Source organism: Diprion similis, chromosome 2, assembly GCF_021155765.1.
Source record: "Diprion similis isolate iyDipSimi1 chromosome 2, iyDipSimi1.1, whole genome shotgun sequence".
Taxonomy (NCBI): Eukaryota; Metazoa; Arthropoda; class Insecta; order Hymenoptera; family Diprionidae; genus Diprion; species Diprion similis.
In genome coordinates, this window is record NC_060106.1 from 2,985,344 (window position 1) to 3,057,432 (window position 72,089).

Sequence of the window (72,089 nt, forward strand, 5' to 3'; positions counted from 1 at the left end):
AATTCAATATACCTTCTCAATTTCACTTGCAACATAGAACTCATGCGATAACGGTAAACGTAACCACTAAAAGCAGGCCACTGAATCACGGATAATTATTTTATGTGCTACCTCTGTCTGTAACTTGACTACTTTGTATTTTTTACTTGTCAAAAAATCACCATTTTATGCACAGTTGCCACGAAAATAAATATTTTACATTATCTTTCATGATGAAAATACTTGAATCATCGGATAAGAGTCAAGTATGTTATACGGCTATAGATTAGAGTATTTTTTGCATGAAAATGACTGCGTGCCAGGAGCTTGTGTGAATTGTAGATTCGCTATTGGAAGCTGGCTTCAGTATTATTCTCATGTATTGGGTCTACTTGATCACCAGCTAGAAGCATCGTATTGTAAGTGTGCCAGAGCGTATGTAAAAATTTTAACACATGAGAAATCAACCCAATTTTTTATTTGACGGAATTTGATAAATGATCGATGAAAAATATTGAACCATATGTATCTTCAAAACATGTTTCACGAAAAATAAAAAGTATTATAAAATGCTTTTTTCTAATAAAAGCGATACTCGAAACAATACCAATCTCGAAAAATAACGAACCTGGATCCTTGCACCCTGGATTGCAAGTAGAGCGCGAATTATATGTTTCTGACTATATTCATAACCTTCGCCGAATATAGCAAAACGACCAAAGATTAAAAAATTAATCAATAAATGATTTCAGTAACGTTGATGAATCTCAACAATCATATCAAGAATTTAGTTTGAAACAATTGATTCTCTACAAGAGTGAGTGGACGCACGTGGTAGCTCAACGTAACAAACTCTCATTTTAATAAAGGCACTCGAATCACACAATCCACAATTCTATGCATATAATATTTACTTCGTAGTAGTACTCACGTATTTTACTTGAAGATGAGTGCAGGATATTGGAAATATTCCAATTCAGTTTTCTCAAAATTATCTTTTATTCTTCTTACGATCGGCAAGACAAAGTCGATCAGGTCGTGTCACCACGAGTTCAATTAAAATTTTCATCGAATCCAAGTTCGCGCCGAGCAAAGTCCAGTGTTGCCAACGCTAGAGATGAGAAAAGTTGGTAACAAGAAATTTAAATATATCAAACCGTAACTACAATTATATCAAACCGCACATACCTATGAAAGATTTATAATTAACAAGTACTATTCGCAATAATACGAATCATAAGAAGATACAAAAAATAAGGCTGATCAGTGCTATTACGCCGTTGAAGGCCCGGTAGCGTGGCTTGTTGGATAGAGAGAGAGAGAGAGAGAGAGAGAGAGAGAGAGAGAGAGAGATACATGTAGAAGCGTCATCTCTCTCTCGATCCACTCACACGCGTAGCGCCGTATATTCATTACAACTATACAAGCGTTTTGGCGAGCCACTGGTAGAAAACCAATTAGTACCAGAACAATATTTTGTGTGACGTAAGCTATACTATGGTTCACTTTGGTACCTGTACCAGCGGCTTTGACTTGAAAATTTTTTAAAAATATATTGAAAGTTTACTTCAAAAGATAATGTGGGTAACATAGTAAAAAATTAAACGTAAGTATACTAAGAAAAATGCAATAGAAATTTGAAAATAAATAGCTATTTTTACAAAAATCATGCTTTTTTCAAATTATTTTATTCTCTTCTAATTTTTTTTTTTTTTCAATTTCAATTAATAAAGAAAAAACGGCTTGGGGTGGTGCACATCCCTAAGTGGCAAATGAGGGTTATGGAACTAAGGTTTTGAAATATAAGTATGATTTATTTTATTAGGGTTGACTGGATTTTAGACAATTCCAAAATCTCGAAATAACGGTTTTTCCTCGGCATGCATCATTACGATAAAATGTCGACATTACTGATATGTTACGTACTTGATTTTAAAATAGATTAAAAAATTGGCAACTCACCTGTTTCTTGTTAAAGAACGTGAAGTTCCAACAGCATGACAAGTATGTATCCCTATTCCTGTTCATCTGTGCCTTTTCATTTCTATGCGTCAGTTTTATACTTTGATCACCAACACCATTTCAGCATGAGCTTTTATAAGGTTCAATTATTGATATTCTAATTTATTATTTGCAATTCAGGGTTACTGAAATACAATGTAACTCTGTCAATACAATAAAACCACGAAACTCATTTTAAGCAATGACTTTTATATTGTGTGTTGTAAACTCTGTATTTATAAAATTAGCTGGAAATGATTTGATTATTAATTTTGTGGCAAGTGTAACAATGTCATGATATATGATTCTCTAGCAAAATAAATTTTCATCCACTTTCTTTTGACAGTTTTAGCATTGCAGGTTTTTAGATCACCATGTTAGTCCCCAATTTTCATGATACCAGCTTCCGAAGATAAGCAAGGTGTTGAAAAGGTATTTCCTGTTTTTATGAGGATATGTCCATGTAGAATCACGTCTGGTGACTTAATATTGACTTCAGTATCTTTATCGTTAAGTAGAAATATTCGCTTAATCTCAAGAATATCGTTATCCTGCAGCAGTATGATATTATCAGGTTGCGATGTACTCGAAAACATGTTATTTATTTTGGTTTTCTTCAATTCCTCTTCTTGCGACACAACTTGTGGTATATTTCCAATTAATCGTTTGCAATGTGATATCTCAAGACTCGGATGAAGAATTTGATTAGTCGAAGCATCTATCTCTGACAGACGTCTGATGACTTGAGCTAATGTTGCATGAGGAGTTCTCACTAGTTTTTTCAGCTTTCCTAGGTAATTTTCGATGGGAATGTAGAAAACAAGATATCGAACATCATCAGCAACGCAAATGAAATTATGCTGGTTCATAGCCTGAGAGTATCTTCCATAGTATCTAGGCATCTCTTGAAAATATTTAATCAACAGCGACTTTGCGTAATCCACTTTTCTCACTGCTACTTCGTCATCACATAGTAAGCGACAAGCAACAAATAGAAGTAACAAATGCTCGTACTGCTGCTGTGGCAGGATATCACGCAGTATGAGACCGCTGGCATATAGAAGAAAGAATCGAAACTGTGTTGCTTTCCAATCGCATAAATTATCTAAGTCAAACTTCTTGCGTTGGAATTCCTTTGTCACTGCAGGGCTTATGCATGTACCAAGAATTCGATTAAGTTCCAATATATGCTCACGACTAAGTTTGCAGTGACAATGCTTATCACCACTGACCAATTTATGTATAATAAATTTCCCATTGCCAGTACATAATAAATGCAGATAATCTAGCAACATTTGCATTACCGGGTCAAATCCAGGAATTTCAAGCAGCGGTGACTTGATGTTTGGTAGATGATGCTCCGGCTGTGTTTGCATTCGAAAAGACACATTTGTACGCAAAGCACAATTAATGTCAGGGAAGATCCTTTTATTGATGTCTAGTGTCTTTCCTTTCACTTCACAGCGTTCACACGAGTAATACGCACAGTGACCTTTAACACATTTTATAAAACTCCGAGCTGGTGTATCGCACACAAAACCCATAATCTGAAATTGGTAAACCATTTCCTGAATCTTGAGACCGTTTTGTATTAGAGTTGTACATTCTTGAACAAAATCATTGAAAAAATCGTGCACTGATTTTGGTTTTGAGGCACCGTAATAGATGGCTACAGCAAATGGCTTCGCGTCGTACTGCTTGTCACTTATATGCATCAGAATAGGCCACATACTGAGTGAAGAATGTCGGTAAACTGGTAGCCCATCAATATTCACAAAGACACGAATCACAGGTTTTCGATAAATATCCGGAGAAATTTGTTTTCGTAACTGTTTTTCAATACCAAAATATGCATATTCACCATGTCCTTTTCGGTTGTCTAGCATGGGTAGAATTTTGTAACCTGTATCACCTCGACGTGCGGTATGCAATAAAGTTTCTGCTGTTCGTGGTAAATTTGGATGTCCTTCTTCTCTCAATATCTGTAGTAATTCGGATACACAAGTATTGGTTATATTTGCAGCGTTGCGTACCGCCCATTCACACAGTTTTGTAGATAAATCAATTCTTGGTTCTCCAGCATTGTGAACTACAATCGGCAGGTTATGTGATTGGTCCTCTTCAAGGCGACAGTTATTCATAGTAAAATTATCGGAGCACACACTGTTTTCAGTATCAGGATTGTCAGAATTTAGAGATATGTCTGCATGAACAACACTTGTAATTAAACACTGGGTCTCCAGATCATTTGTGTCATAATTGTACCTGTTACCTTCATCACTATTTTCACAGTCAGAATAATCTGCAGGTTCATTAGTTTTTGTAACCTGTAAGACCCTATCCCTTCCCTTGCCCCGCACTAGCTCAACGGTTCATGGGGACATACCCTATCGGATACGTCAGGTGTTGGTAGGTATTAATATTTCGTATCGCATATATTATTACTTATAATTATTGTATAGTATTTTAATAAAGTGTTTCTCTCTTTCTCACCTTTTTCACGGGAATGTTGTAATCATAGTCACTGTCGGTACTCTCATCACTATTTGGTGATTGGAGAAACATTCTTTTTATAGAACGATATTTCTTTGTATGAAGCGCTGACATTTTTACTGTTTTTCTCTCGACTTCAACTTACTACCATTGTGTGAAATAAAATCGCAGGTATGAGCCCTCCTCAGGAAATTATTTATTTCTGAACAAACAGGGAAAACATTTTTTCCATCAAGTTCATGTCATAACAACCAACAAATAATCCAGAAACATTTTTTTTTTTTAAAGAATGAAAAAACTAGACTAACCATACAGATGTATACAAAGCAGGTCATCTGTAGACCACACATACTGATTTCCAGAATCGTAAATCAATGTAACAGATTATTGAAAACAGACCTCACGAAAATTGCACACCCGTTCACAGGAAGAGCGATTTGGGTGATTATTGTGTTATAATCTTACGTACTTGTTAGATTGTTACTTTTTAATAATGAGAACACATTGAAGTAGTTTTGTATCGTCTTTATTTCTTATGACAGGTTATCACAGTGGCTTGTTCTTGACTAACTCTCCGTCGCCTGGCGCCACACTAGCGCCACCTCGTGTACATATACTACATCCTTTTTCCTCGAATATTTTCAAGCCAATACTTATCTAATATTAATACATAATCAATACGAATACTTAATATTATTAACATGACAGAACGAAGTCTTTAAAGTGTTTAGGCACATGGGACTCTCTCGCGGGCCTTGTCCTGACGGTAGTAGTCTCAGACGCTGAGGACTCTACCGTGGGTATAGTTTTCGGTGGGCTATTTCCAGTAGGCACCTCAACGATTTTGACGTCATCATCCTCGTCTTGATAAGGATTCTTTACGGCCGAAATATTTCTTTTGAAAATTTCCCCTTGCTGACTGGAAATAGTCACCGAATTGTTTCTTTTATCCGTGATGGTAAATCTAGTCGCGTCGTATTCGGGGCTTAGCTTATTGGTCTTTTGAGCTTTCATAAGGACTGTATCTCCCACTTGAATGCTAGATCCTTTGACGTGATTTCGCTGGTCGTAACCGTCCTTTCCGCGCATTTTTTTCCACGCGTCTCTGTCCCTAACATCCTCGTCGAGAATAGCGTCCTAGACAAGTTCTGGCATCTCTATTCTCAACTTGCGCCCGAATAACATCTCTGCAGGGGATTTACCGGTAGTGGTATGAGGAGTTGATCTATACATTAACAAATAATCAGCTAGCTCCTCCTTCCACGGTCTTTTCTCGATTTGCGCAATTTTCAGACGTTTAACCACGCTTCGGTTTTGTCTTTCGACTTCTCCGTTAGCCTGAGGCCAATACGGAGCGACATGACTGATTTTTATACCACGATTTCCGGCCCATTCTCAAAGTTCAGTACTTGCGAAAGGTTGACCATTATCGCAAACCATTATTCGGGGATTCCCATACCTGGCGAATATATCTCGCAGTTTACTGATAGTTACTGATGCAGTGTATGAGCGCAATACTTCGATTTCGTAGAAACGGCTATAATAGTCTACAACAATCAAGATGTGCTCGCCAGAGGGTAGCGGGCCTAATAAATCTAGTGCCACTGAGTCCCACGGCTTATCGGGTAAGTTGTTACATTTTAACGGAGCGGGTACGACAGTTTTCTGTATTAGCTGGCAGCTTCTGCACTTCTTTATCGACCCTTCTGCATCTTTATCGATGCATTCCCACCATACCTTGCTTCGGAGTCGATTTTTTGTTGCTACGATACCGGGATGACCCTCGTGCGCCAGAGCTAGTGTTCGTATTTTCAGACGCTCCGGAATAACTATACGCGTACCTCTTAAGACTAAGTTATTATATATGCACAATTCATCTTTCGCTGCCCTGAATCGCGAGCTTGACAATTTGTCCCAATTTCTCGTTCTTAAGGCCTCTCGAACTTCAATAAGAAGAGGGTCATTAGCAGACTCGGTTTCTAACTCTGTCATTAACATTACAGCCGGTATAGTTTCTGTGGCAACCCAGCTGATGTATAGTTCATCCATGCTGAGGCTGTCCTCCGGTTTTTCCGTCTCTGTTTTGACGAGTCGCGATAGCAGATCGGCTATGTTTGATCTACCCGCTTCATATACAATTCGATATTTATAAGCTTGCAATCTCAGAAACCCAGCGTTCAATACGCGCACATGGTTTTGCCTTTGGAGAGAATATGAATTCTAGCGCTTTATGATCGGTGACTAAGTCGAATTCTATCCCGTACAACCAAACGTGAAAACGCTCGCAGGCGTACACAATGGCTAATGCTTCTCGCTCTGTCTGCGAATATCGTCTTTCGCACGCCGTAAGACTTCTGCTCGCGTAACTTATTACTCTTCTACCTTCGTTCGTTGTTTGTGTCAACACGGCTCCTATCGCAACTGGGCTAGCATCTGCCACTAACCTTGTTTTCACGTTTTTATCAAAAATACCTAGAGTTTCTGCGTTGCAAAGACGCTTTTTGAGTTCGCTAAACGCGCAGCTCTGTTCTTTCCCCCAAACAAATTTTTCGTCCTTTCTTGTTAGATGTCGCAGCGGCTCGCTAACGGTAGCTAGGTCCGGAATGAATGACGTGCAAAAGTTTACTGAGCTGAGAAAGCTAAGAATTTCTTCTAGGGTCTTCGGTTCTCGGAAGTTCTCGACTGCCTCGATTTTCGATCGTAACGGCTTAAAACCCTTCCCAGATATTTTGAATCCGAGAAACTCAATTTCCTTCTAACCGAATTCGCATTTTTCTTTATTTAGAGTAAGACCGCGTTCACGTAATCTCTCGAAGACTTTTTTCACGTTATTATCATGTTCTTCTTTTGATTTGCCGAACACTAGTATGTCATCCATAAAGTTTACGACCCCTCTTAAACCCCGTAGAGTTTCCTCTAGAATATGTTTAAAACACTCTGGTGCGCAGTTCAGCCCGAAAACTAGTCGCTTAAAACGAAACAATCCACAATCCGTTGCGAAAGTTGTGATTGCTCTCGACTCTTCGTCCAATTCAATCTGTTGAAATGCGCTTTTTATATCTAGTTTACTGAACCACTGGCTACCTTTGACCTCATTTAAAATCTCTTCCAGAACGGGGAGGGGGTATCTGTAACGCTCTACTGCTTTGTTAGCCCTTCTCAGATCTACGCAAAGTCGCACTTCTTTTGTTTTTTTCTTTAAGACTCCCGAGTCGAAATTTTAGCTCTCATTTGAATGCTCCGGAACCTATTTTCTCTGTAATGCACGAGCCGCCACCCTACATAGAACCTACCAAATCTTATTCGTAGAATTTAGTGCTGTCAATAACCCTCCTTTCACTCCACTTCACCCTCCGTTGACCCTCCTAAGCCTCCTTTGGATCGCCAATGTTTAGCAGACAGACTCTACGTAACCTCCTTTGAATACGGTGTCTCTTGTCTTGACCCTACACAGCCTCCTTTGGATCCAAAGGAGGCCAAGAAAATTCTAGATCCAAAACTTGGGATCCAAAGGAGGTGGTATAGGGTCGAGAGATAAGACTTGGGATCCAAAGGAGGCTATGTAGAGTCAAAAAAGGAGACAATTCAGATTCAAAAATGTTTTTGATAATTGCATTTTTCACTTTGATTATTAGTTATTTCTTTAATTCAATTCTATAGTAGAACCAGTTATCCATACGAAAACTACCCGTCAAAAGTGCTCTCTGAGAATTGAAATCAGAATTCAGTGTGCATATTATCACGATTTGTTTGTGTAAGCAATAGAAAAACGTGGTTGAAATCCCCATAACTTTGTTATTTTTTATCGGGTATGTCTTGCCCTGATCTCCTCCGTAGAAAGCTATTTGGGCAAATTATAAACAGAAAATATCATGAAGTCTTTCTATAATCTCAAACCGCCTATTTATTCGGTCACCTTAATTACAAAAATAATCCTTGGCCATTTGGAAACAAATCCACATATTTATTAAAATCTGTATCAAATAAAATATAATTTGAGTGTTTGTAAAGTTATATATATATATACCGGGACCATCTCTAGAAACTAAACAGGAACTGCGCATGCGCCAAATGATTCAATTTCATTGGTCAGCGAAATTGCCCCGCGGAGTAATTTTCGTCAGCTAACCAAGGCGACCAACGTACACGAAATGTGACAAGGCTCTGAATATCTCGCGCGTAAAGTAGCGTATTGAGGTTATGTTGATATTTATTCCTACTTATCGTGAATTTTCTAAGAAAAGTGTCATTCAGCAATACCGTAGTTGATATTAGAAGATATTTAATCGACACAATAAAGGCGTCAATGGAGAAACAAATATCAAAAGCTACAGAAATTGGATCAGTTATTTATTGAAAGAAGAAATCTGAAATTAAATGTGGAACGTCATCAACGAGTGGGAGTCTAGACAAACTGAGGCAGGTAAGTAAAAATATTGTTTATTTCAAACAGATTCTTTATATCCATAAAATTAAAAATAAATGGATTGTTGAAACCCAGTAGAAGGTTGCTCCAGAGTAGATTTGTTACAGTGCAGTGCTCCGGAAGCCAGTAATCAGTGCCAATGAACATGAAATATTAAAATAAAATCAGTAACAAGGTATAAAAGAAATAGTGTATCTTGAAACACAAAGCTTAGGAGTACAAAAAGTAGCAATTCGTTTTTCTGTCGCAATTTATTGGAAATTAGTGGTATTCAAAACAATTAGAAGCTCTTGTCTGATGATAATATCTTTTAATATTTTCAGGTGGGAAACAAACATCATCGAAGCGAGACTAAAGTTGTCAGGCGTTGAAGCGTGTAAGTAAATTTCTGATACTATGATATTTGCATATTACAATATTTTCACATGTATTCAATGATAAAATTCGTTTGTTCTGACAGACTTGAAGTTTCAAGTTTGGATAATAGGATGACAATCATACCTTACCTGATGGTCAAAACGTTTTGGTGGCTAGGACCCTAGTTTCTCGATTGGCGCCACCGTTCCAACCATCGAACCTGGTTGTTCCGTTGTTCCATTAGACAACAGGTATCCGAAGGAATTTCTTCTGGTCATCGCCACCTTCTGAACATCAGTCGTGGCAAAATTGAAGAGCACGACACACAACACATCATGGTGTTTGAATATTCCATCATTTTAGATCTATCGAGCCAATAGTAATAAGTTTGTTATTCAACAATTGCTGCTAACTAATTTTACAGAGCAATCATTCCGTGCACCATTGTAATCCAAGCAGTATTATTGGCCCGCATTATTTTTCAAATTTTATTTTCGGCAGTTTTGATATTTTATTTTTCACTCTCTTCGTATTCAATTCAGATGAATAGTGTTTCAAGTGTTAAATCAGATTCCAAGGATGAATTTTGATGTGTAAACTGAACCAATCTCAATCTAAAAATGTTGGATAACTTCAGTTGAAAATGTCTCTAAAGTCAATATTAATCGACAGTATCATCTGACTAGCTAGTTGCAGCTATCATCCGTGCTTGAGCCTCGTTCAACCCCAGTAAGGTCTAAGGCATGCATTCACTTACTAGTACACGTTACAAATGATCACTTTGTCTACAATAGGACTTACTTGCTGGCTAACTTTTTTATGATGAATCTTTATCAGGGAGTCATCCGGTAACTTATTGAAAGCTTGAAACCAGATTCAATTTTATACTCTTACAATGGTCCTTCATTGAAACTGAGAGTTTGTGAATCTCCATTTATTACAATTAATTCTGCATCCCATGTTAACACTGTTCGAAACAAAAAATCTCATCCTAAGATTGGAAATGGAATCTGCAATGCAAAAGTTATCTAGTGGCACAAGTTAAAAACAAAGAACCTTATAACGGTTTCTGCGACAGAGGGATTCCTTCCGGATATTCATGTTACTGGATGACGTTCGGAGCACTATGAACAAGATATTGTATTGGATTTAGGTTTAAGTAAATATTTTCATGAACTTCAGTGAAAATTAGATATTCATTTGTTTCAAAGGAACAAGGGGTACAATGTTGAACCCGATAAGTCAATATTTTCATATGAATGTTCTGAACATTACTCTAAAACATGATTATCCTTAAAGTTAATTACTGAGGCACATTTTGAAAATGTTGATTTTTAACTTGTGTCTCAGAATGTTTCTGAGTTTTACTCTTCGGATTAGATTTCTTTAGATTAGATTTGAAATTGAAAGAATCCGTAAGATCTACAACTTCCTTTTCCAACCAACAAAAGTGGCCGATGATCTCTGCATGTGTCATGAATTGAATGGGAAGAGAAGACATCAGCTAACAGCAGAGATGCTATTATTTTGGCTGTATTTTCTGTTGAAAGAAAAAAATTTCATTGTTATTCTTAATGTATGAAGTAATGAAAATGATTGAATAAATTGTCCCCACCTACCTGCTTCGTTCTTCCAAGCACCCAACATTTGAACAGATTTCTTGTTTCAATCGAATAGGACGAATTTTCAAAGAGCATCAGCATTAAATTCCGACCGTTCTTTGAACAATCAATTTTCAATAACAAATGCTTCCCAAGCCTTTCCGAGTGACTATCTCAATGACTTGAGATTCTAACCTCAAAAATGCATGTGAACTACATCGCCGACAGAAACAGAGTTTGACAGCAGGGTCTCGGGGTGGCCAGACTGCACGGACGGCGGATTTAAATTCGCGCATGCGCAGTTCCTGTTTAGTTTCTAGAGATGGTCCCGGTATATATATTGTTACACTTTTTAGTGTAACGAATAAAACGAGGGTAAGAAGCTTAGTTAGGTGAGCAATTAAAAGGTGCTAAATGAGAAATATGCTTTGAGAAAAATGTATTTGGGGTAAAGAACGTGTTATCAGCTCAAAGTCTGAAACAGATCTGTTTTTACAATAATAGCGGTTGACGCAGCAACCTTATTCATTTGATGACATAAGAAGACTTAGTTTTCTTGCGTCACATGCCGACTACTAGATCATTAGAAAAGGGGGTAAAGCGGGTGATTTTACCCTTTGTAACACTACTCCCCCCTGAGGAAAAGAGTCGTCCCGACTCGAACAAATTAAAACAATAACGATCTTGATCTAGCATACGACGCTCGAAGGTGAGTCGGAGCTGTGGCTCTAAAAATTCAAAGACTCCCTTTCTGCTATCTGGCATTTGCCCACAGTCTCAAGGTAAACCACAGAAAACCTTGAACAGATAGTCGAGCATTAAGCTTAATTTTCAAAATTTTATGTGCCGTGTTTTCACAAAGGTCAGTGTAAAAAGTGTGTAGTGTATAGCTTCGTGTAAAATCCGAAGGAACGGCCAGTTTCCAAATTCCGGAAATCAGGAAAATCCAAATTTGGTCAAAATGATCCGGGAAAAGGACCACGGAAACAGGAGAGGTTCCAACAGAAGTCCAAATCGACGGTGGCCTTAGGAGGTTTTTAGGGCTTCTTCTCAACCTTCGGGAACGAGGGAGAGGAAAGGAGGCGAGCCGGTCCCGAATTCTTTCGGAAACTGCACACCCTAGATTGGGAGGACAAACGTGAGTGAAGGCAGACCAATCCGAATTCACTAAGCGAATTTGAGAAAAGCACGGATCGTATAAATTTTATTATTTTTTTAAAAGAGAAAATAAACGATCTTATCTGGATTATCGTTGAGTGTTTCTTTAAAATCGGGGCCTTCAGTCATCCTCAAATACCAGGAGAAGGTAAAGGAAAATCAGGTTACGTCATAAAACAACCTGAAAAAGTGCTGACAAAAACTGACACATGGGTTAGAAAAATGTGAAAATCAAATAATCGCTTATCGACCATGAAAAATAACAATCGTGGCTCTATTCAGATTATAAAGTAATCAGAGCTGGTCCGACACAAAACTCGATTTCAAGAAGAATCTTCTAGAAAGAAACAAAAACTGACAAGAAAAAACAAATAAAATTGTCTTCTGAGTTTTATAGTAATAGCTAAATTCGAGTTTTGATAGTTATGCAAAAATCTGAGTAAATTCAGTTAGCTTTAGTTTCGGCATTAATAACCAAAACGGGGGCGGGTGAAGAAGAAAATGTGCCTCTAATCAACCAATCTTCATGAACTTCATGAATAGTTCTAAGCAATTGCAGAGGAATCTCTGTTTCTTCCTTGCGTGCACGAGAATTAATCCGAACAAAAGAGGTTTCTGGGGAAACTCGCAAATAAACAACGAGATCTACTCTGAGTTTGAACGCTTGAACGAGAGGAGCAGAATTCTCTCTGAGTAAATGAGACTCAAAGTCTCGAAAATTTCCTAATCTGCGACGAACTTCAATAAAATAATCGCCGTTGGAAAATCGATGTTTCCATAATTTTGTCAGGTAAAGAGGGTAATCCTAAGAGGTTAATTTGTTAGAGAGTTTTTTTGCTGAGTTAGAAGTTGGAAGAGGTACCTGCCTGTGGAGGATTATCTTCCCTGATCACTTCTCTATTTCGCCAATTATAAGCGTTTGAATCCGAGCTTTGCGTCTGAGACTCTGCTTTGCGTTTTAACGCGAAGCAGTGATTGGCGTCATGGCCTTTTTGGTTGCAAAATAAGCAAGTAAGGGTAGTAAACCTATTGTCTACTCTCTCATTGACGTACTGAGGTCTTCTAATGTGGTTCTGAGAAGAACCGCGACTATTCTTATCTTTAAAATTTCTATTATTATTGTAATTTTTATTATTTTTCGGGTTATGAGACTCGGTCTCTTCCGAACGACCACCTCTCTTTTCTATAGAGGTGTTATTATCCACCTGTACTTGGCGGAGTTTGCTCGCTCCAAAATATTGTTTTCGCATGGCCTCCACCTCGAGAGCTTTGGCCATTGCCTCTCGTAAGGAAGTTAAACCCGACGTTCCAACGGCCATTTTAACTTCCGGGTCGTTAATAGCGTTTAAAAAAGCTTGTGTCGCTAAAATATTACGTGACGGTTCGTGGTCTGGCAAAGCTATTCGCGACAGTCGCTCTATGTCTTGTCCGAGAGAGGCAAGGTCTTCGTCTCGTCCTTGTCTCCTAGTTTGTAATTGAGCAGTATATAATTTTGTCAAATGATCATTACCGTATCTTAATTTTAACGCGGAGCTGAGCTTTTCGAAGTCAGAAATTTCTTCTTCTGACAAAGCTGTCAATACGTTCAAAGCTGGCGTTCTAAGACAAGAGGCAAGGCTATGAGCTTTCATGGCGGAGTCCCATTGATTATGTCTAGCAATTGTATTAAATTGTCTTTCATATTCTGCCCACGGAATTTTTCCGTCAAAAATAGGCGGTTTTAACGCACAGATAGGTTTTTCACATGTTTGAGAGGGGACTCGGAATACTCTCTGATTATCTATTTGATTTGATTGTGGGAAATGAGGTTGAGCATTTGATGGTGGCTCGGGAAAGAAGGTCTCGGTTATTATTCTAGGTCTCGAAATCGGAGAACAGTCAAGTTCTCTAATAATAGGGACAGACCTTGAATCCTGGGGAGCCTGATCCGAAAAGATCTGGCGAGGAGAAGTCCGGGGTGTCGGGATAGGAACCATCCTGGGAGTGGGTACCGGGGAAACTCTGGGAGTAGCGACCGGTTCTCCAGACTCCTGAGCTTGATTTTTAGCTTGAAGAGCCGACACTGTGGACTGGAATAGCTCGATGATTTGTGTTTCTGAGCGTGTCTGGGCCTCGCGATCCAGTCGACGCTGTTCTTGTTGTTCCTGTAGAAGATCCATCAGATGCTGCTGATGACGTTCAGCTGCTTCACGTTGTTTCTCTGTGGCTTCCTGTTGAGTCTGAAGAACCTTCAGAAGGTCTAAAGCGGTGACGGTGGGCGTCGAAGGTGTTGTAACAGGGGTCACCGTCGGTGCAGCTTCTGGAGCCGCAAAAGTTGGCTCGGGAACTTGTAGGTCTCCTCTCAGTGAGGGGCTATCTCCACAACTTTCCCGGCGGCGTGAGCGGGTCGAACGACTGACACTCATCTTTAAATTCGCGCACTGAATTGACTCACGAAAGAAAAGCTTTAAATCCCACTTCTGACACCAGTGTTACACTTTTTAGTGTAACGAATAAAACGAGGGTAAGAAGCTTAGTTAGGTGAGCAATTAAAAGGTGCTAAATGAGAAATATGCTTTGAGAAAAATGTATTTGGGGTAAAGAACGTGTTATCAGCTCAAAGTCTGAAACAGATCTGTTTTTACAATAATAGCGGTTGACGCAGCAACCTTATTCATTTGATGACATAAGAAGACTTAGTTTTCTTGCGTCACATGCCGACTACTAGATCATTAGAAAAGGGGGTAAAGCGGGTGATTTTACCCTTTGTAACAATATATATGAATCTATTACAATTTAAAAACTGCAATGTAATGTTGTTAGGTTAGGTTAGGTTAGGTTAAGTATATTAATGCCCATAGCAATGTTGGACAACTAGAGTCAGAAGTACACATGAGCTTTACAAATCACAGTAGGTGAAAATCAAAGACCTAAATAAATTCATATGTAACAAGACAGCCAAGAAAGAAAAAACAGAAATTAAAGAACAATAAGCGTAAGTACAGCGATACACAACAAGAAATAAAAATAAACTATAGATAGAGGGAAGTCAGATCACGTAAAATCACTAAAACGTAAAATAATATAAAATAGATTAAAGCAGATTAAAACAAAGTCAAATAAAATAAAATGTAGTTAAATAAAACAAGATCAAATACCAAAAAAAACGGTCAAATAAAATAAAATAATATAAAATAAAATATTATAAAATAAAACAAGATAAAATAAAGTAAAATAGAATAAAATAAATGTAAGAATGTTGTCATACTCTAGTTCCATCGCATTTACAGGCGTACCTATGTATAATTTATTATCAATAGAAACGGAGACGCAGACTGTTTCTAAGACTGCCACAGGTATGAGTAATGTATTATCAGTTCTATGGCATTCGTGCAAATATGAGAGCTCACAATGTATTCTGTGATCACTCACTTGCAGCGAATTTTCCCTAAGAATCTGAATGACTACTGCATAATGTTCACCTTCACAAAAACATTCTTTTACGCAGTCGCATAAAGAAATTTTTATAAAATCACGCACTGTACCTAACATTTTCTGGCCATTTGATCCATTATAAAGCACGTAAGATGATGAGGTTTTCAAATTTCTTGTATCAGTTTCGCTGATAATTAATTTACCATCTTTCAACATCGCGTATAATTTTGAACGTTCCCTAACGGAAGATGAGAATTGACTATCTGATGGATATGGATTAGAGGATTATGAATATCACAGGTGATCACAAGTAACTTTTCTTTACAGACTCTCATGAGCGACTCGTTTATTGTCAGGTGAACACTATGAATCTATGCCACTAGTGGCGCTAGAGGCGCTGACTTGTGTCACTTGTTTGCACATTCCAACACCTCCACTCAAACTTATATTCATATCAAAACAAATCAATTGCACGGATAGAAATAGTAAACATTATTTTTCTAAACCCATTGCTTCGATACAATATTCTAATTTTTCTTTAGGTAACGGCTTCGTTAAAATAACTTTAAATACTTTATTTTCGACTAGTTCTCGCAGGAAGTGACAGCGTACGTCAATGTGTTTCGTCCTCCGGTTTGAGCCAAGTCAATAGCTCCCTTGTTATCGCAGTTAATCGTGGTTGGTCCAGAGACTGCGTTTGGATCAATCTCCTTGAGCCACGACCTCAGCCACAAGCTTTCTCTGCAGGCGCTCGACAGCGCCATGTACTCAGCCTCGACTGTTGACAGTGCTACCGTTTTCTGCCGCTCGCTCTGCCAGGAAATGGAACCACCCTGTAACTTGAATAAAATACCTGAAACAGAGTGTCGATCATCGACATTATTCGCCCAATCCGCATCGACAAAGCCTAACAGATGCGGGTTGCCGTCTCTGGAAAATTCTAACGTCATGTTGACGGATCCTTTCAGGTATCTCATGACTGTGCAATGCGCTTTTCCAGGGTTCTGATTAAAGCGGCTCAGTGAGCTGATTGCTTGTGCTATGTCCGGTCTTGTCCCTTGACAAGCATAGAGAACGCTCCCAAGCGCTTCTTGATATGGAATCCTCTTCATCTCGTCTATGTCTTCGCTCTTTGACGGTGACATCTCCTTGGATAATTTTTGGTTTGGATCCAACGAAGTTGATACCGGCTTGCAGTCTTCCATATTATATTTTTGTATTGATTGCTTTATGTATGCCTTCTGGTCTACATGGATGATCCCGTTTCTTCTGTCTCGGATTATCCTTAGTCCCAAGAAGTGCCTTATTGGGCCTAGATCTTTTATCTTCAATCTCTTCAATAGCATATCTTTGGTTTTGGTTATTAAGTCTTCGTTGTTTGCTAAGATCATGATGTCGTCTACGTGAACAGCTATGATTGTGGTTTCCTGGTTACGTCTCTTGTGGTAAACGCAAGAATCGGCTGTGGACTGCGTGAATCTTGCTTTCTTCAATGCTGCGTCAAGCTTCCGGTTCCAGGCTCATCCGCTTTGTTTGAGACCATAGATAGCTCTTTTCAATTTGTAGACCTTGTTCTCGTCCTTGTTAGCTCCTGGTTGGTTAATGTATATGTTCTCCTCCAAGTCTCCTTGAAAGTAAGCTGACGTCACGTCTACATGGTGAATTTCTAAATCGTACTTAGCAGCGAGTGCTAATAATAACTTTACAGAATTATGTCTGACTACAGGTGAATAAATTTCATGGTAATCTACTCCTTTAATTTGTGAAAAACCTTGTGCGACCAATCTGGCTTTATACCTCTCTACTTCTCCATCTGCATTTCTTTTCGTCTTGAATACCCATTTGGTGCCGAGGATTTTTTGGGTCGATTAATTAGCATCCACGTGTCGTTTTCTTTGAGGGATTGAAGATCGCTCTGGATTGCTTGCTTCCAGAGCTCCTTGTCAGGTCTTGACATTGCTTCTTCAATTGTCATTGGGTCAGACATGATTTCTTCATTTGTAAAGTAGGTGACGTAATCATCCATTTTTCTTGGTTTCGGGGTCCTCTCCGATCTACGTAGTCCTGCTTCTTGTGGTACCTCCACTGGTCCACTTGCAGAATCATCTGTATCCTCGGTTGACTCGTAATTCGAGCTCTGTGCTTCTGCTTCTATTACTGTGTCATCGTTCGATGCGTCGTTTGATGTATCTGTGAAATATTCTGATTCATCGTTGTCGAATTCTGAGTTGTCTCGCTCGCTGGCGATTTCTTCTTCTGCGTTGACATCGTCCTCTTCTGCACTGACCTCGTCCTCTTCTGCGCTGACGTCGTCTTCTTCTGCGCTGTCGAAGATCATCTGATGGTGCGATGCCGTTTTGGGATGTGTGTTTTCTTCGTTATCTTTTCCATCCGTCCTCTCGAAGAAGACTACATCACGACTGAAGATTATGTCGTTTATGGCTCCATCGTATAGTCTGTAGCCTTTGATATCATCGCTGTATCCCATGACGATACACTCTTTGGTTTTACCATCCAACTTTCTACGTAGTTGCTTTGGAATGTATACTAGAGCTTTTGCTCCGAATACCTTGAGATTGATCAAGTTGGGTTTCTTCCCTGAAAATGCTTCTTCTGGTGTTTTTCCAGCGATTGCTTTGGTCGGGGACCTGTTGATTAGATAAACCGCAGTGTTAACTGCTTCTGCCCAAAACTCTTTGGATAATCCGGCTTCTAGTAGCATCGACCTCGCTTTTTCGACGATAGTCCGGTTCATCCTCTCGGCTACCCCGTTTTGTTGAGGATTGTATGATACCGTCCGCTGATGTCTTATGCCGGATTGTTTGAGTTCACGTTTCAACCTCCGGTTTACATATTCAGTTCCGTTGTCGCTCCTTAAGACTTTGATCGTTCTTCCAGTTTCGTTCTCGACCTCTGCTGTGAATTCGGTGAACGTTTCGGTCACTTGGTCCTTGGATTCTAGGAAATAAACGAATGTTTTTCTGGAACAGTCATCTATGAAACTTAAGAAGTATTTTGACTTTCCGACTGATGTGACTTCCATTGGTCCGCATAAATCGGAGTGTATAAGAACCAAGGGGTTTGGTGCTCGTGTTTTGCTCTCGTGAAATGGTAATTTTTGAATTTTACCTTTAACACAGATTTCGCATAGGTTATGATCCGTTTTTGGGCTTAACCTGATTCCTTCGGCAAGTCCGTTGCTTAGAGCCTTCATTCCCGGTCTGTTTAGGTGACCTAACCTCCTGTGCCATAGCACGTCGTCTTCTGTCGACGTCAGGAACGCTGAATTTTGGTTGGATCTGAGCTTGTAGATTCCGTTTTCTTCGATCATTGTTGCAACGGTTCGATTTTCTGGATCTATAATTTTTCCGTTTCCAGCGGTAAAAATGACAGAGTTGCCATTTTTTACTATTTTACTCACGGATAGTAGGTTAACGTTGCTTTCGGGTAAATAGAGAACGTCTTTCGCCTCAATTTGACCGGTTTTAGCATCGTCTAGCACGTTTATTTTGACAGTTCCCAGGGATTTTACTTCCATAGCTTTCCCGTTCACGGCGGTAACGGTCATTCGCGGGCTGTTTCGAGTGTCCGTCAACCATTGTTTACGCGCGGTGATGTGCGCCGATGCGCACGAGTCCATGAACCACTCACTGTTCCCTGCGTTACCGACCGTATAGAAGACGCTATATGCTTTCTTGCCTTGGTCCTTTCTGTCTTTGCCGTGCGCGCTGTCCGTGTTTTTTTCTTTTTCACTACCGTTATTATTTGAATCGTTGTTTCGGAATCTGAACCAACATTTTGCCGCGGGATGCCCGGGTTTTCTACACACGGTACACCGGACCCTTTTTCGATCGGATTTTTCGCCAGCACTTTTTGAATAAAGCGCTGTGTCACTCCCGGCATATTTTCCCGCACTCGTGGTTTTCACTTCTTGCAAAACTTTTGTCTTTATTAAGTCACTCGTTATCGGTACTCCCGAGCTTTCTATGGCATTTATTATGGGTTTGTAGTTGTCTGGTAGACCGGCTAAAAGTAATGTTCCTACCCACTCGTCAGGTACTTGCAGATTTACACTGTTCAGTAGATGCGCGGTCGTAATTATTTTATTTACGTACTCTTCTACTGATGTACAATTTTTGAGTCTGGTGGTTACTAGGGTTTTTATCAAATTAACTCTTCGCGTTAGTCCCGAATCATCGAACGCGGCGCGTAAATTATCCCAAGCTTCTTTTGCCGTTTTCGCACCTTGCACGTGCACGTAGTTTATCGGGTCTATTGTAAGAACGATTTTTGCTCGTGCTCGCGTTATTTTTAATGCGTCTTTTTCAGTGTCTACTTCTCCCGTTACACATACCCAAAGTCCTTCGAGTTCTAAATAAGCTTGCATGCCTATTTGCCGTGTGTGATAGTTCTCTCTACCCCATAATTTTTCAACTGGAGGTAGGCCGTCCATTGACGATTGCGTCGCCATTTTCGAAGTTTTCGCGTACCGACACCTGTTGATTTTCTTTCACTGTTTCTCGCTCCGATGAATCATACGACATATATTTCACGTATTCTCTGTACAATTATTTTTCGAATTACCCAACTTCGGAATTTTCGCGTTAGCTCTGGGCCCATAACCTGATGGATATGGATTAGAGGATTATGAATATCACAGGTGATCACAAGTAACTTTTCTTTACAGACTCTCATGAGCGACTAGTTTATTGCCAGGTGAACACTATGAATCTATGCCACTAGTGGCGCTAGAGGCGCTGACTTGTGTCACTTGTTTGCACATTCCAACACTATCAACTGTTCAAGAAAATCGGGTGTTACGTCGTATTTTTTGCATGTACCAACGCTATAACAACCTTCGAAGATGCGTTGACAGATCTTCACTTGCCGTTTGACACCTGACGCGAATTCGCAAATAGGGCCCGGTGGTAGTTGATCTAATTCAATCTTCATTTTCAGTAAATATCTATGCGCAGATGCTATTTGAGATTCGATGTTGGACGTACCGTGATCGAGACTCAACAATTTCCCATTCAAATCCTCGTATGGGAAACACGAAAACACCCACAATGGGCCAAGTCGCTCTACACATACCGTCAAATGCAACAGTTGGTGAATGTTTATTGTACAAAATTGTAGCCCGTACAAATTTTCAAATTCTCGTACAAATTTATGCAACATATTTTTTGCAGTCTGGATTTGCTGCCGCGTGATACGCTCCGAGTTAAGCAATGCTATTGCAGTAACTAGAAGAAGATAGTGTTCGTAATAATCAGGTCTCATAATTCCTTTGAGTACTGGCAACGAGTAGTAAAAGAACCACATTTTTAGTTCAGAAGCTTTCCAGTAACAAAGATCTTCTACTGAACGTGGCATACGGTGTACAAATTTCGGAGGCTTCAAGAGTAGCAACCTTTCGTTGATAATAGCTGATACTGAAACAAGTGAGAATGGACGCTTACTGAATGAAGAATCGAACCACAGACTCAACAATTTCTTGGTAACACCACAGAAAATACAATGCATGTAATCAATTGTCATTCCCTCAATGAAATCAGGCATAAGTTTTGAAAATGAACATGGGCCTTTGACTCCGTTTACCGTTTGACCTTCCAAAAGTGCTTGATTTCCATTTTGAATACTTTCGGCAGACGTTCTCATTTTGGGTTCAGTTTCGTACTTATATACATGAGATGTGCCTCCAGTGGCGTGGGTAAAAGACTCGCCCGGGTTATAGCAATTTGGACATCCAAATTGGCCATTATAAGACGCCATATTAAGGAATTGTGCAGGCTTTTTATTCCCACACCACAGTGCAGCGAGCATCGTATTCTCTCGTTTCATCCGATGTTTGTAAGGTAACTCGTTGATAGTCAAATATACTGGCCACATACTGACTTTTGATGATTTGAAGACAGGTACACTGTCAGTGTACCATGTCAGTGATATCCCAGATAACAATCGTGCGTCGCATGTAACCCGCACGCCGTGATAGTCACATAGTGCGAGCGTAATGCGTGCACATGACTCGCACGCCGTGACCTCTCGTGTAAGAGCCATGTATTATATACATATAATAATTAATAAATTTATAATTTTTTATTTTCAATAATATATCTAAAAGATATATATGTTGAGTATCGTAAGTTCTGAAACGTACCACGTTTTACCTTTTACTTCGAGACGCGCCGCATGGCATGACCATTTTCAAATGGCATCAAATTTTTTAAGGCATTAGCATTTAAATTTCACTAATCATTCATTTCAATTTTTTTGATGGGAAAAAGTGCCATTAAACATTTTAGAGTTCAATTTTTCATTTGAAAAAGTTTCCATTAACCGTTGAATTATTTTGTAATCTGTAAAATTTCTATAATCAATCATTCAGTGTATTTTTTGACTGGAAAAATAATAATTCTCATCACAAAATTAAATTTTATGGGTAATGTATTAATTTTTTACTAATCATTTTACAACTCTATTATAATGTATAATATATAATGTTAATTAAATTACTTGTCGGTTTTAAAATCCGCGGCAGTAGCCTATATAGCTAGTGTTGCCTCATCTAATATACATGCGCGGTCCCTATACGTAGTATATATATATATATATATATATACTATATTCGACCACATGCAACCACGTGTGCCGCCAAGTTGCCGCTATCACTGCATACATCGTGCACGTGCATATTCAGTTTTTTTAAATTTTCATTCGTGCTTACGCAGTTCATATTATATCCAACGAGTGAACTTGACGGCCGTCACTTGTAGTAAGTACACACTCAATTAATATATATTAATTTATTTAATTAATTGTATATATATATATATATATACATATTAAGAAAACATCAATGAAACGTAGAAACGGCACGTGGTGATCCATAACCTCACTTTATATTATCGATTCTCCTTATTATATGTTTAAGTGGGGTACAAAATATTTACGCTTTATTTGATACTATACAATTACAAGTTAGACGGGTTGGATCACGAACAGCTTACAAAAAAAATTCGACAGTTACAGGGAAGGCTAGATATTCGTTCGGAGGTTGAAGATGTCAACAACGAGATGGAGGAAGATTTTGATGCTGACTACGATACCGATGATGATTATTAGTGAAGTGTTTTATGAACATTTTTTTTTTTTTTTTCATCGGGTGGAGATCAAATCTCCGAAGGACCAAAACTCAAAATTATGACGATTTAAACTATAAAATTTTAACGAAAGATTAGTAAAGTGACAATTTTATTCTCGATAAATAACAGTTAATGTCGAATAACCGTTTTACCGCCAGATCATTTATCCTAATGCTTTTTTATCCGAGAAAGCATTTTCAAAATAGTTCGCATTCCGTCAATTCGATATTTTGCCTTTCCTATTCATGCCTATTTTTACGATTTCGTTTCGGTTTGAATATATTATAGCATTTTCGCGTTCTTAATTTTATTTTTAGCAATTGATCGTATTTATGGCGTTTTCCGATTTGAAATTTCGTTAATTTGACTTTCGGGATTTCAGCCCATCAACTGTTTGATCTTTCGGAAATCCGAACCCCACCCTTTATATCCACTTAGATTCTTGAATACCATATTTTTTCAACTTTTTACTACGCTTGTGTATATGGTATACTTGAAATATGTTTTTTTATTATTACGGAGCAACATGACAAAGTGGAAACGTAAGTTGAAATTTAAGGAAGACGAAACTGAAAATTCCTTGAATCCTTGATCATCAAAGGTATCATTTGGAAGATCTTTTACTGGTGCCTGTAAAAAAGTGGGAACAAAGTTGTCAACCCCTCAATTTTCGATGTTTTTTAATCGAAAACCGTAATATTTCTCGTGATCCATCCTAAAACCGGTACTCACTTTCTTCTGGTGGTTATGCTAATGTGAATAAAATTTGGAACATTGTCCACCGACATTTGTACTTCAAACAATTTTTGAGGTTTTACTAACTCTCAATAAAAATACCGGAAGCTTTGGGAGCGACAACTGTTTGTTTTTTACTTTTTCATGTGACCGGTTTGTGAAAAGATCGCCTGCGTCGTACCTTTAATGATCAGGAATCTCAGACCTTCCGTTGAGCATAAAGAAATGACGTAAATCGTAGTATATTTTCTTTAACGTTATTCTTTTTAATTTTCATTTTCTATAACCTACTTTTATCACACATCGTACTATAGCAAAATTTGCTTTATATTTTTAAATTTATATCGTCTAGTGATAATACTATATATAATATATATATATATATGTAATATATCAATAGCTGTCTCGCCTGTTTGATATCGTGATATTATTTATAAGATTATATTATAAGTATATAGTTGCAATTTTGAATATCGAATTAAAGTTTTGAGGCAATATTTTCTGTCCATTAAGATTTGAGCCATGTTCAGTTGAAAAATTATTTGACAATATAATGTTAAGATATAGCTTTGCTTCGTAACCTCTACTCGTTTTTTTTTTTCAAATATTGAATAATTTTTTAACTAAACATGCAATGGATCAGAATATAAACTATATTATTAGAAATTGAAATGTTAATTTTGTTTGATAGTAAAAGATTTCGCAATAAGAATTAAGTCGATCTTTCTAGCGGTAAGGGTGGTCTAAAACCCTTTAGAGCTTCGTTTTCTTGTTATAATGTACTGAAATATTTTAATAAAAAAAAATTTTGTTAGATAAATTTTTTTACTTATTTTACGAAATATAACCCTATTTTTAAAATCCTTATTTTACCGGCACGACATGCGGGCGATATGCGTGGCACGTCGTGAAACTCATGACGTGCGAGCACAATGCGTCGCAATTGATGACGCATCTGCGTGATGCTATGAGCTCACGACGTGCAGGTAAATCCGCACGCGTGAGAGCGCATATGCACGCACTGTGCGGACATTTTGTTATCTGGGATATTTTTCGGATCTGACAGAAAGCCTTCTTTGTCATATCGCGAATATAGGCTTCCATCGTAGATGTCACATATTGAACCAGTTGTCACATCTTGACGGTGAAACCGATGTTGCAGAAGCTCGTAAAATCCTTTACGATTGAATATTTCTTTCAACTGATTTAAAAAAGGCATTTCGATGAAAAAATCCACTCCCTTTTTTGCATTACATGTCACACACATTACATTTTCTGATTCGAGGGATGACAGACAGATCGAACAATAAAAGTGCTTATTGAACTTTTTCTCGGAAGTTGAAAAATATTTACGAAATTTGTAAAGGCTATTGGATTTCAACCTTCGCTGCAAGCAGTGCAAATTGATAACTGTAATTATATCTGACAGACAAGACCCGGTGACATTATGTTTCAGGAGAAGTGATAAGATCGACAACATGCTTTCTGCAATCGTGATTGCTGCACCAGCATATATATAAAGGACGATTATTGTCATTTCTATGTGGTAGTCGAGGTGGTTTCCCAGCATTGTCATCATCAACGTCTTCATCATCACTCTCCTCTTCGTTTGCTTCCATTTCATTCTCTTGTTCCTCGGCATCTACATCGCTGTTCTCGTTATTTTCCACATGTCACTGTGTTCCCAAATTGCCTCAAGTTCATCTTCAACTTGTTCTTCATAGTCTGTATCATTGCTCTTGTAATTTTGCTCACTGCTTTGCTCTGACGAATTTTCTTCTTCATCCACAATTGAACCGGTATCTTGGTCGATCATCTCGTCTTTAAGGGAATCATCAACCCTAAATAAAATCAAAGAAATGTGTGATGAACAACGGAAATACAACGAAAATATGAAATTATATATTAGATACAATTCTTCAGTGATCCTCAAAGCATCTAAATTTAATTACTTCATTTGTGAATCGGACGAGACTTCCGTGACTTTGTCGTCAAGCACAAAATCAAAACCAGGATCGACGTCACCCTCGTTGTGTTCGATAGCATGTATAGGGAGGGGATCATCGACAGGTAGAGCCAAAGAGTATAGGATAGAGTGGAAGGTACCCGTATCGCCCTATTACAGCGCCCCTAGCAGCTCTGAGGAAAAGTATAACGTGTATGTGTAGCGTCAGTGAACATGCGATGTAGTATTGTTTGTTGGTGTGATGACGCGGTCGCCATATTCTTTGAGTAAGAATCAGTGGTAAGAATACATGGTAAGAATTGAGTAACAAACAAACTTTTTCCAAAGATGCCAAATTCTTGTGACATCAAATTATGTGACAATAACAAATATGTAAAAAATCAAAGCATAAATAACGGGAAACAAATGACGTTTTTCTCGTTACCAAATAAACAGTAACTGTAAGTAAATATGAATATATAACCTCACTTTCGCGGGAATGTTGTGGCTCACGTATCTTCATATATTGTGAAAATAAATGTAATGATTTTCGTGTATGGTTGTTTTGGTAGAAACTAATAAAAAATACAAGAGGTTTTTGAGTTGATATAATATTTTATGTAAACATTCTTTATGATACAGTATTATGTACGGATATATATTTTTATTAAGATTTGAAATTACTGTTTACATTTTTTAAATATAAGTACTTTTTTGATGTTATATATTGAAGATTACCTATTTAAATATATAATTTCGATACAATGTGTTTGATTTGTTGCCATTTATTTCATTAATTTTGTCTTATACTAAATTCACGTCACATTCATAGAAGAAATGTGTATGTGCGATGCTTACGTTATGTTCTGTATCTATGCAAACATATTTATAGGCTGCCAGATATGGAGAAAAATATGAGATCGTTCTGTAATAACAGCGTTGGCTGAAAAATTCATTGCAAAAAATTTATTATCAGAAGTTTTAAGAATTCTTCTCTGTATTCCCTGGTTTAAAGGGAGCGCCAAAATCGTAGTGGGGGTACTTTACTTTTTCTCAAAACCACCAGAGCGTGCTGACAATCGAGGTACGCTTTTATACATTGGCTCTTATGGGACCTTCCACTCTATCCTATACTCTTTGGGTAGAGCATTATCTCTTACATTACTGAAACAACGTAATATGGCCTTAACTGAGGAAGGAACCTTTGTTAAATAACAGGACCCAACGAGGTCAAACTTGGTAAAAAAAATTAGGCTTTTGTCATTTTATATATACAATACAACTATATACGTGTTACGTGCCAGCCGGTATCCACGGGGGCACCCTCTCTGTATCCTACATTACCGATGTGCAGTTACCATAGGAGAGCTTTAGGAGCTCTTACCCGTAGTTCTTAGACTAATACCGACATGCACAATTATAATCATAACGTGCAATATTCTTATATCGATAGTTCTCTACGCTATATTAACCGTTATTTCATCAGCTAAACTTATATACATATATGGTACTTATATTTTTCTCACATTTGACCGTTATATTTTTCAACATTAGCTTTTAAATAAGTCCCTAATTTACGATTGTAGCTGCAATGCTTCAAAGTAATAAGCACTTGCAATAATTCAGGGCAATAAACACTTGCAATAACCCAAAGTAATAAACACCTGCAATAATTCAAGTCAATAATCACTTGCAATTATCACTCAATAAAGATAGTCGAGTAAACTAAACAGAGGAAACGTGGGAAGAGAAGTCATGAATAGCTCTCAGATAAAGAAGCCTTATTCTCAGAATTAGGAATAGCGCCCTTTTAATGATCACGCGGCCAATTAGCGTATCGCCGCTTGCTTTCTAAACCAATCACCTCACCCTAATTCCCCGCCAAGATCCTACGCACTAATCAGAAACCTTACCCCCATACTAATTAATATCCTCATCCAATCATCCTAGACCCGCGAGAAACTGTAACCCTTTCGAACTCCTCCTACTTTTTCCACCTCTTTTCTCAACCCTAATTCAAATTAGATCAGAATAAATCCAGACATCACAGAGAACAGTCTTAGACGTCATAGGAAGCAGAACAACTTAAACAGAGTTTAATCTAGAAATCATAGAAAAGTTTAGACTCAGTGAATAAAGTCAAACTCAGAACCTCGGAGATTTAATAACAGTTGTGATTGTGATAAGCAAAACACCAGTTTATAAACCATTGTAAATTCGACAACTGAGAAGTTGACGGAGATTGTTGATTATTAATAAATGTTTATTCTAAATTAAAGTGTTGTGTAAAGAGAATTATTTCAATCACGCATAGTGATGGTTGGCACGAGCCTAATTACCTTACAAACTCTCAGAATTAATTGAGCCGAACGAGAAGAGCTGAGGAGCTGATCAGCAGATTCCCGAACATCAACCACATAAGTCAAGAGATTAACCAAAATCACGCAGTGAATCATAATCGACTCATGGCGTTCCTCTCAGAACGTAACATACGAGTATTTGGTCTATCGAAAATTTAATAATAAACAATTTTGTTCGTGCCACATTCAACAACAGATTTTTCCAGTTTGAAAAACTCATCTATTGATGTTTGATCCTGATGTTCTTGGATATAGTTGAGTATTTCTCAAATCATTGGAGGAAGAATTTGTCTAATTTTCCACCGTTGTTAATATTATTTTTTATATTTCTTCTTCTGGTCAGAAATCATACATCTAGAATTTTGAAAAACGTCACAATGGAATACAATAATGTGTAATTAGGTATTTAAATAAGAAATTTCGAAATATTCAATTAGATCTCTCAGAGAGAATATCGAAAAATAATTGACATGTATTTTTTCATTTTTCAATTCAATGTTCAATAGCAAGGATATAGCAAGTTGAATTAACGTGACGTCGAGCGTGATGTCATAATGTTCACATTGTAGTACATCTATATCTATGCACATTGTGACGTCACGGGTCCATTTCAAACTGCTGTATCTTTGTTCATGAACATTGAATTGAAAAATGAAAAAAATACATGTAAATTATTATTCGACATTCCATCTGATGGACCAGAAAGAAAATGTTTATTCAAATACCCAATTATCGCGGACGCCCGTGGGTGCGCATACACACACATTCACACACACACGCACACACACCATATTCGAAACCTAACCTTGCTTCATATAAACGAGGAATCTTATCAGTTTGAATTCGGGACGATCCAGCCTCGCTTTCATCCTCAACGAGTCTCCTTTTTTTATTAAGATCTTGAAGGTATTCATATTTCCCTGTTCGAGAAAGATCGCTGTAAGATTTCTTACTCATGCTGTGACTTACACATGCGAGCAGAACAGATTGTTTGCACACAAACGGGGTCTTCTTTTATCTTTCCACCAATATTACTGCACAATTCACAAAATCGTATGATATTTCGCGGTTTTCACCGAATATTTCACTTCACCGGGATCTAGAATTTTACTAACTAAACGAATATAATCTCAAAAACGTTTGTCGTTTCGTGATTCAACGTACGGCAAATGTAAGCAAAGCGGCTCTTTTCGAAACCGTAACCTTTCGGAAGTAAAACCCAAATGATTGGTCTTCTTCTCGTTCGAAGCTCTGATTTGCTGTACTGATGGCGACTGTATTTGATTGGCGCGCATATTTACGCCGCAACAGCGCGGTGAAACCAAGCCGTATGAAAGTTAGAGACGCATTGCAGGAACGCCAACACGTGTTTCTTCCCGTCCCGGTTCACATTCTCGTGCGGTTTGCCCGCTTTTTTCCTTGATCGCAACATCAATTAAAGGTTTATATGGCAGCAAAAGTGAAAGGGCAATACGCCCTCGTGGTGTACCAAAAATCAGCAAGAAAAACTGAAGATAAAAGTGCAACAGGTTTGCAGGTTTCTAAAACGTATTACGACGTTTAAGAACTTGCATTAATTCCAAAGAACCATCGTGTGGAGGGTGACACAACGAGAGTTACGTGGGTGGACAGTGTTAAAAAACAAAAATCGTGTCACTACGTCACTATCAAAAAAATCAGTGGTAAGTAAGTAATAAGTAAGCGATAGAAAAGCCGGTACTATACATAACCTTTTTCACAATCACGCGAACCGTTGTTTAGATGACCGAAACTTACTCTTGAGTATGCATACGGTGGATGCTTCAACGGGAGAAATTGCCAGCAAAGAAACAAAAATTTTCACTGAAGAAGTACACCAAAACAAGAAAGCAAAACAATTGGCAAAGAAAATAGAAAAAACAGCACGTAATGCGGCTCAAAGCCAAATCGAGACGACTATTTCGAAGGATTCTGGCATATGGGTTGGTGAAGAATCGAAAAAGTTGGTGATCCCCCCCAGTGAAGAAAATTTAATGCACCCAGTATGCACATCTTCAACTTCAGACAAATCATCCATTTCCGAACCTCCGTCTGCTGTATCCACAGTGATATCTTTAAACGCCAATACTGAGCCTTCCAGAAGTGTCTCTCCAGTTGATCGAGTGTTTGATTCTCCGGCATCACCAAAATCTATCGCTAAGGATGAGAAAGACGTCAAAGCTAGGTATTCTAAATATTGGGCGACAATGAAGGACCTTGCTGCTGTTGGTAAGTTTGATCACACTTCTGCTGCGAACGTACACAGGAAAAAATTGTTGACTAGACAAGCACAATCGTTATGATGGAAATTTTGTTTCATTTCCTACTTCCAGCTACGCCAGATAATATTTCATTCCTCGCTTGTGTGGTGGAATCACTGAAGGTCTCGAGCAGTTCTCCATCAGATACAATGTTGAGTTGTGATGATCAAAAGTCTGTCTATCAGGTGTGTAATGTAGGGGTTCTTGCAGAAAATTGTTTATACTATTTTTAGAGAGTTCAATTGTATATCATGAAAATAAAAGTGATGCAATTACCCATATGACAAAGAAATATTAGGCACTCTCACCAATAAACTCGGATGAAAAAGAATTATTAAAATTATCAGAATGTCTTATTATATTGGTTCTCTACAAGAGTAGTGTTTTTTTTACAATGTCCCAAAATTTCATATGAACAATTGTGTCACAGATTTTTCATAATGACTCAACCTCGTCAAAAATCCTTTTATTTTCGAGATTATTTAACAGTTTTAAAGAGTTTATAATGTCTATTTGGAAGCAATTTAAAGTGTAACCCCTTCATAGACATTGACGTAATAGTGTGAAGAAAATGACATATTTTCATGGGTGTTTAGTTTTATCTGCCAACAAAGGGGTTATTGATAGGTGATCGACAGTCCTAGTCAGGTATTTTATTTCATGTTCCAGATTCCAGATCGCTACACAACACCCAGCAAGGACAAGGTAAACACATTATGTTTTTAAAAATTAAGGAACATTAGGAGCATGAAAGTTTAGCTGTTAGGGAAGTGTGTAATTTTTTTTAGATTCGTGTAACAATCTGTTTTCTGTATAAGTTGATTTAAAAATCGAGGCTTTTTCTATTTCAACTCAATCTGTCTTGAAAACTTATGACATGGGCTGAAAAATATTTATAAATTGATTGGAACATCTTCACAAATATCTGATTTTGAAATAAAGTTGCATTCCAGAATTCATTTGTTTTTGGCATTCTCACATAAATTTGATTGATTAATCAGAATACTTGAATGATTAGAATCTTACATTATTTACATTCTATTTTTTCTGCGATAATGTATGGACGTTAAGCGCTCTAGTGACAATGATCTATTGGGATGATGTACGCACTATTTGCATTCTCCTTGGCATTGTCAGTTGAAATATGTTTCAGGTACCTATTTTTAGGGGATAGATTTTTACTTATTCGAGGGCGTTAAAAGTGCTATAGAGCGTAAATCTTACGTCACTAACAAAGTCACACTACAACAAGAAAAAAGCTGGCAGCTATTAGTACGATACTGTCTGATGGAGGTATATGGAAGTCATCTGGGTGAATACTGTGCGAAAGGAACAAAGGGAGGACTCCGCCCAGCGATTCACCATGATTTATATAGAGGTCTTTTATGTAAGTATTCTGTACAGTATTGCATTTTGTATCGATTAACTTTCTTTTCTTTTTTTTAATCTGTGTGAATGTCATTGATTGACCCTTGTGTTTTGATCTGTTCTTATTGCTTACACGTTACCCTATATTTTTCTATCTTCAACTTTATCTTTACGTGTCCAATTTTTTGTAATATCTTTGTTATTATTTCTCATTGTTTAGACTGGACTAGAAAATGGTACACAGATTATATTGATGAAGCTGACTTCATAAATTTCATAAATAAGACAGCGTACAATAAGCGGAAGGCAACAAAACAGAAAGACAGCGAAAAAGTTTTGGGATCGTCATCAAAACGATCAAATAATAAAGACAAAAAAACAGCCAGCTGTGAAGAGAACAAAAAACAAAAGCAAAAGAAAGAACAGGAGAATTCTGGGCAGTTGATGAATAAAGAGCTTCCCGAACAGTTAGAAAAACATCAGTCTAACAAAACTATCGAGCAGCACTCTGAATCGGTACCAAAACAGCAGCGTTCTGAACAGTGTGTTGGGCAGTACTCAAAAGGGATTTGCGGTAGACAGCACGGAGCCCAAAAATTTAGCGAGTGCCAATTAGAACACACAGCTGAGCAGTATCACTCAAAACAATCCGTTGAGAAGGATAGTGGTACATCAGCAAAAGAACACTTGGTACAGCCAAAGGCCACGTTACATGAGCCCTCAATGGCAGCTGCTTTCCCAATTGGGACAAATAGTGGCTTATCTTCATTCAGCACTACAAACTACAGCCCATTTCCTCTGCACTACCAGAATCCATGGAATGGTTCAAATCCACCAAACCCGCCAAACTATCATGCCTTTGATCTGTACCAGCGCTATGAAAATCCGTCACACCTTCAATATGCACCTCCAAATATGTATTATCCTTTATGCAACAATCCAACCGTCCAGAATGATCAAAGGTTTGAAAATTCTCAAACCCCACCGATCTCTGGAAATTACGACAACACCAGTGATTGCAAAATTTTTAAACGTTGAGACATGGTTTTCTATTGATTCAAAATCTTTGAAGTGCTGAAAAAAAGAAACGAATGCCTTCATCGTGCTAAAAGCATATGAATTATACGAAATAAATTTAACAAAGCAATGGTTTCTGGTCCAAAGATTCCAAAATTATCGTTATTCAATGAACATGTATGCTATAAAAATAAATACACACTAAGATATCTGTATTTTAATAATGAAAAAAAAAACCAACGAAAGTTACTCTAAGCCTGTAAATGTTATAGAAGATAAAACAAGGCAATATTTTCTAGTCTGACGTTGTTCTCCAAAGATTATTTAGTATAGAAAATATACTATATTGTTCAGACTACAAGCTGAGGTTTTTTCTTTCTTTTTTTTTTTTGAAAATGGGTGTCGGTTTATACTCGGAACAATACGGTATTAACTATAAAACATATCTGTATACTGGTATATTTAATATAATATGTTGATGTAATATAAAATGTTTGATGTAAGTGCACATTTATACTTACTTCCATTTTTTTTTTTTCATTTCACGATCAACTTAAATCGCAAAAATAAATTTCATTACTCATGTATAAAATTATTGTAACTACCCACTCTACCTAGCTATCCCCCCCCCCCCCCCCCCCCCGGCTGAACTGAGGGTCTGGAGGGTCTGCAAGGCATCTGCAATGGGCCTAAAGGAGGGTCTGTAGGACATGTGGGACCCGGAATAGGCCTAGAAGAGGGTCTGCAGGGTCTGATACACACTCGCAATAGGCCCCAGCGAGGGTCTGTAGGGCCTGTGAAACATTCGCAATAGGCCAGAAGGAGGGTCTGTAGGGCCTGTGCGAGCGTTTGACCGAGGTTCACCAGGTTGAAAGGAGGTCTTGTACACCCTACAGAACCCCCTTTGAATGAAAATGTTCAGTTTCTGCCACTTTTGGAGGTTTTGGAGGTCTAACATACAACGTATACTGCGAATAGATCGTACCCTCGTTTGACTCCACTATACTCCCAAGATTTGACCAACTCTCGAAAAGAGATCAACGTCTAATGGAGGGTCAAACGAGGGCTCAAATTTCGACTCGGGCTGATACTGCTGGTGATACCCAAAGTGTTGGTCCTACAACTCTCTCGATAATACCTTGATCTAACAAAGAGTCTGTTTGCTCCCGAACTTTATCTCGCAGTTTTATCGGAATTCTACGACGCGGTTGAGGTACTGGCGTTACTGACTTATCGACTGGGATATGTAATTGAAATCCTTTTAATTTTCCTATCCCTTCAAACAGGTCTTCTTGACCAACAATCAAGTCTAAGCTGTTTACCTGTGTCTGCAAACCGACTCGTAAAATTCCCAACTCGCATGCTGTACGATAACCCAACAATGCCTTTCCCTCGCCTCGAGTAACTATAAAGTCAGCCTTTGTTTCTTTATTTCCAACCGCTATTTTGCACTTGAATTCACCTATTAGTTCTAATAGAGATGTCTGGCCATAAGCTTTAACCGATTTATCTGAGCTCTCTTTTGATTCACAAATTATGCCTCTATTTTTGCAGAATTTCCAGGTTTCTTGTCCCATTACGTTACATGTAGTTCCCAAATCAATAAGCATTTCTACATCAACTCCCCCAATTTTTACCTTGATATCTCTGTCCTTAAGCTCATGCTCTAAAATCTCTCTGATTGCTGGCTGCTTGGTCGTAGACTGTAGAACAGCTGTCATCCAGGGCGAACGCGTATTCTGTACAATCTTCGTCTTGGTTCGCCTCCTCGACATGTCTGACGGTGTTTTTCTTCTTCTCGTTCGGTCCAGACTTTTTCTTCGCTTCGTTGGCCGTAAGATTTTTCGTGCGGCACATATTTGCGTAGTGAGCGATCTTCTTGCATTTGATGCATTCCTTGTCTCTGGCCGGACATTTATCACTCGATTGTATATGTCCTGAGTAGCCGCAACGATAACACGTTGACTCTTTCGGTTTTCCGTATGATTTGTAATTTTTTTTTTCTGTGAATTTTCTTGATGAAAGGTTCGCTATTGATTCTCCTTCCATCGCCTTGACTCTCGAACACGTTATCTCCCACGCATTTGCGATTTCCAGCACTTCCTTGAGGGTTATGTCACCTTTTCCGAGGACTCGCTTCCTAACCTCAGAATCACGGCAATGTTCGATCAGTTGGTCGCGTATTTCATCATCTTCGCTGGCGAATGAACAGTGCCGGGCTTGTTGGCGCAGCCTGGTGAAATATTGTCCAAATGATTCCCCTTCTTTCTGTGCCAAGCCACGAAAAATGTGACGCTTGAAAGTTGTGTTTAATTTCGGCTTGAAAAATTTCGTCAGCTCGTCTCTTGGTTTATTGTAGGCGTCCTCTCCTTTGGCTATCGTATTTGCCTCGGGTATCGCGTAGAATACGTCTTGCAAATCGAGACCACCATAGCTTTTTTTCGCTTACTGTCCACTATATTCTTACTTTCTACGAACAGCTCGAATGCTCGCAACTACCTTTCCCATCGCGGGTATATTCCGTTTTGGTCTTCGTTTGGGTTAAACGCTACGTACCCATCGCTACAGGACATGGCGTCTTTCGGCTTTTGCGTCTTTCCGTGGTCTTCTATGAGGTTTCCCAGCTTCTTTTTCCGACTTACGGCTCCTCGACGATCGTCTTAGGGATTCTTAAGTCTTCCGGGTTTATTTTGTCCTCGTCGCCAATGTTAGATTGTTACTTCTTAATAATGAGAACACATTAAAGTAGTTTTGTATCGTCTTTATTTCTTATGACAGGTTATCACAATGGCTTGTTCTTGACTAACTCTCCGTCGCCTGGCGCCACGCTCGCGCCACCTCGTGTACATATACTACAGTACTCCAGTCAAACCGCATGAGCGGAGTTCGAACACATTTTTTCAAATCATAATGCTTGGAGAGATCGCTAAAAATGTGGATTATTGACGTAGGATCCGCGAATCACTGATGAGATACAATAGCGAATGAAACGGGATGATGATGATGAGAATTGAGAGATTGATTATTCATAAACGAGATGCACGATACGAACCCTATCGCTAGAAGACGGTACAAAGACCGATGGCTTACAGAATCGAAAGGTTACACATTGATTTTGCGACGGTAGACAATATATGAGATACAGCTGATCTGTTGCGAGGCGCGACAAGGGCAAGCGGCGAGATTTGAGGTAGAGACGACAGGTAAACATTGCACGCGAGTGTGAGTGCATGTATGAGGACGATTTTAAATAGCGAGTGAAAAGAGACAGAGATGAGGGCGATTATATTTTCATTTGAACTGTTACATCGCTACTTTGCCGAAACACATAAGCATCAACTAAAACGGAGGAAAAACCTAGATGATTCAGTAACAGCTCATTGAAAACACTAACCTTGGAATTGTTGACAAGAAGTTTAAATTAAAAAAAAGCCAAAAGGGGAGCACAGTCGTCAAGTTTCAAGTAATCAGGACAAAGACGTTGACTGAGACGTCGGAAGATCTCTAACCTAGTCTGGTTTCCAAGACACAGGCGGAAATAGAAATGGAAAAGAACACGGGTTACGTGGAAGAAGATCGCGAACTACTTAAAGAAAATTTACAAATGACATAATTCGTGGGTAACTTATCAATAAAGACAGGTGTCGATAATCGATTTGATGTAGGTGTCACTTAGTTTTTCGACATGGGGGCTTATTATTATGGTTTTTCACAGTTTCACATTTCCCACCATACAAGCATTGTGATTGGTCAACTAAATTTTACAAACCAATCAGAATTCAACCAAGCATTCTGATTATTTGACTAAATTTTGCAAACCAATCAGAATGCTTGGATGGTGGGAAATGTGAAAAATGAAATTGCACAATGTCTCCCCTTCCCTCAAATTCATAGCATCATGATGACGGACAATGTTACAGATTTCCAAAATGAGACTTTTATAACATTTTGTTGTAAGATCGTTACATTGTCGAAATTAAAGGAATAATCAAATTGAACCCTGCATTTGGTTAAGGTCGTATAGTGATCAACGCAATCTCTTGATGTTGTTCTTATATGCGTTAATCCTCAGCGCTCAATATCGGCTGGTTTGACCAATTTACATATGATTATTGCAACCCTTACATAGAATCTTATACACAAGAATAGAATTCTTTCCTGTGGGAGAAGAATTATCCATCCTCCTGAATCAAACACGATTCGTAAATCATTGACACTTCTGTCAACAAATTGTAGGTTATATTTTCTAGAAGATCTGTTCTGTGTGCTATCTCTGAGCTAATAATCCTGCATCACGAGGAATAGAGATCAACTTGACATTGCTGTTGGCTAAACGTGTTTCATCCGTGTCGTTATTGTTGTAGGTACATGATTTTTTTTTTTATTAGGAAAGACTCATAATATGCCTGATTTCTTGCAGCTTGACGACGGAGCATTCTTGTTTAGAAATTGATAAAAGATCTTTATTTAAAAATTGATATAAAGATATTCCGTGAAATTCCAAAAAGAGAATATTATTAGCAGAACTTTGTCAATTAACCATATTTTACGTGAGATCCTGTGGTCACTCCACTCTGAAAATTTGAGTCCCACACTAAAAAAATCTCAGCTTTCACATGAAAAACTCAAAAATGAGATAAATTTTGGTGGCGCATGAAAAAAGCGGTTTTTTTGTGAAAAACATATTTTTCACATTAATTTCGAAAAATTATCCGAAAATAATTAAAATAATCGAAAAGGTGAGAACTTTTCACATGAGATACCTATTTTGTCATATATTTTTTATGTGGATGACGATACGAAAATAATTCGCGTTCGAACGTTAATTAGGTAAAAATGGTAAACTTTAATGTGGCATTTCTCGTGAACTCGCGTTATGCACTTTCGGCCCTTGAAATGCAAAAAATGTGGGAATAGTAACACGTGTCAAAGAACCACAAATTTTTCTCACGATTTTCGGGATATGAGTAACTTTCCTTGATTCCTCTACGAAAGAGATGTGCACCGTCGAAATTTCAACGCTTTCCATTCGTTTGTTTAATAATATAGTCCGTAAAAGGATAAGTTTACTCGATCAGTGAAGGTAAGAGTACTTTGCGTTAATTGCGTTAATTGTAATGGAGCGTGAGCAACTACTGTGTCGCGCACTTAGCGTTTCAGATAAAAATAGTTGCAAAAGATAATTTGACAAATCGTAACTCCAATTGCTACTGGAATTTGTTTAATAACTAATAAATATATGAATTTTTACTATATCTTACTCCGCAAACATGGCGTTATTCTGACTCAGGGATGGCACATTAGGGTGGTGCAAAAAACCGACTATTTTTTTTTTTCTTGCGTCTCGTGTGAAAAAATGTTAGTTCTTGATGTTTTAAGAGCCCACTCCAAAGAACAGCCCAAAAACAAATTTTAAGAGGTCGCTCCAAATTTTTTAAAATATCAATAATCGTCAAAAAATTAAATTAAAAAAATTGCATTTTCAGTATTTTGTTTGATTTTTCATACATGTCGTGGTGTACTTTTATCGTTTTTTTTTACTAAATAAAAGAAAAAAAATGTATGAAATTTTAACATGAATATTAAAAGGTCGCTCGAAAAAATCTGAAGTAATGCACCAACAAATTAAAAAAAATTATGAGCGACCTTTCAAAATTCAAATTTTAAACTGAAACTTTCGGAAACTTATTTTCTTTTGGTCTATAAAATTATACCGTTGTTACGTCCCGAAGACGTTACATTTCTTTCCCACAGTCTCACAGTTACCCTACACCCAGTCCTTATCCTCGTCTAGTCAGCATGCCCATCTCTCGCGACCAGCTAGGTCTCCATGCCCGTGTAACGTACTTCACTTCAATCCCAGTTCCCACTCAAGCAACACACAAGACTTTTCTCCTCGGTAACTGACTCGCTAACGTCCATTCAAACCTTTATAATAAATCAACACTGTTATTCTACCCGTGGCTCAATTCTCTTCCTGCACTGGGGAAAGGGACGCACGCAAGTGCATAATCGACGTATACGAACCCCTAAATAGCCAAATAACATCTTGGCTGGGCGTAGAGTAGGTTTCGGTTACCGCTCATCGTAACCTACGCAACCTACCCCGTAACACCGTAACGATAAAAAAAATTAAGAAAACAAAAATTCGATTTTTGACGATTTCTGACGTTTTAAAAAATGTGGAGCGACCTCTTAAAATTTTTTTTTTGAGCTGTCCTTTGGAGTGGGCTCTTGAAACATCAAAAACTAACATTTTGTCACACGAGACTAAAAAAAAAAAAAAAAATAGTCGGTTTTTTGCGACACCCTAATGGCACATTGTCGAAACACTCAACGATCGACGTCCGGACATTGAGTCAAGCCTGGTTCGTTGCTTGAGTTCGGTTCGAAAAGATCTAATTGTCGAGCGCTGCGAGGTTGCTGCGCCAGCATCGAATTAGCGCAGGCTCGTTGTCCGGGTTAGTATGGGAATTTGCGAATTATTGAACGATCAACGATCGACGTCCGGACATAGAGTCAAGCCTGGCTCGTTGCTCGAGTTCAGTTCGGAAAGATCTAATGGTCGAGCGCTGCGAGGTTGCTGCGCCAGCATCGAATTAACGCAGGCTCGTTGTCCGGGTTAGTATCAGAATTTCCGAATTACTGAACGATCAACGATCGACGTCCGGACATAGAGTCAAGGCTGGCTCGTTGCTCGAGTTCGGTTCGGAAAGATCTAATGGTCGAGCGCTGCGAGGTTGCTGCGCCAGCATCGAATTAGCGCAGGCTCATTGTCCGGGTTAGTATCGGAATTTCCGAATTACTGAACGATCAATGATGCATGTCTGAACGTCGAGTCAGAATTGACTGATTCGTTGGGTTTTCACAAAGAACACGCGGAACACGGATAATGCGACGATCATCAAACCGATCCCGAGCCAGTCGCAGCCTGCAGTATGGCTCAGTATTTGTATTTCTGAAACGTGTATCAATAGATAAGCGTCCTGCCGAAATTTGGTTTAGAATGGCCCGTTCTTTGACTATTAGTCGAATCGACGTGATGTTCAATCGTGGGCTGATGTTCGTGTCGATTCAGGCGAAGGCTTTTGCCAACTGTCGTGCCAGTAGTGACTACTGACTCTCGTCTACCGGCACTGGCCCAACGATCAACCAATTGTTCAGTACTGGCTGAGGACAGAAATTCCTGCATGGGTCATATTTAAGTCTACCGGCCTAAAGTGCGTAACCGGTTGGATCCGTTGTTTTCGGAGTGGATCGGATCGGATCGCATTGCATCGTATCACAGCACACCGCACTGCACCGGATCACATCGGACCGGATCCGCAATAGTGTGCGTTGGCCTTAAAGTTTCCCAATTTCGAAAAACTTTCAAAACAGATTTGAAAATATAATTTTAACAAATATATGTCATATACTCTGGTGAATTAAATTTATTTATGAGAACTTTCCAAGAGTGTTTCACTATTCAAGTTTTCAGAGATTCTCTTTAATTTCTTACAAAATAAGTAGAAAAATCTCCAAATACAATATAATACAATATAATACAAATACAATATATGTTATTTATGTTAATATGGTATCATGGATTATTGTTTAGATGTCTGACTATTAAGTCAGATTAAAATAAAAAAATATTAACTCACCAAATTCGTCGGCCAACAAAAAGATGAAGCGTTACTATCAGATATTGATCGTGTTCCATGTCACTGGGTAAGGTACGATGTGGAAGCTGGACAAGTTGTGAAATTTCTGCTGCCACCATATACAGTGCAACTACAGAAACTGGTGGAGTTACTAATAAAAACTGAAGGTGAGCCACTTTCTGATCGGCCAGAGTACGCCATTCAATTAATCGATCATGCTGGTACGTGAAAAATAATTTAACCTAAAGAAACCTTTTCTATGAAATCCAAATTCAGGCATATTATTTCAAGATTCATATGAGGAGTCTATTGAAAGATCAGTTGTTCTAAAACAGAAATCCTTCGCCTTCACATCCGATTCTGACGTCCCACTTGACAAAAAAGCTACCCAAATAACACAAGAATTCAAGACAAAAAGTCTGGACGACGTAATAGTAGTACTGACAATGGATGATGAGGACTCAGCTGAATGAGAGTATTTGTCTTCATAATGTTTTATTGTTACGCCCCGACGCATTGCCTCGGCGAGCCTTTTTCAAAATCTTTTAACATTATATTGTAACCAAACGATATGCCTTTCGTCCACTCAACTGCGCTTGAGTAGTTCTCACAATGTTAGCGTAATAAGTAAAGCAGAAGCTTATATTCGTTTAATGTATATTTCTACCCCTCCTAGAAACAGTGACGTAGATTCCCTTGTGCTAGGTTTGACTTTGTGTCAGATTAGCTGGTAGCAAGAACTGAGCGAAGGAACGCGGAGCCAAGACGTCAGGTAACCCAACCTAGAAATCTTCCTCTTTTCAACTCATAACCATGCATTAATAATTTGAATAAGCCGCATACATTAGAAGCGCTAAATTAAGATAGAGTAATTAGTATACAGTGTAGATGTATGTGTGAAAATTACATTAATATATCTTTTGTTAATATTTTAATCATGTAAATGACGAGATTGAGAATCGTCGGAACACCGTCGAAGCAGTGGGAGTAACGCTGACCATGTGGATTCGGGCACCCGGAGATTCACCCTCGCACCTCGTTGGCTAATTACCCTGCAACTTGGTTGCAACCGAGAGCTCTTGGACCGTCAGGTTCAATAACTTGATCATTTATAATCAGTAACTATCACTGTTCTGCACACGTCGCACCTCTACGTAACATATGTTATTTAGGACGTTAGTTCTATGTAGTCTTTACAATGATTCGGTATTATATTTTGTGACGTCAGATTTTTATTGCACTTGGCCATCCGTTGACGTGACCGAGAACTTACCGTGTTCACAACGAAATTGGCACCCACGTTGATAGCTGAAATACAAATCTATGAAAGACATACGAGAGACAAAATTTTCACATTCGCTTATCCTCAGCTAATATACTTGGTAACTCAGTACCACGGAGAGAGGAGGGGTGATTTTTGGAGAGAGGGAGAAGGAGAAGGAGAGGAAGAGGGAGAGATACTTGGTAACCATACGCGAATTAAAAAAATAAGAGAATATATTTTTCGAAATGGCAGCGGTACAAAGAAAAGAACAAAATAATCCAAAATTCCCTTTTCGCGATTAGAAAACAAAACACAGTAACCTGTCGTAACTCAGCTTGCTACTCAAGACTCAGCGAAACTCAATATTCAAAATTCTCATTCCTTAAATTCTCAATCCCAAATTTAACAATACTCTGACGGGGATATTTCTTTGTTTGGTACACCGAGATGTAAATAATATCTTGAACGAGAGTCGGATCTCGTTTGGTCCACGTCATCACGGGGCTGAACGAAGGAACGAGATTATTAGTACGCCGGACGCAAATCGGGACGGACGTATTACCTATAAGTTAAATCCGTCAGTGTAAACTAGTCCATCGGATCAGTGAATTGTACTCAACAAGGCTAAAATAAGTTGTAATTTGAAGTGGAATAAACATTGTTAAAACGACATTCACCACAAATCAGAAGTGGGATACACCTGCGCTTCCAATATTGCGAGTTGTGAAAAACAAAACAACCCAGTCAGACTTAATGCGTGTCGTGGATAAAAAAATCTTATTGACAGTCGATCAGTGTGGAAATGGATCGCAGTAGATATCGTGGAAGAATTGATAGACGTAACCGATAGACGTCAAAACGACGAGATGCAGATCGCCCAACAGACAGGGGCGCATCCAGGAGACGTTGCTCGAAGCGACCACACAGAAGCCCCGAGAGCCAAGTAAGGGCTAAAAAAGGGAACTCTAGAACACAGTGCAGTGTTTCGGATACAGGACGTAGCGTTTCGGCTACAACATCTACCGTGAGTGATACAAATTTTGCTAAACTCACGGAAGTATTATCGAGCATTGTGGAAATGAGCTCTCAAAAGTCGAGTAACAATTTTGTGCACGAGAAGTTCTTACCGGAATTCGATCCGTCGGGAAAAAGTTTGTCAGCAATGGACTGGTTGGAAAAAGTAAATACAAGTGCTATATTGTATGGCTGGGACGAAAAAACCAAACTCTACCTAGCGGTGTGCAAACTTCGGAGTAACGCAAGGATCTGATATAACGAATTACATGAGTCGCAGTTATCGTGGCCAGTATTTTCTCATGCCATTGTCAAACAGTTCCCAGGCGAACTCAGTTTTGGCAAATTACTCGAAGAAGCGGTTTTATATAAAAGTGAACCGGGTCTAGACCTCCAAACGTATAGCTTCAAAAAAATTGGAAAGTTGAATAAACTCAGGCTTGATCTATCAGAAGACAAACTCGTTGATTTCGTCGCATATGGGATTCATGACGACAGGATTCGCACTACGGTCCTGGCGTCTCGCTGTAAAACTCTTCGCAAATGAAACGACTGTTTGGGTATCTTCCGGGGATCAGATAACAGCCATACTAAAGAGCAAAAAAAAAAAATCAGTTGCGAGATAGCATACCCGGAAAGTCAAAATCATACGAAGAAAAAAAAATCAATTGCTATCGGTGTGGCAAAAACGGGACACAAGAGATACGATTGCCCCGCGAAAGGAGGTATTCCGGCAGTAAAAGTAAGCGAGGATCGAAAACGGAACGAAAAAAGGGATGGCAGACCTACGTGCGGGTTCTGTAGCATGATCGGCCACACAGAAAACCGTTGCTATCGGAAAAACGTTAAAGGGGGACAACGAAGACCCAATGACTAAGCCGTCCCGGAGGCACTTTGGAGGTTCGCGAAATAAATAAACTCGAGGTGTACAAACCACTCAAAATGTGCCAAATAAATGACATCGAAACTGAATGTATCATCGATCTGGGAAGTGATTGCTCCATAATACGTGACTGCGAAGCAAGGGCACTTGGGCTGAAGCTACTTCAAACGAAAGAGACCCTGTCAGCTTTTAATCATGCATTGGTAACGCCCATAGCTCGCGCTGAAACCAGACTCCTGATCGATGGCATAGCCTTCGAGATAGATATTTATATAGTCCCAGACGAACAACTGACGAGAAAAATACTTATCGGGGGCGATATCCTTACTAACCCGGGAATAAAAGCAATTGTAGATGCGTCAGGAATAAAGCTCGTTAAGGCAGTAGTTTGCTTTAGAAGCCGAAAAAAAGCATTTTTTCAGCAATTTTTTTGAAAGGGAAGGAAATGATTGCGGTAAACCAATTTGAGACGATAGTGTATTATATTCAAGCTTTAAAAAACCATTTTTATTACTAAAAAATATTCAAATTTTTCAAAGTCATAACGATTTTTCTGGGGCGCCTGGAGTCTGCACTTCTAAATCGGTGCCGGTGATGGAGGTCGTGCGATGCATCTGAAACAGTCGAACCAAATTTTTTTTTCAGTTTATATAAGTTCTTTTTCTATATGAACTAAAAAAATACCGAAGAAATGATGAAATATCAAATTTTGTCGAAGTTTGAAAAAAAAATTCACTTTAAGTTGCAAAACAAGTAATTAAAATAGTACTTTTGTCCAACTTTTTTAATTCAAATAGAAGATAGTTTAATACTGAAGCTAGATCACTTTGATTTTTTTCGATCGGACATATATTGTTTTTGCTATCGCCGGCACCGTTTTCTAAAACTTGTGAAAATGAAAACTTGATGATAGCAAAAACAATATATGTCCGATCGAAAGAAATCAAAGTGATCTAGCTTCAGTATTAAATTATATTCTCTTTGAATGCAAGAGCCGTCAAATGTGCAAGAGCTACGATCGTTTCTCGGTCTTGCTAATTATTTTAGAAAATTCATTCAGAACTTCGCTAGTATAGTCGCCCCATTGGCAGATTTACTACGCAAAAACGTTGAATTCAAGTGGGGAAAAGATCAGTCCGACGCAGTAAGTAAGATAAAGAGGATGCTTACGAACAGACCGATCCTAGCCATCTATGACCCGAACCTCAAGACCGAGGTGCAATCGGACGCGAGCTCTATCGTGTTGGGGGCGATATTAATACAAAAAAACAACAACGAGACAAAAGTCGGTTCTTACTATAGTCGTAAAACCACGATGGAAGAACGGAAATATCATTTCTATGACTTAGAGACGCTTGCGGTGGTTGAAGCCCTCAAAAAGTACCGAGTATATTTACTAGGAATAAAATTCGCAGTGATTACCGATTGCACAGCCGTCCGAGCGACGGCCGTAAAAAAGGATATACAACCTCGAGTGGCTAGGTGGTGGGTTTATATGCAAGACTGTGACTTCGACATTGTGTATCGACCAGGGACTCAAGCGGCACACGTCGATTATTTGAGTTGCAACCTGATCGACGGTATGCTTATAGACATGAGCAATAGCGAGTGGATTGAAGTATGTCATTGTCAGATGCGAGACCCTGATATTGAGATGATTCGTAAAATACTCGAGACTGGAGTGGTTTGACCCGATACAAAGCAATATTTTGAAAGTTTTGACTTGAAGGGCGGAGTAGTTTTCCGGCGAACGACCACAGGGAACAAGTGGGTAGTACCGCGAGGTTCGCGCTTTAATATCGTTAAGATGTGCCATGACGACCAAGGACATTTCGCTGTAGAAAAGACACTTGAGAAGGTCAAGGAACACTACTGGTTCAAGAGCATGCGGAGATTTGTTTCTAAATATGTTAAGGCGTGTCTGAATTGTCTGTATTACAAATCTACATCAGGGCGTAAGCCAGGCTTGTTACACCCAATAAAGAAAGTCGCTATCCCATTTCATACTATACACATCGATCACGTAGGCCCGTTCGTGAAAAGTAATCGTAAGAACACCCACATACTAAACATAGTGGACGGCTTCACAAAGTTCACTATCGTAGAACCTGTACAAAATACAAAAACCAAGTGGGTTATAAAGGCACTGGAACAAATGTTTGCAATTTTTGGCGTGCCCACCAGAATCATCAGCGATAGAGGGACTTGTTTTACATCCCACCGGTTCGTCGCGTACTGCCAAGAATATGGCATCAAACACGTGTTAAATGCTGTTGCGACGCCGCGAGCAAATGGGCAAGTCGAGCGTGTGAATGCAACAGTTCTCAGTTCATTAGCCGCCAATATCGCTGGTACGCCGGAGAATAGATGGGACGATTACATCAAGAAGGTGCAAAGCGGTATTAACTACACCACCAATCGTACTACTCAGAAGAGTCCCAACCAGCTCTTGTATGGTTACAAGCCTCGCAGCACGGCAGATTCTGCGTTACTTGCGTCGATACAGGAGACACTTGATCTGGTGGACCTGACTGAACTGCGCAAAGAAGCCAAGCGTGCTACCGAAGGGGAGCAAGCGAAGCAAAAGGCCCGGTTCGATGCACGGCGGTTCAAGCCACCAAAATATACCGCGGAGGATATTGTCATGGTGGCCAGTAACCCAGCGGGTACAGAGCAAAGCAGAAAATTAATGGCGAAAGCTAAAGGTCCCTTCAGAGTCACCGCAGTATTTCCACATGATCGCTACGAGGTTGAGGATCTGAGGGATCTCAAGAAAGCTCGGGGCCAGAAAAGCGTGATTGCGGTGGACAGTATGCGTAAATGGATTACGTTCGACGCCCTGGAGTAGCGTTGGGTGAGATAACATCTATCACTAATTTGTTTAAAACACTCTTTCTAGGTCTCCGAAGCTGAGTCAAGGAACAGTAGAGGGCTTCAGACCTCATAGAAGGTGCACGTTATCGATGAGGCATGTTTGGAGATCTAGCGGATCTAGTTGAGCAGTACAGTGGCAGAGCTGCTTAGATATTACGAGGTTTCAACCTTGGGCCGTAGTCAGGGGACTCTGGCATGATCTCTGGTCAGGATCGTGTGGATGGGGTCCTCGTGGCAAGGCCAGGACTATTTGGCCAGTCGATTCAACTCTGGCACGATCCTTGGTCAGGATCGTGTGGATAGATTTATTCGGCGGAGGCCGGGACCACGAATAGACTGAGTCAGTATAAGCTCCTCGACAAGGCTGTACAAGACTAAAAGTTCAGAGAAGAAAAAAAATGCACATCTCATCCACCAAACCATATCCCTAACCGCGAGGTAGTCATTGCAGCGTGGCTCGCGCGCCCGGATGAACTTGATCACTTCATCAATGGGCGGCGGGAGTTGCGTTGCAGTGTCGACTCTGTCCGGGGAATATGCCCGATATACTATCGTCTAACGAGAAAAACGTTAAATTTGTGTCAGGTCGAGGCTGAACTTCTATGAAGCAATCGTGTGGACAAGCCGAGGGCGGCTTGATGGTCAGTAAGGCTGACTGACGGGGATATTCCTTTATTTGGTACACACGAGAGTGCCTGGCGAACATAAGAAGTCTGTTGTCACCGAGATGTAAATAATATCTTGAACGAGAGTCGGATCTCGTTTGGTCCACGTCATCACGGGGCTGAACGAAGGAACGAGATTATTAGTACGCCGGACGCAAAGCGGGACGGACGTATTACCTATAAGTTAAATTCGTCAGTGTGAACTAGTCCATTGGATCAGTGAATTGTACTCAACAAGGCTAAAATAAGTTGTAACTTGAAGTGGAATAAACATTGTTAAAACGACATTCACCACAACTCAGAAAGTTATAATACGCAAAAGGCTATAATCACTACAAAACCAAAATTATTCTAATTGCTGAACGGCGTACCAACTTGGCTACCGAACAGATTGCATACGCAAGAATCACTATACTTGGAGCTTCAGCACAACCGCGAGATTGCCTACGAACTAAACTCAACATTCGAAATCCTCAAGATGCAACTGAATTCTCACTCTCAACTCAACCAAAAAGCTATAATAGTTACAAAATCAAATTATAACTAAGTTCTCTTTTATTCTAGTATTCTAGAGAGTGGTCTAAAAAGTTTTCGACCTAACAGATATACAAAACTATTTTTCTTTGAATTTATTTTTATTTTTCTACATCGTCCCCTTGTAAGACTACACACTCCTCCCAGCGATGCTCCCATCTCTTCAACCCGTCCAAATAGTACTCGGCGTCTTTCTCTACAAAATGATTGCGTACGAAGATGATGGCCTCCTCATTCGACGAAAATCTCTGTCCTCCGAGCTCGAGCGCAATTTTTAGATAAGGGAACAAAAAGAAGTCGCCTGGGGCTAGATCTGGTGAGTAAGGAGGGTGGTTAAGCAGTTCAAACGGTAATTCGTGGATTTTTGCCATCGCGACCGCCGAAGTCTGAGACGGCCCATTGTCTTGGTGGAAAAAAAAATTTATTCTGCAAATGTGACCGTTTTTCCGCAATTTCTGCCTTCAGTTTGTCAAGTTATGATGCGTAGTATGCTCCCGTGATGCTTTTTCTTGTTTCAAAATAATCGATTCAGATAACTCCATGGCTATCCCGAAAAACAGTAACCATCACTTTACCAGCCGAAAAAACAGTTTTTGCTTTGTTTGGAACCGATTCCCCATTTGCAATCCGCTGTTTTGACGGTAGTTTTGTTTCGGACGTATAATCGTGTATCCAGGTTTCATCTACAGTAATTAATCGGCGTCAAAACTTGATTTATTGCGCCTAAACTGCCCGAACAGAGCGTTTCTTTCATCTTTCTCATGCCTAAATCTTGATTCAATATGTGACAAACACGTTCTTTGGACATATTCACAGTCTCTGCTATTTGTCTCAGTCTAATTCAACGGTCGGTTAGCACTACTTGGTGAACTTTAGCGATGTCATCGTCAGTGGTTGCAGTTTTCGGACGTCCGAATGTTTATCGACTCCCAAACTGGTACGGCCACGTTTAAATTTGGCTGCACAAAATTTCACGGTGGTAAATGATGGTGCAGAGTCCCCGTAACCAGCATCCAATTCATCATTGATTTGTATAGCCGTATTGCCTTTGAAAATCAAATATTTAATGACAGCTCGATACTTGATTTTTTCCATTTTTACAAAAACACTCACATCAACTGACTTAAAAGATCGTCTAACAACAGTTGCGCGTCCAAAATGGCTGAAATTCTGGTGAGTACCTGTCAAAAGATGCGCAGCTACATTCTCTAGCTTTTACTAACGAGTGTTGTCATCTTCACGTTAAGGTTCGACACTTTTCAGCTCTTATGTCATTACCCGATTCGCAGCTTCGGCGTGACTGCGAGGTTACTCACCAAACTAAACTAAACAACAAGAATGAAGCTGAACATCAACATCAACTAAATCGTACTCGATACTCACGCTCCACGCACTAAATCTAAATTCAACTAAACATTACTCAAGACTCAACTCAACGTGACTAGATCTAAATTCGACTTCAATAACTCAACTTAACTGCATTAATACTCTAATTTTAACTTAACTCAACTGAACGAAACCTAAACAGTTCCCAACTTAACGGGAAACTTAATTGTTAATCGAAACGTAACCGCAATTCAGAAACACAAAATTCGCATCTCAACTGCTAACGAAACCGACACAACGAAAACACAAATCGTGGTCGTAACTTATTGTAAATTAGAAAAGTCCACTCGATTAAACGCAATCGCAACGCATCCAGACTCAAAACTTTCTCGAAATTCACAAATACTCCATTCGCTGATTCGAATACTCCATTTCGACAATTCGCGACCTACATGAGAGGTGACACTGAACAACACGATACCGCGACTTAACTCTGCACAGCGGAATTTAGGCTTGTACGCAAACTACAAACGGAACATGTGGAATTCGGAACCGTGACTCTACTTGACATTCTCAACAAACTCAACCTTTACTGAACTCTAAAACATGAAACTCAGGTCACGGTTGTCAAGCAAGAGAATCGGTAAACGAATTTCGAGTACATTTCGACAGCGCAAATTCAAAATGTCAATCTCGGAATTCCATCGCAAGAATATAAGCAGCGCCTATCGTCCCACATCCAGCATACGAAATCGCTAACCCCTTCAAAATTCCTTTTCAGCCACATTTCCGTAGCGTTCCTCACGAAATCAAAAGTCCACGACAAGGTGAAAAAGAAAGTGCAGCTGAAGGGTATTGATAAGCCTCGTAGTGACAATCCTGGTGAGTCAAAATCTCGATCCACCCTAGATACCAATGAAGATGATGAGGGCGCTTTTGTACTAAGTATTTAAATAATTCAAATAACTCTCGTCTTACATTACCCACAAATAGAAGTTCAATAAGATTCATTCTCTATAATTTGCGGAATCTAGAGAACTTGAATTCGAATGGAAAATAAGTTGAAATAGGGGAAAGTATGTGTACGAAGTTTATTAACCAAAGATTCTAGTGAAAAACTTAATTTTTTACTCTAAAGTTGAAGTATAAAGAACTTTGATCTCTTTCGATGAAATGTGAGTCACAAGAAGTTTTTTTCAGAACCCCTTCAAAATCTTACCAACGGGAAAAAATGCGTGCTCTTGAAAATCTTTTTTTCATTCAGGTCTTTCCATAGGAATGCAAAATCAGCGATCAACGAAATTCTGGTCTTGACAACAAAAACTTTAAGAATGTTTTAAGGAAATAATAAATTTGTTCATAAATTTTTTTAAAGTTTCTATGACTAAGCTAAGTGTAATCGGTTCGATTTGCAAGTATTCTGCATTCGATAAAAGTCTCCAAAAACTACATACACTCTGCAAAAGGCAGGGAAAGATGCGTTAAGCCTTCCGTACAAGGGAAAACTACTCCAACATCTCTGGTTCTAGAGAATGAGTTGGATTTGCCGTTACAAAGATTAAAAAAATTCAGAGATTTTGACACTCAACTACGACAGGATGCAAAATATCGAATGGTGTGTGTAAATTTGATTTAAGACTCAAGGAAAAATCAAACGATTTCCGTCTATACACATACGGCGATATTCACCAAGCACACAAAAAAAGAACACAGTAAAACCGTACTACTAATTATAGCGCTATTCACCACCAACAAAAATAAGTAAATGTATGTAAGTTAGCAACACTGGTTGACAACAGTAAGGGGGCCGCGCGAGTGAGAGTGTGTATGTGTGTATGCTGAGGTACGCGTATGTACGGTCAGTTAGAGATGCTACCACTGTATCGATAAATAAAAACGTTTTCAGTATAATATTAACTCCATACATTATTAACTTTAAGCCATTACAATTATCTATTTTCCTTCATCGACAATATCGTTGTTCACAATTATTATATTATATTACGTATTCCTGAAGTCATATCAATTGTGTTATGTCGATGTATCATGAAGACGTACAATTATAACAGCTAAAAAATTGGAAGGTTAAGAGTTGCCGATGTCTTCGTATGTTCAGAAGACGGCTTCAAACAACCCATTGTATCGGATGTTTGGTATCTTCATTTTTTTTCAAACAAACCTATTGCAAACAGCCGAAAGGTTCTCGAATTAATGTTCCGTTTCAGGCGATTATTTCCATCGAAAAACAGCCAGAAAATAAATCGACGACTCTCTACGCTAAATATTAAGCAGGGTCAATTTTAAGTGTGTGGAACGTAATCCTTAAGAGTACCCCTTCCCATTGACATGTAAATCTGGAACAATTAGGTAATTTCTTAACAATTATTTAAAGCCGATTTGGCGGGTGCTTGTTGAAAAGTTGGTCCGAGCCCGAAACAAGGACCACCCAAGTACAGATAGATACTCCATTTTGACAAAATGTTCAAAAAATAATCAGAGTGATAGTCGACGCCAGTATAGTGACGTTTCGATGCGCTAATGGTTATCGATATTACAACTTTATTACCGGATTACAAACAGTGAATCATCCACAGTACGTTGTGTTTTATGTAATATGCAATTCAATTGTAATTGCAAGCTCTTCAGCTTGCGATGAGAACTGTTTTTCGCTGCTTAATTTGAAATGTTGTCTCTAAACCGGTAATTGCGTTGGCTCATTGGCTCATATCCTATATGTACAATACAGTTGTTATGATATAGTGATGTATTGATAGGATGGGTTACTTTTATTATAAACATGTTGTGATATTTTCTGAGTATCAAGTACTTTCATTAAGATACATAATTCCAATACGAGGCGATATACTGAACTTGTTACTGGTCCAGCTGATTGCGTTGATGTGCGGTGTCTTGTACCATTCAGCTTAAGGTGCATATAAAGACACGTTGTACACCTCGGAAACGCGGGGATGCAAAACTCCTATACCACTCAAGCGATCAGAGTGAAACTTGGGCAGTTAATGCCTTATTTTGGCGAAATGTGAAGCGTCTTTTTACTTTTCCAAAATTTTGAAAAAAAATTTACAGATCAGTTACCACCCACAGAAATTGGCCGAATTTTCACAGTTACACTGAATTGATCGACCTATCCGGTATGATGCCACTCGGCGGTGATGAAACACACATTTATAGGAGTTTTGCATCCCCGCGTTTTCGAGGTGTACAACGGGTCTTTATATGCACCTTAAGTCTACAAAACTATGACAAGCGGATTCTATAAGCATATCATTTAATTAATTACTGGTTTTTAGGGCGAAGATTATGCGTACCGATTGCTTTGTACAAGAGGATACTGCATAAAACCTTTAGTTTTGTTTTTATCACTGTTTGAAAAACTGTTATTTTACACTAGAACCAAGGTGATGCACGTTTGTAATTCATCGGAAATTGTTTTTGATCACGTTAAGTTACCAATTGCTTTTTTAATACTAGTTTAAAAGCCATATTTATGTCCTCGTAATGTATCTTAAGACTAAACTCGAAGTGATGGACTAATTAACTTAATTGGAATAGCTTAATTTGAAATTACTCATCAATGAGGACATTGAAACATGATGAACCAAGCTGTATAGGCGGTGCACGAACTCTGCGCTTGTTATGTGTTCAATCGGAGGGCATTCTTCAATGCTTTGATTGTAATCGTGTTCACTTTAATTTATTGTACGTGCGTGAATCGGTAAATCATCAGCACGTTGACAAGCTCAAACTATACCTTTCGAAGTTAGTCATAGTACAGTTTTTAAACTGTACGGTTGTGATACTTATTGCATATTGGCTGTGACGTCAAACGACTGTAATTCTTCTAAACATAGGTATAGCATAATCAGTCGAGACGGCGTGAATCGAGATTCGAAAGTAGCTACATTAAGCGGATACTTATCTTGAAATCACGGGTCAAGCTCATTTAGCCTGAAATTATCATCAAAATGCAATTTGGATGAATATTTGTATTCTAAAAGTATATTGAACTGTAACTTAAACTGGGATAATTGTATGGTTTCTCTAAAAAAATTACAAGTCTGTTAACATATCGAACGATCCTTTTTGTGTGTCGAAACCTAACCTAATTCAACTGATCCAGATTTGAGGCAAGTTTCCATCGTCAATTTAGCAGTTGGATGTCGACAGGATGTTTTGTGCAGTCATAGATTCTATGAGACTTTTCTTTAAGCTTGTAACTTCTTATCTTTCGACTACATAATGAAAAGTAATTATCAACATGTGTAGTGATGAGTACGATATGTCGTACAAAACACGTGTGTTTATGAATTAAAGTGAAAAAAAAGATTTAATTTCCGTTTCAAAGTAATATGTTCTTTGGTACACTACATTCACTAGGTTTCACTGAACACATCTAAAATTACTTTCAACTTTTTTATCAGCTACGAGATTTGAGATACAAGATTTACCCTCGTTTGAACCCTGAAATTTAGAGCAAACTTTCAACTGATTAGGTGTGTTGAATTCGACAACCTACCTGTGGATTACCGTAGTCTAATTGGTTTCACGAATGGGCATAAATTTTGTGAAAACACACACAAATACATACAGTATGAACCATGTACTTTTAATCAAGTTTCTGATTGATAGGCAGATTGAAGTGAACTATTGGCTATCCAAAAACCACTTGTAGATCTCTTTCGTCCAAGCGGTTTAGCAGATTTGAGGCAATCCAAGTCAAACCGGACAAAATAAATCGAAATTTTCACTCGATTCCTACAATTCTGTTTCCTTTTTTTTTTTTTTTTTATAGATTCTATGCGTGAAATCACCGAATTGAACAATTTTTAAAATTCCGTCATCTTCAATAGTTTCAAAGTTGAAGAAGATTGAGTTTTGTCAAAAAAGGGTGAAAACGGAAACACGCTGATATTCGAATGCTCATATCTTCGGATATATCCACCCTACAAACTTGGTGCTGTGCTTGTCCTAAAGCTCTTGAGACATACTTTTATACGAGATTTTTTCATTTTTGCTATATCATCAATGACTAGTCCTTATGAAAAATGATATCTTTCAAATGCGACGGCGAAATCACCCTTTTAGGATAAAAAAAAAATTAACGTGTTCGATGGAAAATTTCCTAGAAGATAGAACTCGGATAGTAAGTATTTTTAAACAGGATTGGTTGAGAAACACGCGGCACGATCGGACGCCTCTTAAGTGGAACTGACTTCAGGTTATAGGTTTTGAAATATTTCACATTTTTTATTGCATCACGCTGTCAAACGCTGTATTGTAATATTGTAGGAGAAAAGATAAAAATTGGAGAATATTTTTTGTTCGTGCTCAATGAAATATTTGAACGAGAAAGTGAACACACTATTGTTAAGCATTTCAACAAGGTGTAGGCGAAGTATAAATGGACACAATGGAAGTCGAGGTGGGTGCCATTAAAGTTGCTCACATATAACACTACGATTATTGTTCATTATGAAAAGAAGTACATAAAAATGCAGTCTATATTTTACAGCAAATTATTTGGATGCGAATGCGATTACATGCGTTTCAGTTTTTGAAAATTTTGGCTATTAATTTTTGTTTGATATCGGCTTATACAATGAAAGGTGAGTGTGCCGCGTAATAATTTTGCTTTTAAAAATTGAGGTCGCAGCACATGAGATTCTTTTTTATGATCTTCGTTGGTAAGAAATTCTACATGAATTTTTTAAATGTTTTTATCATTTTTAACCCAAGTGAAAAATTTTTCGGCTATACTTATGAGTCTTTAATGGTTCAAGACTACTTCGAGTAGCTAATTTGTCAATAGCCCCTGCGACGCTATCACAAGAGCCTTTTTTGTACGACGTAACAAATAAATGCCACATCGTATCCCCAAAGTCTTCTTCCTGAAAAGACAAATTCTAAAAATTCTTTTTGTTTTCATACTATGCACTGGCTCCACTGGAAAAGTAGAGTATTTGAGTAACTTCCCGGAATTCTCGTTGCACAAAGTTTATGGATCAACTTTGCAAAAGATGAACAACGATAGTATCATGTCGTAGTCAATCAGAAATCGTGACGTAATTCCTGTGTTTGATTGCTTCATCTTCATGACAATAGACAACGAATGGATCTAGCGCAATTTGGTCGTTATTCCAACGGATGCTCTATATCGCGTCTTGAATTACGAATGCGAAATTTTCGGCAAAATCACACACTACTAAGCATTCGCATGGTTTCAATTACTCCTTCATTGCCGAAAAATACGCAGACTGTTCCTCAGTAATGAATACACGTATATCAAGTGCTTTCAATTGAATCATTAGGTTTTCTGAAAACTCTTCAACTCAGATTTCAATATTACTTAAATTACTTAGATCGTTTTCAGATTTGTGCCGTCAACCGAGCTGCACATCGTTTTCGCTTAATAGTCTTTATAATTATTAATAGGTTGCGTCGTGTCCGCTATTAATTGTGCTATCTTTGCACCGTCCAATATTAATTCCACATTTTCGTGAATTGCACGGACACAAACTGAGTGTCTTCCACTAGCTCCAGGTAGTACGCAGTGTTTCGGTCTTGAATCATAAAATTTGGCAGAGCCGACTCTCAGATCTGCATACTTTTCTTGGATCATGCGGTAAGTGTCTTTTAAGTTTGTTGAAATAAACCGTTTCTAGTTTTGGACTTTTTCATCCTTCTCTCTGACAGGAATATAATTTTTCTTCCCTACCTCACGCAGCTCATATGATCGGACGTATCGGAATTAACCACACAATTTTCGGTAGCTTTCTCTAACTTATTTCTAGTATTACAATTCGGGGTTGATGAAACTCCGCGCTTTTCCGCCGTCTTCTTGGCCACCGAAATCATGTGGTTAGAAGCACTAAAATTTTGATGAATTTTTACAAACGACCAAGAGTAAAAAATGTTCAAGACTTGAATTTTCTTACTCCGGTCATCAGTAGTACGAAATCTGTTTTTAATGTCTCTATTACATCAACTTTATTTGTTTCGTCATCCGACTCAATTTTTTCCTCTTCGATATGAAATACTTTCGAGGTCATTGTTTACTGTAACTTCAGAAATTTTTCCTGAAGATACTTTTTGTGACATGATTATGTTCTATTGGGGGGTGATACGCCAAATCCAAGCTGACTCTCGTTCGATTCTGTAATTTCGACAGTTCTCTTGGTTGGAGTTGAAGTTTCGCCACACTCCGCCAAACATACTTCTGCACTTGAAGCAAATTGTAGATCGTCAGTATTTGTTGAACTGTTACTTGTCTCACTGATGGTTTCCGGCATTTTCGAAACTCTTGAACGGCAGTAGTCGCAAATTTTTTTGTCTGCAGATAAAGACACGTCTTCCATCTTGAATTTACGTAACATGCCGCGTATAGTACACGTCTCAAGTTTTTTTCTATACTGATCTAATTAAAACGAATTGAAACACTTCTAGAATATTTTTCAAGAATCTCTTGCGTCATTCTACTACGTCATTCTAGCTTCAAAGTGTTTTACCGTTTTCTCAAGCATCGATTGTAATACTTATTAATAGTAATAAGAAGCTAAATTTTGAAACGGCAGATGGTCATTGGCCCTTATTGATTGTAATTTGAATTTTGGTAATTACAATAAGATGGAAGTAGCGTCGATTATACCGATCGACACGATTTTCGGGTCTGACTTGTAAACGTCAAATTTTAGTTTTATCTACTTTACTAATAAAGGGAAAAATAATTTTTCTTATCAAAGTTTGTTTTTGTAGAAACCAGAACAATTTTTCCCATTTTAAGAAAAATAACTGAATTTTGCATAATTTTATTATAAATTACACTCAGAAGGACTTTTGCTGAACATCGGAGTCTTTTTAATTCAAGGATAATGAATAGCAATAGCATACAAATGTAAAACAATAAAAAATCAAGTTCAAAAATGAATATTTTGAGTGATTTTCTTATGTTTGTATGGACTTTATCGTATTAAACTCCAAATGTAATCTCCCGTCATATTCTCGTATGAAAATAGAGATCACTTGGGATGAATTTTGATGATTTTTCCGTAAAATAATAGCAGTTATCGAGTATTCTAGTTACACAAATATGAATATGTTCGAAACTTTTTTAGATTTTCATTTTAGATATAATTTTAAATTAACATAGGCAAAGTAAGGTATTCATTGTCTATCTAAAGTAGGCTTCATAAGCTTTACAAAGCTTTAAATTTGTTGCTGAAGATAATTTTTTGCTTTTTACTTCAATAAATTCACCGCAAGTAAAACAAAATGAATCAACATCATGTTTACACTGCCTTGACGCCATTTTCTAACTCACAAGAATGGTTGTTACAGCTTCGATAGAAAAGTAAACACTCACTACTGTGCCTCATGCGAGTAATTTGCAGTGTGCTACCGTTTTGATCAAAGTACTACCACTTGGTGCTCGAAAAATCAATTAAAATCTTTAAAACTTACTTATCGACGTAAAACAGACAAAATATTCTGGTGTTTTTCGATGCCTAGCATCAGAAATTGTGCATTATAACTGAAACCTAAAAAAAAAAAAGTTTTCTTGTCGACCTGTGTTATAAATCGAGACCTATCTATTGTATTCGCATTCAATTTATGTCACTGTTTATCATTTATGTTTAACGGAATGAGAATACATGGAGTACTAAAAAAGTGTTCGAAATCATGGAATAAAATTAAAGAATAAAGAGGCCCTGACAAAAATCAATTTATCCGTCAGAATTCGGAATTGCTCAAAGTTTGCTCATACGTTCATCATTGTGTACTGAAGCTGCGGGGGTTTCTCCGCTGGTCAAATAAGTCTTGAACAGTACAACTTTATTAATCCCTTTCAAGCGAGGTGCAAATAATGGATCGTTTGCATGGGGCGCACGTGCTCCACTATGTCCACAGACTGGAGCGGGCGATAACAAATGTGAATCGAATCTCACACCGGGAAATGAGATCACGTGCCAGAAAATGACAAGTCTTTTTGTCACTTGCAAATTCCATATTTCTGCATGCCTGGAAATCGGAATGTCAGTAGAATAAATTTCTTCTTGGACCAATGGCGTAGGTAGCAGCATACTAATGCGTAGTTTTTTTAGGCCGGCAGGCCAATTGAACGGCCCGAATTAAGCCGTTTTCGCGAAGCGTTGTAGGACGGGAAAAACTCAATTAACCAAATGAACTTTTAGCGGGGATAGTTTTACGTATGCTTGAACTAGAAAATAAAAAATTGTATAAAGCCCAATAATGTATCATAAACCAAGTTATAAATAGATTTGTAAAGCGCTTCGCCAGTGAGTATCCAATTTATGTACAAGATAATACAGCTCGCAATTTTTGTCTGAAAAAATCGCAAAGAAGATTCTTAATTTGGATGTGATCATCTTTTATGTGGACTCAAAAAAAACATAGAAAAAGTTTTTTAAGCGACTTTTGTACCCATTAAAGTAATTTTTTTTCTTGAAAGTCACGTGTTTTTCTGGATTTTCTTAGTTTACATAGAAAAAAATTACATCAAAATTCAGAATCTTCTTTGTGATTTTTTTCAGACCAAAGTTGCGAGCTGTACCTTGCACATATAAATTGGACACTTCAATAACGAAGCACTCTACGAATATATTTATAACTTGGCTTATAATGCATTGATAGACATTATACAAATAATTTTTTTTTTAATTCAAATACACAAAACTGTCCCTAAATGTTAATTTGGATGTACGATTTTTTGCCCGTCCTACAACGGTTCGCAAAAACGGCTTAATTCAGGCCGTTCAATTGGCCCGCCGCCGCACTGGTCTTGTCCTCTGATATCAGAGTAGGTAATAAGCCTGTAAGTCACATACGTGAACACTAGGGCGTTTCAGAATAAAATAATTTACGAGTTTCTACCGTGGCACCTGAAAAGTTCGTTTAGGATGAAAGAAAGATTCTGTCAAAGGATGAGCTATGTGTGAGATCGCGGTTGTTTGATTTTTTACTTTTTCAAATTTTATTTGAATTTCTGAGGAAACACGTCGTAGCACTTCAATTATTATTATTTTACCAGACATTTATTTTGAACCCAAAGATCACGATCCATAACATAACAATATATCAACCGGGAAAATTATTCTCCTAAATTGAAAGTTCATATTGAATTATAACTATTTTATGAGATTGAATTAATAATGAAAAAGTTTTCAGATACACTTCTCAAACATTAACTGGAATCCTAATGTTTACTATATATACATAATTACCAATGTAGGTTTCCTTTGTGACTTAAATTGATATTACGATTGATGTAAGTGATACAACGAAATTTATCCACAGTACTTCATAAATTCAAAGAAACATCAAAAATCAACTAAGCGTAATCTTTCACATAACGTAGAACACTCATATTTTGACAGAATCTTTCTCTTAACCTAGAAAAAACTTTTTGAGGGGTGCCATGGTGGAAAATCGCGAATTATTTTTTTTTCTGAAAAACCTTAGTCAACACCTGTATTGTACTTAATTCTTCATTAGTTTGAAAAACAAATGATGAATGATATGAGAAAAAGTAATCCATGTACTGTGACACTACGGCCACGTGCACTTTGTCAGATATGTTAATGTTGTTGGGCACCAATTGCTTTTTGCAATAATTATCTAAAGAATGATGCAGAAATGTAAAAGCTGTGAGCAGTGGGATCCTTCTCAGGACGTTTGGATTTTATGATGGGTTGTGAATAATCTTGGTGTAGATAAATGAGCGTAGACAATGAGTAGGCGAGACAAGGCGGACAGTTATTTATACATCAATCAATATTTATTTGCTTCAGGAAATGACCAAGATGACAAGGGATATGTACGGTAGGAATATAGGTGTTGGGTGTTTAGGAATTATAACAATTTTAAATGTTTTTGAGTTATTTCAGCACTTGGGGTAAGTTAACTTCCGTAATCGGATATATAATTATAATGATGATTGAAAATAAAACATTCACTTTTGGATGGCTACAGGTTAAATAATAGTTTCGCGTTCAGCTTGCTCCTATTCATTTTTATAGGACCTACTGACGAGGTATGATTTTTTTTGCTTTGCACAGGAAAATGTGGTTACGTCGGTAATGTGATGTTTCAATGTAATGTGATATTTGTCTCTACTTGGCGAATTGCATGAAGCTAAGATATGAATTTAAATACTAAAATCTGCACTTTTGCAAAAATCAAGACAGTTTAGCGAGGAAGAAAGACCGAAGTCAATCCGCGGACACCACTGTTGATTTAACTCGTAATATCAAAGGGTCCGACAGGCAGAGAGACCGAAGTACGACTCGCGATGCTTTCTCAGTGAGAAGAGTTATTCAATTCAATTCCAAAACGTTATAAGAAAATTCAAAAGATTTTGACAAGCAGAAGGACCGAAGTACAATCCGCGATACGTCACTAACGAGAAGAGTTAAAAAATGAATTTCATAAGCAAGGATTCTACGTTAACTCTCGACCACAAGCCGGAGACAGGCAGAAAGACCGAAGTTACGAACCGCGATGCTGAGACTTGAGCTTTAGCTCCGAGTATCAAAAACAGGAAGTTAATAAAATATTGGGTTTGACAGGCAGAAAAAGTCTCAATCAATTTCGTGGAATTTTCATAAGAGAGTAGGTACTTAATGTAATGATCAATCATACCAGATAAGGTAGTTCTTCCCGTCGTCACAAATATTACAGAAATCTACGACTCATTGATTAGCAGATTAGTTGCTTGGAGTTTCGAAAATTTTGTGTTTTTCTTTTTCACAGCTGATGCAGCTAGTTTTTTCACTTTGTACTGCGGGTATACGACGGGCCACCTTTGAGTTCTTTTTTCTTCTGATCACATTCTGACTGTAACTGTTTCCTGTCAGTTTTTTCCCTCTATACGTAGCGGAGAGGTATATTGTCTCCGCTAAGGATGCTTCGGATCGTCTCTCTGAAACCTTTTGGTACCCCCTTCGCGTTCCGGAAAGGGGACCATCTGCAATAGAGTATCATTTTACAAAACCTTTCATCGATCGAACCTCTGGCTAAATTTGGTATTGCAAAACGGGAGCACCTGTCTCTTTTTTCCTCAAATGAGCCGTAGGCACTTCTGGCGTGTCTCACGAAAGATATAGGTACTCGTAAAACTCAAGGCATTGAGCTCATGTCAGGTACTTTTTTAACTACCGATTGATAGTCGATATCATTTACAGTTCACTTGGCTCAGCAAAATAATTCCTTGTTGATAATTATATTTGAAGACAATTTGTATGGCAGGATGATGAGAGCTTATTTTCAAATGTAATTGTTCAAGATGCAAGAACGGCGTTGTAATTTGGATGATACGTTTTAAACTGAATCAAATGTTCATTTACGTATTTATTTCCAGGCATTACAACTTCAAAGTATCGTAGAGTTTGAATCAATCAGAAAGTCAGGAGAATAGGAATAGTACCAACCCTCTGAGAAATCAAGATGCAGTAACAAGAAGTCAAGAGTTTTAAACGTAACCGTTATTAAAAGTCTAATTGTTGGCAATCAACTACCAACTGATACTCCGTAAAACATTCAGATAGGGGTAGAGTGCTATGGCTGGATTTCGGTTGAGTATTATTTACTTACGGAAAACCAAAATTCGGCACAATAATTTAACGCTTGTACAAAGACAACATTCCTAAACACGATTTACCTGATATGAACGCGGAGTTTTCCTCTCTCGGTTGAGCTGTTGAAATAAAACTCGTCACTTACCTTACCTAGCCGATTTTGATGATTCGGGCTGTGGGCGGTTCTGCGTGCTCGATGGTGATTTTTTATGATGTGAATTAACACTACTTACGTGCGATTGCCTTGGTTACAGCAATTGAATTATTGGCTCTGTCAGAATGAATGAAATTTCTATTAATAATTATTTACTACATTTAAGGTCAAGGGTAACTAATTTGATTAGCTCGCAATATAGATTAAACACAATGATTAAGTTTATTCCAATGCAGTTAAGTCGAAGTTATGATGATTGAATATTGTTGTTAAAATGATGATATTCAAATCAAAAGAGAAGTACTGAATTTCTTCTTCGTTATTTTACTTATCTTGATTCTAGGAGATTTTGTGAACCACTCTGTTCTAATGATGGTATTAAACTGCCGCGATTGGAGGGTTTTGAAGAACTTCTCTGTTTAAATATTTTTGATTAACTGCCTCGTTTTAATGATGGTTTTGAACTGTCCTGTTTCTGCATACCGCAACGCTGTTCCGAGTTCATTCTTTAGCGTGCAGTTTTCTAACGCGTTTCGTAATTGGTTACTTTCAGTTTTATGGGAAGAGGACCAATACCGAAGATTGACGTATGTTGAGATAATATTTTGGGCCTTCGTTTTCGTCCTGAACTACGCCTGCTCTTAGCCCAGTGTAGTGGGTTACTTACGCCCGCTCCAGCCTTTTCCACGGGCGCGAATACGAATTTCCGTACTTGCATCATATATACTAAGATACGCTATTATGACCTTCAGTCGTTATTTCCTGAACAGACACCACTTAAAAAAGGTTATATTACGCTGCACGTGCACGCCAATTCCTGCATGTCCGAAAATATAATAAAGTGATTTTCGGGGATCGAATTTGTCTTAGCGAACTGTTGTTTGACACTAAACAGTTTTTGCTCCAGTGTTGCTGAGATAGATAGTCAAAGCCATAAAAGGCATTGTACAAGCGAAAATACTTTGACCGTTAGCTTGCAATATTTAAAGGATACCATTGGTTCTTTGGTATGGTTCTTCTGGTACGCACGTGTACGTAAGTCTGTTTGGTTTCAGACTGCCATTAATATTACTTAACCATAAGGTTAGGATGAACAAGAATAAATGTTTCTCAAAATCGTTAGAAGATAAAAGAAACAGTATGCATGCAATGATTACGGACATTTAAAGTAAAGTATAAAAAAGACTTAAAACGAAATTATAAACGTTATAAGTATACGAAAAGAATATATGAATCCATAGAATTGAACAGGTGATACAAAACGAAGCTAATATTCAGGGCTGTTGGGCATCGAGGATGTGACAAGAGTACTCTGGAATATGGTTATACCATGTTATTCGGTTCAATATGAGCCGTTCGCTCAAAGAATAACCTATTTCACATTTGGTCGTTTCGAGAAAAACTGGTTTAAGAGTTGACTCCGCGGATGGTAATAGGCTACGCACGTAGTTTAAACCACTCATAAAAAGATAAAAGTTGCATAAAATGTTACAAAATTTTACAGAGACACTTATTAGAATAACGTGTATGTACTAACACGCGAATCTAAAAAACGAACCTAAGTCGACTTAGGTTATTCTTTGAGCAAACGGCTCATATAATGAGTTGTCCGTCACATTTCCTTCTACAAAATCTTATTATGTCTTATAAATCATTTCAAGTTTGCTGACATCTTTTCGCATTATCTTTTAAATTTCACGAAATTTCATAAAATCAATTAAAACCTCATGAAGTCTTACAAAGGGACATGAATTTATGAAAGATTTAACGAACTTCGCTAAAGCTTCATCAAGCCCTAAACAGTCTTGTAAAACCTAATGAAATCCAATAAAGTTCCATGGAGTTCCATGAACTTTTAGGAAATCCCGGCTTTCAATCTTCGAACTCCCGTGTATAACATTTACACCTGCCTTTCATTAAAAATTACGATTTATATTTGCAAATGATGTAACGCTTGTGTGATGGCATAAGGTTGTAACCACCAAAAATGCGAATTTATTTGTGAAAGGGTTTTTTTCACAATTTTTTTCCTTCGCCCTTTAGAATTTCAAAATTTGCAACTTATTACACAGTGAAGATATCGACTTTCCGAACGTTGATTATTCAAATCGCCAATTATCGATATAATAGGAATATCAATAATGGTTTTAGTTGATGAATATATACTTGAGCCCAAAAAGTGAAAAAAATTATTCTTGTCGGTATAGTTTTTCATGCTTGAATCAGTAGTAGAAGGTTGCGTCTATCAGTACATATACGACCCTTCTCTCTTACTCAAACTGTTATTCAATTCCAAAGTTTCTGGAGGTATTTTTATGTTATGAGGTATTGCCTTTCTCAACAGCAAACGGTCGTAAAATAATGCTTACAACCTCGTGCCATTAGACACGAGATATATCAATTTATATTAGTAAACAAAAATATAAGCTCATTTTTGCATCTAGTCTACGTTCAAACAAATTATTGATCTTCTTAATACTTGCTAGTTTTAGTGATGATTTTGAAAGCTCATGTGTTGCCCTCTCGCGGACCCATATACATATACATCGTAACTTCACACGGTTTGAATGTTTTCGATTGGATGATTTCGAAAACAAAACTTTGTCTCCTTATCAAGAACATCGTCGATTAGGCCGAAATCTGATGAAAATCTGAAGATTTTAGACGAAATCTCAAGACTGATAGCGAAATCTTTAAAAATAGTCTGTGAAATCGAAAGAACGGAATAAAAATCAACCAATTCGGAGGTTCATGAAAAAATAGGCACCAATACATAATATCTGCAATTTGCGAATGCATTTATTTCACAAGTTGGTGGCCCTAAATATTGGGAATAAAAACATCACATAACTGAAAGTTCCTAATATATTTATGATTACAATTCAGATTGTAAGATATAAATCTGTCTGAATTTCCTTGTTCGATATTTATGATTATATATTTCTAGGAAAATTGGCCATGATATAAAGCGAAAGTTTGAGTTTTAAAAATTGAGTTTTAATCTAATTCCTCGAAACTGGGTGTATAGGGGCTCACAAGGTCATCAATGCAAAAAATAGGATCAGATTTAAGAAATTTTCAAAATTCAAAATGGCAGATCTAATATGAGCAAATAGGATCAATTTTTATATTTTCAGTTCACCATATTAGATCTGCCATCTTGTATTTTCAAATCCTGACGTCGAATTCGTTTTAAACGACCCCGAAAACCCCCGACAAATTTCATAATCCTCATAAAATCCTTCTTAGAACATCAATAATAACACCTTCGAAGTCCAATGATGCTAAAAGAATGACAGCATGATCCCAAAAAATGAAACTGAATGAAAAATACAAAATCTTGAATAACAAACGAAAAAAGGTGTTTCATACATGAGACGCTGTGGCACAAGGGATTAAGGGGGTGTCCTAGTTGATTTCGACGTTGTCGTATATGTCTCAAGTTATTCAAGTGTATGTATCTCAAACGCAACAAAGTGCATAACAGCTCCATTCTACATGCAAAAAAACTGAAAAAACCACTCCAACACATTTTTTTCAACGCAAAAATAAAAGAATGGTATAACATCTAAGAAATCGCGATGGTAAATTTGTAGATATCAATCCAGTTTCTTTCGCCTTTCGCTGTTGGCTGTTTACTCTCATTCAAGTCTGTACACAACGATTTGTTTTCAGGAAGATAAACGTGTTTATCAAATGGTGAAATAACAATACAGAAAGGAAATGCTTTCACGTAAACCAGACGTAATTCATCTACAAGTAGACAATTAGAGTGCTTTTTATATTTGGGGCGTAGAATTATTTCATCAATCACTTTTCTACTCCAATTTTTAGTAAATATCTTCTGGTAAACTTTCAAGTGTTTACTTTAAAATTGAAGATAAATATTCTCCCTCGTGAATCTCCCTCAATTTTCAATAGAGTATGCCTAATTCATTCACCAACATATGAACATTTGAGAGATGTATTTAAGAAAAATAGTTCTTGACTATGGATCGATAGGTATTGAAGTGATGTATCGAATATCAGTTTAAATTTTGTTTGAAAATAATGAATGTAATATTTCTCGTATATCAAAGTTTTTGACGGATTGGGCTATTACTATACCTACTATTCATTTTATCCAAACTTATTGTACGATTTTTTTTTAAGCGAATTATAGCACATTAAAGACAGCTGCCCTGAGTTTCGGTTTCATGTGAACACAAGGGCGAGCACAGCGCGACTATCGATCGGAGTCAGAGAGAGTGAGAATACTACCTGCACCGCTAATGCCAACATCACGTTTTATACAGTCTCTGACTCTGGTTATCCTCGTACTCTAAACGCTAGATTGCGTTAACCTTTCTATTTACTGTTAGTCACTCGGTGGTTGTGATCCTGGTTTCCGCTAAGCGCTAACTTGATAAGTGATGATCCTGTCTGTTTGCGCAAGTTGCATTAAAAACTCTCTTCTAGTTTCTACTTTGCATTACTAATGGCGATACAGGAAAACTGTTGGTTTCAGTGTGAATCACAATTTTTATAGCCTCAACGAATATTTACAGTTCACAAGACTTTTCATTTAAATGATGGGTATTGAAAATTGCCATATTTTTGTTTTTAACGTATGCTTCTACTAGGAAAAACTTGACGGTTCAATTTTCAACAAACTCCCATCATGATCTCAGAAACTGCTCGATAAGAAACTATAAAATTCACAAGACTGCACATTCAAATTGTCATATCCTGTTTATCTCAGCACCTTTGGTAAAAGCGCGCACACACGCGCATACGCGCACACAAACTCGAATATCGTTTATTCACGGTCCCAAAATAACTGCCACCTACTGAATATAGTTATCAACAGTATAATCGAACGTAATGACTGTGAAACGAATGAAATAATGCAATCGGGAAAAAGGTTGATCATAGTAAAGTACTCGTTTTAACAAGAAAAATGAGTATTGACGACAAGAGATTTTGGTCGAATTTGTTGGTTCATCCATAGTTAGGTTGGCTTATTAGGTGGTGAAAACTAGAGCGAAAGATGCTATTTTTGTGGCTTGTTTCATCCAGACTGAGGAAGTTATTTTCTTCCATTATCTTTATGAGAATTTCTGTCCCCAAGGAAAAAGCATACTTCTATTCCTTAACAATTGATGAAGATAATATTTTGTGATAATCTTCAAATGATCTTTTTGTTTAGCAGTACAATTCAGTTCATGGAATTTACAATCTTCTTAAACTAACATGAAGATCTGGCTTAGGGACTGGAGTCAGGATTGGCTGTAAAAACTGATGAGAAATAACTGTGAATAAAGTGTTGAATTAAGAGAGAGTGCACAATTCTTAGTGAGATGGTCTATCTTTGAGGTGTTACTGTAACTGGTCCTCACAGATGAGACCATACTCGAAAGCTGCTAGATACTTGTAAGAGTAGATCTTGAAGCTGTGAGAAAACCAGAGTTAGCCAGCAAGGTTGAGAGCGTATTGATCACAAGAGCTTAGGGATGCTTCTAGATATTAACGAGATAACCTTGAGGCTGAGAGTGACTGAAGGGTAGCCAGCAAGGTTGAAAATTGACTAAAGCCTCGTGAAGGTGAATTTACGGCCTAGAAGCACCCAAAATGAGGTAGTATTTGCTCAGTGATAATCATTGAATGCAAAATGAAACCGTATGTACTGTATTAAATACAACACAATGCATCAATTGAACGAGGGTAGTGTGTCGACGAGAGATTGCTAATTTAACCTTTTGGACACACTTATAAACAATACACAGGTTGACTCCAGTACGTTTGGTTGCTCTCATAAAATCTGATCGAGAACTGAACACGAGCGGGGTGGAGCGCTCCCTTATATGTACGGGGTGTCCCAACTGAAACTATGCATTAGAATATCTCGGAAATGAGAACTGCTATCGAAAAATGGTTCAGATGAGAATTCTATAGTTTCGGGGAGTGGGGGGGGGGGGGGGGGGGGGGGGGGCATATAACGATTATGTCAGTTTGGTTGTGAGTAGTGATGCTTGTCGGAAATTAGCATGAATGCAGTTTTTTTGAATAGCAACCAATTTTCTCCGGTCCTCCTGAAATTCGGTCAAATACGATAAAAGTTCATATCTCAAGAATTTGTCATTGCCTGCTATTGTCATGATAGGTGTTCTGTTTGAAATGCAATAACGATTAACGATGCGACATTCATGTTTTTAAATTTTATTTATTGTTAGGTCATTTTTCAATCGCAATCATTTGGTATAAAAGCATGGTTGTATCAAGAGTTCATTAAATGTTCGATCACATTTCCCTCTGTCTAAATGCAAAGTTGCAGCTGACGTTGGAAATGCCGGGGTGTGGCGAGCAGAGTATTACGTTGGATCTTACCATGACTGAGAATACTGTTCTAGTTACTACTCTATTCCCTGAAATTACTATCGTGAAATATTTCCGAGTTTCGAATAGTCATAACTGGCGATCCGTGAACGATATAAACTTTTATTACGAATGGCTGAATTCGTCTTACCGTGAGGTACAACATTCGTTTCGGGAAAAAATCGTACTCGAAGCACGGGAGCGAGACCATCCGCCGGTGAGGATGGGAAACAGGATCCAGACGGATGCTGAGAACTACATGGCGGCTTATTAGAGGGAGAGAGCGTGATAGAGCGGTCTCTATAACAGCGAATATTCTAAGAAATTGAAAACTGTGAGGTGCTAATGAGTATTAGAAATCAGAAAGAAATAGACGTATTCGGCGGTACACAGAAACGTGCCGACTTTTTTAAACACGATCACCTGATAATTTTTCCTAAACCCTTTATAATCTTACCAATCGAAATATGTAAGTAACGATTTGTTTTACCACATGAGATAATTATTTTAAAAAGGACCCCATAGAAAACTTATGGAAATTGGCTGTCGGTGAAATTGGCCCGCTTTTCAGTATATTTAAGTACTGTAACGGGCTTTTTACTTCACCCGGGGGAAAGCGGGGTCGGCATAGAGGCTCGTTTACAAAAATGGCGTTGACCAACACGGCAATAGAAATATGGAAAAGTAAAGATTGACGGCACTGCAGAACAGGTGTTGGGCGCCAGGCTCGAGAGAGCCGTAACAGACTATACTCTTACCAGATTCGAAATTTACCGTCCAATAGCATTCGTTCGCCGACTCGAACGGGGAACCAAACTCACACCACCAAATCTCAAAGCGAAACTATAGCAGGGGCAAGCACAAACAAAAACAGCCGACTAGCTAGCGGTGAGGGGAACGTGGGCGCGAAGGTGAAATAGTATAGATGATAATCGAATGATTATATATGTAATTACCAGCATTTATTCACAGGCAACGCCGTTACGGCAAGGCAGAAGGCAACAGGCAATAAAATATTTACACGGCAAGCGGTCTTATCGGTGGCGGTACGCTTCGATATAATTCAAAAATAAATAAAAATCGAACAAAATAGTATAAAATATAACACAGCAACAAAATTAAACAATTCAATAGGACACGGCAAAGATCAAGCAGTATAAGCTAGAAGCGACGAGCGGCAAGCGACCAAGGTAAGCGAATAATAAGCGGCGTAAAATCCGTAACAATTCAATAACTCGTGCGACTACAGGCTCGTTGTGAAGCAAATCCGTAAACAATTTCAAAACTCAAGACACGGCAGAACAATTCCAAAAACAAGCTTGCTAACAATCTAACGGCTTCACAAACACGAGATAATCCTCCTTCACTTTTTCTATATTATCGGCACGGTCGCCTGTCGCTGCTTGACGGTGGTAGTTACGCTCGGCAACGACGGCACGGGCGCACACACTCACTCACAGATTCTCTCTCTCTCTCACACTCACGTACTTGATACGCGGCCGGGAAGCGGCACGGTACACGATCTATTACAAGTTATATGTTACAAAAAAGCGGCAAAAAATTATCGAATGAACAACCAGAGTATCTTATCGTAATTATAACAGATCAAGGTAGCAAGTAAAATCAGAAATACAATTGAATAGAAAAGCTTAGCTACCACGAGGCTCGCGGGCTTTCACACAAGATGGCCGATCAAAGCCGGCCGGCAACCTGTTACAGAGGGAAAAATGGCCTGAGGCCGTTGAGAATCTATAGCCAGCGAGATTCGGGATAGCGACAGCCTACCTTATTACGGCAAACGGTTCCGGTCTTCCACAAAGCAAGACGGCAACTACTTGTCTTCTCTTAACGACGATATCGGCACAAAACTGCTGTACAAGCGAAGCGGTGAGGCTTAGAAAACTTTAAACGGGTACACTACGATACACGGCGTGGCAACTAGCAGCGCAGCGCAAGGGAGAGTGAGGTGGAGTGAGGTGGCCGCCGGCCCTCGGCGATCGCGATCCCGCGGTGGCGCTACGGGAGGGGATGATAGGTAGATTGGCGAGAGACCGGCGGGAGCCTAGGCAGCCGGTCTGTTCGCCGCGCTATGCTGCGTGTTGCGAGGGTGGTCTGGCGAAGGCGGAAATGTCCTGTCGGCATCGGCGGGCCCAGGGGGAGGCTGAGTCCGGTGGTTTGTGGGTGCCGGGTGGCAAGGCCGGTCTTATCGGAGGCTCAGGTGGAGGCAACTCGACCCCTGGGCGGCAGCGGCAGCATGTCCTTGGCGGCATCGAGGTCCGAGCAAGCAACAGCGCGACTACTGGGTCCGGGGTTTCAAACTCCGCGCCGGTCGTCCTGTGGTCCCTCCGCGTTTCCCGCGACGGCAGCGCAGGGTGGTCGTTGGATGACGTCGGCATTGGCGGCGGCAGTGGCGGCGGCAGTGGCGGTCACCTCAGAGAATGGGTTGGGGGAGTAACAAAAAGCATTAGCAACAATAAATAAACCTTAAGGCTAACTCTGGTTGTTCATCGGCGGCACGGCAGGACTCTCCCTTGCTCTTTAAGAGCGCTTGACGCGACCGCCTGGGAGTGGAGGTGCGGGTCGGTGACGGGCTGGTAGACCCGCCACGTCACAGTACGTATCCTCCACATCATAAATTCTCATAGACACCAGTCTCAAAAATTAGTAGTTTCCGAGATATAGGCTTTGAAAGAGTTGTGTATGGATTTTTTGATATCTATGGATCACGCGATGCTTACGAAACACAAAGCTTTAAGGGGAACTTGAAATGAAATCATCACTCAACAACTGCACAGTCGATTCGCAAAGACTCCGCACCCTCGTGAGAAACAGGACAAGTCGATTATTGCAAGAGTCTCGTTTTTCACGCAAAATCTGACGTTGTACCTCATTCTAGTAAACCAGCGGGTTCTTCATGGATGGAATAAATGCATTGATCTATCTGTGAAAATCAAGCGTGTAGATTTTCGAGTAATTTGTTTGACTGCAAGTCCTTTTGAAGCCTTATGATTCATGAAAATCACGAAATCCATAGGTATGAAAAAAAATCTGGACACTTTTATTCCAAAGCTTGTTCTCGAAAACTACTGATTTTTGGGATTTGTGTCCAAGAGAATTTTCGATCGTTAAAATATGTACATTAACATACTGAAAATCCAGCCAATTCGACCGGGAGCCAATTTCCATAAGGATTCTGCGGAGTTCTTTTTATCAAAAACTTTACATTATCATACCACTGGGACTTGTTAATAGAAAGAATGTTTGACAGAATAGATTATCCATACGCGTGTATTGTTATATTTGATATACTCAGCTCTCAATAAACTGTAGTAGGAACAAAAAACTTGCAAACAAACATGTCATAAATTTGGAACGCAAGACAATTATTTCAATACCAAAGAATTCATAACTCAGAAAATGTTTTTCTTGTTGCAGAACGGTTTTGGGTGGTCCTGTTTGAGGGTGAGTAAGATTTTTTCCTCAAGTTCGATCAGAATTGGTAAAACTGTATAATATCTAAATTAAGTAGTTAAAATTACAAGAAAAAAAGTAAAGGGGCAAAGCAAAGAAGCGTATACTACATAAAACAAAATGCAAGCCTTAGACTAAATGTAAAATCAATAACCTGAGAAACATGTCCTTCAGGCAGCATTTCGATATTACATGACGTTTATTTTCTGCAACCCCCCCCCCCCCCCCAAATCATGTGGCGTAATATTTAAAAGCTCCCTAGTATATTCAACACACTGGCCACCGAATGTATTAACGCTAAATTTCTGTTACCCTCAGCTGAGGACTTACCGTTGACACTTTAGCGCGACTCTCTAATTACTCGGTAATTTATTGAACGACAAGAAAAGGTACTCGTTGGGTGCTAGACGCTCCAACGTTAGTTTTTAAACAAAACGGAAAAGATGAAGTACGATAGTAATAATAGAGAACTCGTTGTATGGCTGACTGAGCTCAGGTACTCACATGAACTGGTAGAGTAGCGATATCCAAGGCAGTTAACGATAATTAAAGAAATGAGGGAAATGAAGTAATGAAGAAATAAGCTCGAATCAAAGAAGTTAACAGGTCAATTAGTCGTATATTGTCGATTAATTTCACGAGCGTTAGATCAGTCAAATTTGTTACAGAAGATAGCAATAAATAATTAGTCAACAAGGATGGCTTACAAGGTTTTAGATAAAATAAAGTAAACGATAGCTTGAATGAAGGTGATAGTTAACAAAGAGAATTAGTCGTAGGTCGGAATAAACGATACAATGCAAAAGGCTACTTAAAATTACACGTCACTGGGCGACGTGATTCTACCCACGTTTCCGAAAACGACACTACGAGAATTGGTAGTTTGTTAAGTTAAAGCAAGAGCTAAACTTTATTGAAAATCGGTAGTTGACGGAACTGACGATAGCTCGGAACGATAGTGACAAGCAAATAAAATACAATTTAATATAGACAGTAACTAACAAGAGAGATTGAC

The 72,089-nt window shown here is 38.4% G+C and overlaps 2 long non-coding RNA genes across 2 annotated transcripts; one reads left to right on the top strand and one right to left on the bottom strand.

Moving 5' to 3' along the window:
• Nucleotides 1-907: 907 nt before the first annotated feature.
• LOC124411573 lies at nucleotides 908-11,560 on the bottom strand. Its single transcript, XR_006929684.1, has 3 exons — nucleotides 11,423-11,560; nucleotides 9,779-9,781; nucleotides 908-918 (listed from the first exon to the last, which is right to left on the bottom strand). It is a non-coding gene; the product is annotated as an uncharacterized LOC124411573 (long non-coding RNA).
• Nucleotides 11,561-11,567: 7 nt separating this feature from the next.
• LOC124411550 lies at nucleotides 11,568-41,276 on the top strand. The gene is made up of 3 exons (XR_006929672.1): nucleotides 11,568-11,736; nucleotides 40,401-40,416; nucleotides 41,266-41,276. It is a non-coding gene; the product is annotated as an uncharacterized LOC124411550 (long non-coding RNA).
• Nucleotides 41,277-72,089: the final 30,813 nt, after the last annotated feature.